Consider the following 63,074-nt stretch of genomic DNA (forward strand, 5'->3'; position numbering starts at 1 on the left):
CTAAGAATGAAATGTTGCATGCTAAGGTTGTAGAATTAAAATCTTGCAAACCCTCTACATCTACCATTGAGCATGTTTCCATTTGTACTAGATGTAGAGATGTTGATATTAATGCTATTCATGATCACATGGCTTTAATTAAAAAACAAAATGATCATATAGCAATATTAGATGCTAAAATTGCCGAGCACAACTTAGAAAATGAGAAATTTAAATTTGCTCGTAGCATGCTTTATAATGGGAGACGCCCTGGCATCAAGGATGGCATTGGCTTCCAAAGGGGAGACAATGTCAAACTTAATGCTCCTCCAAAGAACTTATCTAACTTTGTTAAGGGCAAGGCTCCCATGCCTCAGGATAACGAGGGTTACATTTTGTACCCTGCCGGCTATCCTGAGAGCAAAATTAGAAAGATTCATTCTAGGAAGTCTCACTCTGGCCCTAATCATGCTTATATGTATAAGGGTGAGACATCTAGCTCTAGGCAACCAACCCATGCTAAGTTGCCTAAGAAGAAAATTCCTAATGCATCAAATGATCATGCCATTTCATTTAAAACTTTTGATGCATCTTATGTGCTTACTAGCAAATCCGGCAAGGTAGTTGCCAAATTTGTTGGGGGCAAACACAAGGGTTCCAAGACTTGTGTTTGGGTACCCAAAGTTCTTGTTTCTAATGCCAAAGGACCCAAAACCGTTTGGGTACCTAAAGTCAAGAACTAAATTTGTTTTGTAGGTTTATGCATCCGGGGGCTCAAGTTGGATACTCGATAGCGGGTGCACAAACCACATGACAGGGGAGAAAAGGATGTTCTCCTCATATGAGAAAAACCAAGATCCCCAACGAGCTATCACATTCGGGGATGGAAATCAAGGTTTGGTCAAAGGTCTTGGTAAAATTGCTATATCTCCTGACCATTCCATTTCCAATGTTTTTCTTGTAGATTCCTTAGATTACAACTTGCTTTCTGTTTCTCAATTATGTCAAATGGGCTACAACTGTCTTTTTACTGATGTAGGTGTCACTGTCTTTAGAAGAAGTGATGATTCAATAGCATTTAAGGGAGTGTTGGAGGGTCAGCTATACCTGGTAGATTTTGATAGAGCTGAACTCGACACTTGCTTAATTGCTAAGACTAACATGGGTTGGCTCTGGCACCGCCGACTAGCTCATGTTGGGATGAAGAATCTTCATAAGCTTCTAAAGGGAGAACACATTTTAGGATTAACAAATGTTCATTTTGAGAAAGACAGGATTTGTAGCGCATGCCAGGCGGGGAAGCAAGTTGGAGTCCATCACCCACACAAGAACATCATGACGACCGACAGGCCGCTTGAGCTACTCCACATGGATCTATTCGGCCCGATTGCTTACATAAGCATCGGCGGGAGTAAGTATTGTCTTGTTATTGTGGATGATTATTCTCGCTTCACTTGGGTATTCTTTTTACAGGAAAAATCTCAAACCCAAGAGACCTTAAAGGGATTCTTGAGACGAGCTCAAAATGAGTTCGGCTTAAGGATCAAGAAAATAAGAAGCGACAACGGGACGGAGTTCAAGAACTCTCAAATTGAAGGCTTCCTTGAGGAGGAGGGCATCAAGCATGAGTTCTCCTCTCCCTACACACCACAACAAAATGGTGTAGTGGAGAGGAAGAATCGAACTCTATTGGACATGGCAAGAACCATGCTTGATGAGTACAAGACACCGGACCGGTTTTGGGCCGAAGCGGTCAACACCGCCTGCTACGCCATCAACCGGTTATATCTTCACCGAATCCTCAAGAAGACATCATATGAACTCCTAACCGGTAAAAAGCCCAACATTTCTTATTTTAGAGTTTTTGGTAGCAAATGCTTTATTCTTGTTAAAAGAGGTAGAAAATCTAAATTTGCTCCTAAAACTGTAGAAGGCTTTTTACTTGGTTATGACTCAAACACAAGGGCATATAGGGTCTTTAACAAGTCCACTGGACTAGTTGAAGTCTCATGTGACGTTGTGTTTGATGAAACTAACGGCTCTCAAGTAGAGCAAGTTGATCTTGATGAGATAGGTGAAGAACAGGCTCCATGCATCGCGCTAAGGAACATGTCCATCGGGGATGTGTGTCCTAAGGAATCCGAAGAGCCTCCAAGTACACAAGATCAACCTTCCTCCTCCATGCAAGCATCTCCACCAACTCAAAATGAGGATGAGGCTCAAAATGATGAAGAGCAAAATCAAGAAGACGAGCCACCTCAAGATGATAGCAATGATCAAGGGGGAGATACAAATGATCAAGAAAAGGAGGATGAGGAAGAACCAAGACCGCCACACCCAAGAGTCCACCAAGCAATCCAACGAGATCACCCCGTCGACACCATCCTCGGCGACATTCATAAGGGGGTAACTACTCGATCTCGGGTTGCTCATTTTTGTGAACATTACTCTTTTGTTTCCTCTATTGAGCCACACAGGGTAGAGGAAGCTCTCCAAGATTCGGATTGGGTGGTGGCGATGCAAGAGGAGCTCAACAATTTCACGAGGAATGAGGTCTGGCATTTAGTTCCACGTCCTAACCAAAATGTTGTAGGAACCAAATGGGTCTTCCGCAACAAGCAAGATGAGCATGGTGTGGTGACAAGGAACAAAGCTCGACTTATGGCCAAAGGGTATTCACAAGTCGAAGGTTTGGATTTTGGTGAAACCTATGCACCCGTAGCTAGGCTTGAGTCAATTCGCATATTATTGGCCTATGCTACTTACCATGGCTTTAAGCTCTATCAAATGGACGTGAAAAGTGCCTTCCTCAACGGACCAATCAAGGAAGAGGTCTATGTTGAGCAACCTCCCGGCTTTGAAGACAGTGAGTATCCTAACCATGTTTATAGGCTCTCTAAGGCGCTTTATGGGCTCAAGCAAGCCCCAAGAGCATGGTATGAATGCCTTAGAGATTTCCTTATTGCAAATGGCTTCAAAGTCGGCAAGGCCGATCCTACACTCTTTACTAAAACTCTTGAAAATGACTTGTTTGTATGCCAAATTTATGTTGATGATATTATATTTGGGTCTACTAACGAGTCTACATGTGAAGAGTTTAGTAGGATCATGACACAGAAATTCGAGATGTCGATGATGGGGGAGTTGAAGTATTTTCTAGGATTCCAAGTCAAGCAACTCCAAGAGGGCACCTTCATTTGCCAAACGAAGTACACTCAAGACATTCTAACCAAGTTTGGGATGAAGGATGCCAAACCCATCAAGACACCCATGGGAACTAATGGGCATCTCGACCTCGACACGGGAGGTAAGTCCGTGGATCAAAAGGTATACCGGTCGATGATTGGTTCATTGCTTTATTTATGTGCATCTCGACCGGACATTATGCTTTCCGTTTGCATGTGTGCAAGATTCCAATCCGACCCTAAGGAATCACACCTTACGGCCGTAAAACGAATCTTGAGATATTTGGCTTATACACCTAAGTTTGGGCTTTGGTACCCTCGGGGATCCACATTTGATTTACTTGGTTATTCGGATGCCGATTGGGCGGGGTGCAAAATCAATAGGAAGAGCACATCGGGGACTTGCCAGTTCTTGGGAAGATCCTTGGTGTCTTGGGCTTCAAAGAAGCAAAATTCGGTCGCTCTTTCCACCGCCGAAGCCGAGTACATTGCCGCAGGACATTGTTGCGCGCAATTGCTTTGGATGAGGCAAACCCTGCGGGACTACGGTTACAAATTAACCAAAGTCCCTTTGCTATGTGATAATGAGAGTGCAATTAAAATGGCCGACAATCCCGTCGAGCATAGCCGCACTAAGCACATAGCCATTCGGTATCATTTTCTTAGGGATCACCAACAAAAGGGGGATATCGAGATTTCTTACATTAATACTAAAGATCAATTAGCCGATATCTTTACCAAGCCACTTGATGAACAATCTTTTACCAGACTTAGGCATGAGCTCAATATTCTTGATTCTAGAAATTTCTTTTGCTAGCTTGCACACATAGCTCATTTAAATACCTTTGATCATATCTCTTTTATATGCTATGACTAATGTGTTTTCAAGTCGATTTCAAACCAAGTCATAGGTATATTGAAAGGGAATTGGAGTCTTCGGTGAAGACAAAGGCTTCCACTCCGTAACTCATGCTTCGCCATCACTCCGAGCAACTCTCTCGTCTTTGGGGGAGAAATGAGCATCAAGGAAAAGGACTTCATCCTTGGGGGAGAGAGTAAAAGCTCAAACGCAAAAGGACTTCGTCTTTGGTATAATCTTAACTCATTTATTTATGACCAAAGGGGAAGATTGCACTTAGAGGGCTCTAATGATTCCGTTTTTGGCGATTCATGCCAAAAAGGGGGAGAAATGAGCCCAAAGCAAAAGGACCGCACCACCACCACCAAATTTGAAAACTTAGTGCTTTCCAAAAGTCTTTATCATTTGGTATCCTATTGTGTTCAAAAGGGGGAGAAAGTAGTATTTCAAAAATGGTATATCAAAACCCTCTTGAACACTAAGAGGTGAATCTCTTTTAGGGGGAGTTTTGTTTAGTCAAAGGAAAAGCATTTGAAATAGGGGGAGAAAATTTCAAATCTTGAAAATGCTTTGCAAACTCTTATTCATGTACCTTTGACTATTTGCAAAAAAAAATCTTTGAAATGGATTTACAAAAAGAATTTGCAAAAACAAAACATGTGGTGCAAACGTGGTCCAAAATGTTATATAAGAAAGAAACATTCCTTGCATATCTTGTAAGTAGTTATATTGGCTCAATTCCAAGTAACCTTTGCACTTACATTATGTAAACTAGTTCAATTATGCACTTCTATATTTGCTTTGGTTTGTGTTGGCATCAATCACCAAAAAGGGGGAGATTGAAAGGGAATTAGGCTTACACCTAGTTCCTAAATAATTTTGGTGGTTGAATTGCCCAACACAAATATTGGACTGACTAGTTTGCTCTAGTGTATAAGTTATACAGGTGCAAAAGGTTCACATCTAGCCAATAAAAAGACCAAGTGTTGGATTCAACAAAGGAGCAATAAGGCAACCGAGGGCACCTCTGGCTGGAGGCACCGGACTGTCCGGTGTGCACCGGACAGTGTCCGGTGCGCCCGTAGACTTCGTTTTCTACCCTTCGCCAGAGGACTTCGACTTCAACCCTTCGCCCTCGGGAATTCGCGGAGGCCGGCGCGCTATAATTCACCGGACTGTCCGGTGTGCACCGGACATGTCCGGTGCGCCAACGAACCGCGGCCTCCGGAACTCGCCAGCCTCGGGTTCGCGCGACAGCCGCTCCGCTATAATTCACCGGACTGTCCGGTGTGCACCGGACTGTCCGGTGTGCCAGCGGAGCAACGGCTCTCTGCGGCGCCAACGGCTCCCTGCGCAGCATTAAATGCGCGCGCAGCGCGCGCAGACGTCAGGGCTGCCCATACCGGTGCACCGGACATCAAACAGTGCATGTCCGGTGTGCACCGGACACCTCGGCAGGCCCACAAGTCAGAAGCTCCAACGGCTAGAATCCAACGGCAGTGATGACGTGGCAGGGGCACCGGACTGTCCGGTGTGCACCGGACTGTCCGGTGCGCCATCGAACAGAGGCTGCCAGCAACGGTCACTTTTGGTGGTTGGGGCTATAAATACCCCAACCACCCCACATTCATTGCGATCCAAGTTTTCCACTTCTCAACCACTTACAAGAGCTAGGCATTCAATTCTAGACACATTCAAAGAGATCAAATCCTCTCCAATTCCACACAAAACCCTAGTGACTAGAGAGAGTGATTTGCCGTGTTCATTTGAGCTCTTGCGCTTGGATTGCTTCTTTTCTTTCTCACTTGTTCTTGAGATCACAACTCCATTGTAATCAAGGCAAGAGGCACCAATTGTGTGGTGGCCCTTGCGGGGAAGTTTTGTTCCCGGCTTTGATTAGAGAAGAGAAGCTCACTCGGTCCGTGGGACCGTTTGAGAGAGGGAAGGGTTGAAAGAGACCCGGCCTTTGTGGCCTCCTCAACGGGGAGTAGGTTTGCAAGAACCGAACCTCGGTAAAACAAATCTCCGTGTCTCTCTTGTTTATTCGCTTGGGATTTGTTTTGCGCCCTCTCTCTCGGACTCATTTATATTTCTAACGCTAACCCGGCTTGTAGTTGTGTTTATATTCGTAAATTTCAGTTTCGCCCTATTCACCCCCCCTCTAGGCGACTATCAAAACCTCAGGTTCAAACCTAGCCGCAAGGCAAATGAAGAAAAGCCTTAAATCAGCGTATAGCATCAATCGGACATGCAAAGTAGCACAAAAGAACAAGCAGATAAGAGCACATGAGTACAAATTAGAATAAAAGCTTTAAACAATTCAAAGAGCAGATTAGCTATCCCATTAGTTGCAACAGTAGCAAAAACAACATTTTAAACCACCATGGGAATTGGGGGAAGGGAAGGTGCAGGAGTATTCAGACAGTGGCACTAAGAGAAAAAGGTCACTTGAGTGGCTCAATTGTAACCATTGTCAGGATAGTATGTGCATTTTATAGTGGGAGCACAATGTGATCTCTCTTGCTCTCTTTCTGTCTCTCCCATGGCCATATAATTGGTTACTTGTAGCTACCACTGTCCTAAAAGGCATGATTGTTGAGTTGCATAGACAAAACTGCATTCCTTTTCACTTTTCGGAATGGAGGTAGTAAGGTACAAGCCATCTTAATTAAACAACAAACGGAGACCGGATAACTTTTTGTCAATTGGAGGACGGGAAAGTCGACATGAAGGGCAAGGGGAGCTAGAATGGTGTTAAATCATTTATACAACTCAGAGTATATACTAAGTTCCATAAAAACCAAGTGGCAAGTGTTAGCACATATCACAAAACAATTGTTGTAAAACCAGATAAAATAAAAACGAATTGAAATGAAATATACTCATCTGAGTTTCAACGCCATGTAAATGTACCAGCTAAGTTTTCAGGAAAAAAACTTGTCCATCTTGATAAGATCCAGTCTGACTTCAATACCACATTTTTAGACAGCATGAATCTAGGGACACACGATACAATATATAATTTGTTGTAAGGCATGTCTTGTTCAGATACAGAATCTACTAAAACTGCATTGTATATATTTAGACAATGTGAACATATGGGCACGCGGAACAATAACTAATCTGTTGCGAAGTAAAAATTACAAGTTCATGGAGAACAGATCAAGAGACCAATAAATTACAAGTTGCCAAATATGCATGAACAAATCCATCCTCATTGTGCAGGTACTAATCCTTATGCGTAAATCCAGGGACACAAACTTGTAAGGCAACAAAAGAATCAAGCACATAACTATAGAGGCATGGAAATGGACAGACCAGTTTAATCTTACATCAGGTGATAGAAATGAGGATAAACATGCATATTGTACAAAGAATCTTATGTACATAGGCTCAAGCCATGGTGGGCCAATTTATTGATCTGTACACTTGCACCTATTTATTTATTTACAAGTGGATTTCAGGTTACATGAACATGAAGCTCTCCTCTAAGAAAATGAAGAAGAAAAGTTGGAGAAAATATGTTGGCTTTTAAGCATGTAACCTATAACAATTGTACTCAATAGCTGATTGTTAAAAAATATGTTGGCTTTTAAGCATTTTCGGTATAGATACTTGTAAGTGCAATCAACCCTAATTGAGGGTTTTGGTGATTAATGACAAAACAAACTAAGATTCTAACAAGTTTGCTCCTAGTATGTACACAATATTTCTACAGACAGGAGAAGCACAAATCTTACGAGCATAAAAGTATAAAGCACAGCGAATTTAAAATTCCACATCAAATGGCGTGCTCGAAGTGCTAAGAAATAACGGCGGTGCTAAATTTATAATTCTTGAGTCATAGGAATCGCCGTACAATTAAGAGAGATCCGCGATGGTTAAGTAAGTTGTGAAACGAGCCAAGTTCAATATCTTTTGAAAACTCCTTGGAGATCATTTTCCCAGATCATGAATGCCCTTGAGAAAAACAAATTTTACTTCCCACAAAGACTCCCCTTTTGTTCTCTTCAAAATACTCAAAATTTGGTTTTGAAAGGGAATTAGGCTTACACCTAGTTCCTAAATAATTTTGGTGGTTGAATTGCCCAACACAAATATTGGACTGACTAGTTTGCTCTAGTGTATAAGTTATACAGGTGCAAAAGGTTCACATCTAGCCAATAAAAAGACCAAGTGTTGGATTCAACAAAGGAGCAATAAGGCAACCGAGGGCACCTCTGGCTGGAGGCACCGGACTGTCCGGTGTGCACCGGACAGTGTCCGGTGCGCCCGTAGACTTCGTTTTCTACCCTTCGCCAGAGGACTTCGACTTCAACCCTTCGCCCTCGGGAATTCGCGGAGGCCGGCGCGCTATAATTCACCGGACTGTCCGGTGTGCACCGGACATGTCCGGTGCGCCAACGAACCGCGGCCTCCGGAACTCGCCAGCCTCGGGTTCGCGCGACAGCCGCTCCGCTATAATTCACCGGACTGTCCGGTGTGCACCGGACTGTCCGGTGTGCCAGCGGAGCAACGGCTCTCTGCGGCGCCAACGGCTCCCTGCGCAGCATTAAATGCGCGCGCAGCGCGCGCAGACGTCAGGGCTGCCCATACCGGTGCACCGGACATCAAACAGTGCATGTCCGGTGTGCACCGGACACCTCGGCAGGCCCACAAGTCAGAAGCTCCAACGGCTAGAATCCAACGGCAGTGATGACGTGGCAGGGGCACCGGACTGTCCGGTGTGCACCGGACTGTCCGGTGCGCCATCGAACAGAGGCTGCCAGCAACGGTCACTTTTGGTGGTTGGGGCTATAAATACCCCAACCACCCCACATTCATTGCGATCCAAGTTTTCCACTTCTCAACCACTTACAAGAGCTAGGCATTCAATTCTAGACACATTCAAAGAGATCAAATCCTCTCCAATTCCACACAAAACCCTAGTGACTAGAGAGAGTGATTTGCCGTGTTCATTTGAGCTCTTGCGCTTGGATTGCTTCTTTTCTTTCTCACTTGTTCTTGAGATCACAACTCCATTGTAATCAAGGCAAGAGGCACCAATTGTGTGGTGGCCCTTGCGGGGAAGTTTTGTTCCCGGCTTTGATTAGAGAAGAGAAGCTCACTCGGTCCGTGGGACCGTTTGAGAGAGGGAAGGGTTGAAAGAGACCCGGCCTTTGTGGCCTCCTCAACGGGGAGTAGGTTTGCAAGAACCGAACCTCGGTAAAACAAATCTCCGTGTCTCTCTTGTTTATTCGCTTGGGATTTGTTTTGCGCCCTCTCTCTCGGACTCATTTATATTTCTAACGCTAACCCGGCTTGTAGTTGTGTTTATATTCGTAAATTTCAGTTTCGCCCTATTCACCCCCCCTCTAGGCGACTATCAATTGGTATCAGAGCCCGGTGCTTCATTAGAGCCTAACCGCTCGAAGTGATGTCGGGAGATCACGCCAAGAAGGAGATGGAGACCGGCGAAAAGCCCACTACAAGCTACGGGAGCACTTCATCAGAAGAGTCCCGCACTAAAAGGAGGGAGAAGAAGAAGAGCTCCTCCAACAAAGAGAAGGAGAAGAAATCTTCTTCTCACCACAAAGAGAAGAAGGAAAAATCTTCTTCCCACAAGCCACATCGGAAAGGCGACAAGCACAAGAGGATGAGGAAGGTGGTCTACTACGAGACCGACACTTCATCAACTTCTACCTCCGACTCCGATGTGCCCTCCGTCACTTCTAAGCGCCAAGAGCGCAAGAAGTATAGTAAGATCCCCCTACGCTACCCTCGCATTTCCAAACATACACCTTTACTTTCCGTCCCATTAGGCAAACCACCAACTTTTGATGGTGAAGATTACGCTAGGTGGAGCGATTTAATGCGATTTCATCTAATCTCGCTCCACAAAAGTATATGGGATGTTGTTGAGTTTGGTGCACAGGTACCGTCGGTAGGGGATGAAAACTATGATGAGGATGAGGTGGCCCAAATCGAGCACTTCAACTCACAAGCAACGACAATACTCCTCGCCTCTCTAAGTAGAGAGGAGTATAACAAAGTACAAGGGTTGAAGAGCGCTAAGGAGATTTGGGATGTGCTCAAAACCGCGCACGAAGGAGATGAGCTCACCAAGATCACCAAGCGGGAAACGATCGAGGGGGAGCTCGGTCGGTTCCGGCTTCGCAAAGGGGAGGAGCCACAACACATGTACAACCGGCTCAAGACCTTGGTGAACCAAGTGCGCAACCTCGGGAGCAAGAAGTGGGATGACCACGAAGTGGTAAATGTTATTTTAAGATCTCTCATTTTTCTTAATCCCACTCAAGTTCAATTGATTCGTGGTAATCCTAGATATACTAAAATGACCCCCGAGGAAGTTATCGGGCATTTTGTAAGTTTTGAGTGCATGATAGAAGGCTCGAGGAAAATCAACGAGCTTGGCGACCCATCCGAAGCCCAACCCGTTGCATTCAAGGCAACGGAGGAGAAGAAGGAGGAGTCTACACCAAGTAGACAACCAATAGACGCCTCCAAGCTCGACAATGAGGAAATGGCGCTCGTCATCAAGAGCTTCCGCCAAATCCTCAAGCAAAGGAGGGGGAAGGACTACAAGTCCCGCTCCAAGAAGGTTTGCTACAAGTGTGGTAAGCCCGGTCATTTTATTGCTAAATGTCCTATATCTAGTGACAGTGACCGAGGCGACGACAAGAAGGGGAGAAGAAAGGAGAAGAAAAGGTACTACAAGAAGAAGGGCGGCGATGCCCATGTTTGTCGGGAATGGGATTCCGACGAAAGCTCAAGCGACTCCTCCGACGACGAGGACGCCGCCAACATCGCCGTCACCAAGGGACTCCTCTTCCCCAACGTCGGCCACAAGTGCCTCATGGCAAGGGACGGCAAAAAGAAGAAGGTTAAATCCAACTCCTCCACTAAATATGAATCTTCCAGTGATGATAATGCTAGTGATGAGGAGGATAATTTGCGTATTCTCTTTGCCAATCTTAACATGGAGCAAAAAGAAAAACTAAATGAATTGATTAGTGCTATTCATGAAAAGGATGACCTTTTGGACTCCCAAGAGGATTGTCTAATTAAAGAAAACAAGAAACATGTTAAGGTTAAAAAGGCTTATGCTCTAGAAGTAGAAAAATGTGAAAAATTGTCTAGTGAGCTAAGCACTTGCCGTGAGATGATTGACAACCTTAGAAATGAAAATGCTATTTTAAATGCTAAGGTTGATTCACATGTTTGTAATGTGTCAATTCCCAATCTTAGAGATGATAACATTGACTTGCTTGCTAAGATTGATGAATTGAATGCATCTCTTGCTAGCCTTAGATTAGAGAATGAAAATTTAATTGCTAAGGCTAAAGATTTTGATGTTTGCAATGCTACTATTTCCGACCTTAGAACTAAGAATGAAATGTTGCATGCTAAGGTTGTAGAATTAAAATCTTGCAAACCCTCTACATCTACCATTGAGCATGTTTCCATTTGTACTAGATGTAGAGATGTTGATATTAATGCTATTCATGATCACATGGCTTTAATTAAAAAACAAAATGATCATATAGCAATATTAGATGCTAAAATTGCCGAGCACAACTTAGAAAATGAGAAATTTAAATTTGCTCGTAGCATGCTTTATAATGGGAGACGCCCTGGCATCAAGGATGGCATTGGCTTCCAAAGGGGAGACAATGTCAAACTTAATGCTCCTCCAAAGAACTTATCTAACTTTGTTAAGGGCAAGGCTCCCATGCCTCAGGATAACGAGGGTTACATTTTGTACCCTGCCGGCTATCCTGAGAGCAAAATTAGAAAGATTCATTCTAGGAAGTCTCACTCTGGCCCTAATCATGCTTATATGTATAAGGGTGAGACATCTAGCTCTAGGCAACCAACCCATGCTAAGTTGCCTAAGAAGAAAATTCCTAATGCATCAAATGATCATGCCATTTCATTTAAAACTTTTGATGCATCTTATGTGCTTACTAGCAAATCCGGCAAGGTAGTTGCCAAATTTGTTGGGGGCAAACACAAGGGTTCCAAGACTTGTGTTTGGGTACCCAAAGTTCTTGTTTCTAATGCCAAAGGACCCAAAACCGTTTGGGTACCTAAAGTCAAGAACTAAATTTGTTTTGTAGGTTTATGCATCCGGGGGCTCAAGTTGGATACTCGATAGCGGGTGCACAAACCACATGACAGGGGAGAAAAGGATGTTCTCCTCATATGAGAAAAACCAAGATCCCCAACGAGCTATCACATTCGGGGATGGAAATCAAGGTTTGGTCAAAGGTCTTGGTAAAATTGCTATATCTCCTGACCATTCCATTTCCAATGTTTTTCTTGTAGATTCCTTAGATTACAACTTGCTTTCTGTTTCTCAATTATGTCAAATGGGCTACAACTGTCTTTTTACTGATGTAGGTGTCACTGTCTTTAGAAGAAGTGATGATTCAATAGCATTTAAGGGAGTGTTGGAGGGTCAGCTATACCTGGTAGATTTTGATAGAGCTGAACTCGACACTTGCTTAATTGCTAAGACTAACATGGGTTGGCTCTGGCACCGCCGACTAGCTCATGTTGGGATGAAGAATCTTCATAAGCTTCTAAAGGGAGAACACATTTTAGGATTAACAAATGTTCATTTTGAGAAAGACAGGATTTGTAGCGCATGCCAGGCGGGGAAGCAAGTTGGAGTCCATCACCCACACAAGAACATCATGACGACCGACAGGCCGCTTGAGCTACTCCACATGGATCTATTCGGCCCGATTGCTTACATAAGCATCGGCGGGAGTAAGTATTGTCTTGTTATTGTGGATGATTATTCTCGCTTCACTTGGGTATTCTTTTTACAGGAAAAATCTCAAACCCAAGAGACCTTAAAGGGATTCTTGAGACGAGCTCAAAATGAGTTCGGCTTAAGGATCAAGAAAATAAGAAGCGACAACGGGACGGAGTTCAAGAACTCTCAAATTGAAGGCTTCCTTGAGGAGGAGGGCATCAAGCATGAGTTCTCCTCTCCCTACACACCACAACAAAATGGTGTAGTGGAGAGGAAGAATCGAACTCTATTGGACATGGCAAGAACCATGCTTGATGAGTACAAGACACCGGACCGGTTTTGGGCCGAAGCGGTCAACACCGCCTGCTACGCCATCAACCGGTTATATCTTCACCGAATCCTCAAGAAGACATCATATGAACTCCTAACCGGTAAAAAGCCCAACATTTCTTATTTTAGAGTTTTTGGTAGCAAATGCTTTATTCTTGTTAAAAGAGGTAGAAAATCTAAATTTGCTCCTAAAACTGTAGAAGGCTTTTTACTTGGTTATGACTCAAACACAAGGGCATATAGGGTCTTTAACAAGTCCACTGGACTAGTTGAAGTCTCATGTGACGTTGTGTTTGATGAAACTAACGGCTCTCAAGTAGAGCAAGTTGATCTTGATGAGATAGGTGAAGAACAGGCTCCATGCATCGCGCTAAGGAACATGTCCATCGGGGATGTGTGTCCTAAGGAATCCGAAGAGCCTCCAAGTACACAAGATCAACCTTCCTCCTCCATGCAAGCATCTCCACCAACTCAAAATGAGGATGAGGCTCAAAATGATGAAGAGCAAAATCAAGAAGACGAGCCACCTCAAGATGATAGCAATGATCAAGGGGGAGATACAAATGATCAAGAAAAGGAGGATGAGGAAGAACCAAGACCGCCACACCCAAGAGTCCACCAAGCAATCCAACGAGATCACCCCGTCGACACCATCCTCGGCGACATTCATAAGGGGGTAACTACTCGATCTCGGGTTGCTCATTTTTGTGAACATTACTCTTTTGTTTCCTCTATTGAGCCACACAGGGTAGAGGAAGCTCTCCAAGATTCGGATTGGGTGGTGGCGATGCAAGAGGAGCTCAACAATTTCACGAGGAATGAGGTCTGGCATTTAGTTCCACGTCCTAACCAAAATGTTGTAGGAACCAAATGGGTCTTCCGCAACAAGCAAGATGAGCATGGTGTGGTGACAAGGAACAAAGCTCGACTCATGGCCAAAGGGTATTCACAAGTCGAAGGTTTGGATTTTGGTGAAACCTATGCACCCGTAGCTAGGCTTGAGTCAATTCGCATATTATTGGCCTATGCTACTTACCATGGCTTTAAGCTCTATCAAATGGACGTGAAAAGTGCCTTCCTCAACGGACCAATCAAGGAAGAGGTCTATGTTGAGCAACCTCCCGGCTTTGAAGACAGTGAGTATCCTAACCATGTTTATAGGCTCTCTAAGGCGCTTTATGGGCTCAAGCAAGCCCCAAGAGCATGGTATGAATGCCTTAGAGATTTCCTTATTGCAAATGGCTTCAAAGTCGGCAAGGCCGATCCTACACTCTTTACTAAAACTCTTGAAAATGACTTGTTTGTATGCCAAATTTATGTTGATGATATTATATTTGGGTCTACTAACGAGTCTACATGTGAAGAGTTTAGTAGGATCATGACACAGAAATTCGAGATGTCGATGATGGGGGAGTTGAAGTATTTTCTAGGATTCCAAGTCAAGCAACTCCAAGAGGGCACCTTCATTTGCCAAACGAAGTACACTCAAGACATTCTAACCAAGTTTGGGATGAAGGATGCCAAACCCATCAAGACACCCATGGGAACTAATGGGCATCTCGACCTCGACACGGGAGGTAAGTCCGTGGATCAAAAGGTATACCGGTCGATGATTGGTTCATTGCTTTATTTATGTGCATCTCGACCGGACATTATGCTTTCCGTTTGCATGTGTGCAAGATTCCAATCCGACCCTAAGGAATCACACCTTACGGCCGTAAAACGAATCTTGAGATATTTGGCTTATACACCTAAGTTTGGGCTTTGGTACCCTCGGGGATCCACATTTGATTTACTTGGTTATTCGGATGCCGATTGGGCGGGGTGCAAAATCAATAGGAAGAGCACATCGGGGACTTGCCAGTTCTTGGGAAGATCCTTGGTGTCTTGGGCTTCAAAGAAGCAAAATTCGGTCGCTCTTTCCACCGCCGAAGCCGAGTACATTGCCGCAGGACATTGTTGCGCGCAATTGCTTTGGATGAGGCAAACCCTGCGGGACTACGGTTACAAATTAACCAAAGTCCCTTTGCTATGTGATAATGAGAGTGCAATTAAAATGGCCGACAATCCCGTCGAGCATAGCCGCACTAAGCACATAGCCATTCGGTATCATTTTCTTAGGGATCACCAACAAAAGGGGGATATCGAGATTTCTTACATTAATACTAAAGATCAATTAGCCGATATCTTTACCAAGCCACTTGATGAACAATCTTTTACCAGACTTAGGCATGAGCTCAATATTCTTGATTCTAGAAATTTCTTTTGCTAGCTTGCACACATAGCTCATTTAAATACCTTTGATCATATCTCTTTTATATGCTATGACTAATGTGTTTTCAAGTCGATTTCAAACCAAGTCATAGGTATATTGAAAGGGAATTGGAGTCTTCGGTGAAGACAAAGGCTTCCACTCCGTAACTCATGCTTCGCCATCACTCCGAGCAACTCTCTCGTCTTTGGGGGAGAAATGAGCATCAAGGAAAAGGACTTCATCCTTGGGGGAGAGAGTAAAAGCTCAAACGCAAAAGGACTTCGTCTTTGGTATAATCTTAACTCATTTATTTATGACCAAAGGGGAAGATTGCACTTAGAGGGCTCTAATGATTCCGTTTTTGGCGATTCATGCCAAAAAGGGGGAGAAATGAGCCCAAAGCAAAAGGACCGCACCACCACCACCAAATTTGAAAACTTAGTGCTTTCCAAAAGTCTTTATCATTTGGTATCCTATTGTGTTCAAAAGGGGGAGAAAGTAGTATTTCAAAAATGGTATATCAAAACCCTCTTGAACACTAAGAGGTGAATCTCTTTTAGGGGGAGTTTTGTTTAGTCAAAGGAAAAGCATTTGAAATAGGGGGAGAAAATTTCAAATCTTGAAAATGCTTTGCAAACTCTTATTCATGTACCTTTGACTATTTGCAAAAAAAAATCTTTGAAATGGATTTACAAAAAGAATTTGCAAAAACAAAACATGTGGTGCAAACGTGGTCCAAAATGTTATATAAGAAAGAAACATTCCTTGCATATCTTGTAAGTAGTTATATTGGCTCAATTCCAAGTAACCTTTGCACTTACATTATGTAAACTAGTTCAATTATGCACTTCTATATTTGCTTTGGTTTGTGTTGGCATCAATCACCAAAAAGGGGGAGATTGAAAGGGAATTAGGCTTACACCTAGTTCCTAAATAATTTTGGTGGTTGAATTGCCCAACACAAATATTGGACTGACTAGTTTGCTCTAGTGTATAAGTTATACAGGTGCAAAAGGTTCACATCTAGCCAATAAAAAGACCAAGTGTTGGATTCAACAAAGGAGCAATAAGGCAACCGAGGGCACCTCTGGCTGGAGGCACCGGACTGTCCGGTGTGCACCGGACAGTGTCCGGTGCGCCCGTAGACTTCGTTTTCTACCCTTCGCCAGAGGACTTCGACTTCAACCCTTCGCCCTCGGGAATTCGCGGAGGCCGGCGCGCTATAATTCACCGGACTGTCCGGTGTGCACCGGACATGTCCGGTGCGCCAACGAACCGCGGCCTCCGGAACTCGCCAGCCTCGGGTTCGCGCGACAGCCGCTCCGCTATAATTCACCGGACTGTCCGGTGTGCACCGGACTGTCCGGTGTGCCAGCGGAGCAACGGCTCTCTGCGGCGCCAACGGCTCCCTGCGCAGCATTAAATGCGCGCGCAGCGCGCGCAGACGTCAGGGCTGCCCATACCGGTGCACCGGACATCAAACAGTGCATGTCCGGTGTGCACCGGACACCTCGGCAGGCCCACAAGTCAGAAGCTCCAACGGCTAGAATCCAACGGCAGTGATGACGTGGCAGGGGCACCGGACTGTCCGGTGTGCACCGGACTGTCCGGTGCGCCATCGAACAGAGGCTGCCAGCAACGGTCACTTTTGGTGGTTGGGGCTATAAATACCCCAACCACCCCACATTCATTGCGATCCAAGTTTTCCACTTCTCAACCACTTACAAGAGCTAGGCATTCAATTCTAGACACATTCAAAGAGATCAAATCCTCTCCAATTCCACACAAAACCCTAGTGACTAGAGAGAGTGATTTGCCGTGTTCATTTGAGCTCTTGCGCTTGGATTGCTTCTTTTCTTTCTCACTTGTTCTTGAGATCACAACTCCATTGTAATCAAGGCAAGAGGCACCAATTGTGTGGTGGCCCTTGCGGGGAAGTTTTGTTCCCGGCTTTGATTAGAGAAGAGAAGCTCACTCGGTCCGTGGGACCGTTTGAGAGAGGGAAGGGTTGAAAGAGACCCGGCCTTTGTGGCCTCCTCAACGGGGAGTAGGTTTGCAAGAACCGAACCTCGGTAAAACAAATCTCCGTGTCTCTCTTGTTTATTCGCTTAGGATTTGTTTTGCGCCCTCTCTCTCGGACTCATTTATATTTCTAACGCTAACCCGGCTTGTAGTTGTGTTTATATTCGTAAATTTCAGTTTCGCCCTATTCACCCCCCCTCTAGGCGACTATCAGGTTTCAGCCCCCAAAACCGATTCAACCGGTCCTGAAACCGGTTCAACCGGTTTCGGTACTGTTCACCTGCCACCTCTGCTCTGACCTGTCTGACAGTCAGTGCTGTCAGAAAAGTCGCATCAGATATTTTTTTGAAACCGGTTGAGCCGAAATTTTTCCCTACTCAGCCAGTTTTGAAACCGGTCGAGTCTCCGGTTGAGTAGCTCAGTGGACCGGGATCCCCCTGGTAGAAACCGGTTCAACCGGTCTGAAAACCGGTTCAACCGGTTTTTGCTCCTTTTCTCCCAACGGCTGCCAGCTTTTGGGGGATCCTTTATATACCCCCTCACACTCTCTCTCTCATTAACTCATGCCTCTCCCACGAATTCTTGGCTGACCAACCTTCAAACAAGCGCATTCATTTCACCTTTCACACCCGCAATCGCATTTCCTTCAATCATTTGAAGGACCCTTGGTGTGAGGTGAACTCGATCGAACTCGCTGTCAATTTCATCTCGATTCTCCCATTCTCTTGTTCTTGAGCTCGTTGCAAACTTAACCGTGTGCGGATTTGTTACTCTTGGAACCTCGAGTTCCTTGACGGTTAGAGGTTGCTTGGGAGTCTCCAAATTTGTGGACGACCCCAAGAAGTTTGTATCACCCGCTCCTTGAGCTGATTTGAGAAGAGATTGCCTTGACCTTTGTGGTCGGCTTGTGGAGGATTAGGGTTGGAAAAGACCCGACCCTTTGTGGGTTCCTCAACGAGGAGTAGGACACCTGTGTGGTGGTTGCCGAACCTCGGGTTATATCGCGTGTTCTTGTGTGTTCTTGTCAAGCGCTTTATATTCAGTGGTTGGTTCATATTATTCATTTGAGTAGATTTTGTGTAGGGCAAATCTTTAGCTATATTCTTCACTACTTCACATTTGTTCAATAGATTATCAAATTTAAGTTGAGCAGGTTCAAACTTGTTTAGTCGTGATTAAAATCGACTGAACCGGTTTGCACCAGTGCAACTTTAATTTAACCTATTTCGAAGTTTTTAGTGAAAATTTTCAGGTGTAGCCTATTCACCCCCCTCTAGGCTACTTTCAATTGGTATCAGAGCTACGTGCCTCGTTTTACGCTTAACCGCGTGAGGAAACGATCATGTCTACACAACGGGACCATGTGGATCCTCTCCTTGAGGAAATCCCTGTCACATCTTCCGGAGAGGAAGTGGACCCCAAGGTCCTCGACCTCGCCATGAAGATTGCCGAGAGAATGTTCCTCAAAATGAAAGAGGAAGATGCTAAGAAAAAGGCCGAAGAAGAAGAATCAAGAAGAAAGGCCGAAGAAGATAAATGTAAGGGAACATTTGATTATAATGACGATCTAGTGGATCTTTTGGTGTCTAAGGTATTGAGCAAGGTAAGTCTCAACACCGAAGGATCATCTACCAAAAGCAAAGGTAATGAATTTAGCAAAGTTCAATTCGATTACTCTAGAAATTATATTCCCAACTTCTCTTCCGCCCCACTTGGAAAGTTACCAACTCTTAGTGAGTTGAACTATGATGAGTGGGCCGACAAGATGAAGTCGCATTTAATCGGTGTGCATCCTAGTCTTTGGGAGATTGTTAATGTAGGTATGTATAAGCCCGCCCAAGGAGAAGAGATGACTCCGGAAATGATGCAAGAGGTTCATCGAAATGCTCAAGCAGTGAGCATAATTAAAGGAAGTCTTTGTCCAGAAGAATACCGGAAAGTTCAAGGAAGAGAAGATGCCCGTGACATTTGGAATATTCTTAAAATGTCACATGAAGGAGATCCCAAAGCTAAAATACATAGAGTTGAAGCTTTGGAAAGTGAGCTTGCAAGATATGATTGGACAAAGGGTGAGTCGCTTCAATCACTCTTTGATCGGTTGATGGTGTTGGTCAACAAAATAAGAGTTCTTGGGAGTGAAGATTGGAGTGACTCCAAGGTCACAAGATTCTTCATGAGAGCTTATAAAGAGAAGGATAAGAGTCTTGCAAGGATGATAAGGGATCGTGATGACTATGAGGATATGACGCCTCATCAATTATTTGCAAAAATTCAACAACACGAGTCCGAAGAAGCCCCCATCAAGACAAGAGACTCTCATGCCTTGATCACAAATGAACAAGACAACCTCAAGAAGAACAAAGACCACAAAGCAAAGAAAGTGGTCGAGACCTCAAGTGATGAAGATAGCTCAAGTGATGAAGACACAGCTATGTTCATCAAAACATTCAAGAAATTTGTAAGGAAGAATGACAAGTTCCAAAGGAAAGGAAAGAAGAGGGCATGCTATGAATGTGGCCAAACCGGTCATTTCATAGCGGATTGTCCTAACAAGAAGGAACAAGAAGCCAAGAAGGAATACAAGAAGGACAAGTTTAAAAAGGGAGGCAAGACCAAGGGATACTTCAAGAAGAAGAAGTATGGTCAAGCCCATATTGGTGAAGAATGGAACTCCGATGAAGAGAGTTCTAGTTCCGAGGAAGAGGAAGTGGTGGCAAATGTGGCCATCCAATCTACATCAAGCGCGCAACTCTTCACCAACCTACAAGACGACTCCTACACTCCAACTTGCCTCATGGCAAAGGGAGATAAGGTAACCTTATTTAGTAATGATTTTTCAAATGATGATGATGATGATCAAATTGCCATGAAAAATAAAATGATTAAAGAATTTGGCTTGAATGGATACAATGTTATCACCAAATTAATGGAAAAGCTAGATAAAAGAAAAGCAACTCTTGATGCTCAAGAAGACTTGCTTATCCTTGAAAAGGAAAGAAACCTAGAGCTTCAAGAGTTGATTCACAATAAAGATGAAATGCTAGATGTCTTGACTAAGGAAGTCTCTTTAGTCAAGATAACTATAAAGAATAAAGATAAATAAGTAATTAACATGAAAAACTCTATAACTAATCTTGCAAATGAAAAGAATGCACTTGAATCAAGCATGTTAAGCTTGAATGTTCAAAATCAAGAACTTCAAGTGCAACTTGAAAATTGCAAGAACATCAATGCCTCATCTTTAGCTTTTGAATCTAAGTCTAGCTCAAATGATAATTCTTGCAAACATTGTGCCAAATATCATGCTTCTTGTTGTCTAACTAACCATGCAAGGAAGAACAGCCCACAGGTGAAGGTCAAAGAAATTTTGAAAAGATGCTCTAGCAATGATGGGTTAAAGAAAGTTGAACCCAAGTACAAGTCCCTTAAGCCCAACAATGGAAGAAGGGGGCTTGGGTTCAACTCATCCAAGGAAAACCCTAGCACAGTGCATAAGGGGTGGAAATCCCCCAAGTTCATAGAGGGAACCACCCTATATGATGCCTTGGGGAGGATTCACTCCTCAAATGACAAGTCACCTCAGGTAAAGGTTAACTTGAGTTCCACAAAGAGTAAGATGAAGGAAGTGGGATCCTCAAGTGGACAAAAATCTAATGCTCCCATTTCCCACTCATATCTTTGTGATTATATGTTGACTTGGGATTTAGGGAAATTGGTTGTGAAATATGTGGGTGCCTACACTAAACGAAAAGTCATGAAAAGGTGTGTGTGGGTACCCAAGGCTATAACTAACACTGTAGGACCCAATTCAATTTGGGTACCTAAAAGCATAGCCTAAACTTGTTTTGTAGGTCTACTCCTCTGGTGGGTCAAGTTGGGTGCTTGACAGTGGATGTACAAATCACATGACCGGGGAGAAAGACATGTTTCATACATTGCAACTAACTCAAGAAGCACAAGAAATTGTGTTTGGAGATAGTGGCAAGAGTAAGGTGATTGGTATTGGTAAAATTCCTATCTCTGACCAACAATCACTTTCAAATGTTTTATTAGTAGATTCTTTAAGCTATAATTTGTTGTCTGTTTCACAACTTTGTGGAATGGGTTATAATTGTTTATTTTTGGATGTGGATTTGAAGATCCTTAGAAGGGAGGACTCCTCAGTTGCCTTTACCGGTCGCTTGAAGGGCAAGCTTTATCTTGTTGATTCCACAACAAGTAAAGTGACGACTGAGACTTGTTTAGTGGCAAAGTCCGACAAGGGTTGGCTATGGCATCGCCGGCTAGCCCATGTCGGTATGAGGAATTTGGCCAAAATTCAAAAGGATAATCACATCATTGGACTAACAAATGTTGTATTTGAGAAAGATAGGGTTTGTGGCGCATGCCAAGCAGGAAAGCAACGTGGAGTCCCACATCAATCAAAGAATGTGGTCACAACAAAGAGGCCATTGGAGCTTCTTCACATGGACCTCTTCGGACCTGTGGCCTACATTAGCATTGGTGGTAGTAAGTATGGTTTAGTCATTGTTGATGATTTTTCTCGATTCACCTGGGTTTTCTTTTTAAGTGATAAAGGTGAAACTCAAGAAATATTGAAGAAATTCATGAGGAGAGCTCAAAATGAATTTGAGCTCAAAATCAAGAAAGTGAGAAGTGATAATGGGACGGAATTCAAGATCACAAGTGTCGAAGAATTCTTAGGAGAAGAGGGAATCAAGCATGAGTTCTCGGTGCCTTACACTCCACAATAAAATGGTGTTGTGGAAAGAAAGAACCGAACTCTAATTGAAGCTGCAAGAACCATGTTGGATGAGTACAAGACACCTGACAACTTTTGGGCAGAGGCGGTCAACACCGCCTGTCATGCAATCAACCGTCTCTATCTTCATAAGATCTACAAAAAGACTGCTTATGAGCTTCTCACTGGTAACAAACCTAAAGTTGATTATTTTAGAGTATTTGATTGTAAATGTTTTATTCTTAACAAGAAAGTCAAGAGCTCAAAGTTTGCTCCTAGAGTGGACGAGGGCTTCTTGCTTGGTTATGCATCAAATGCGCATGGATATCGTGTTTTCAACAATACCACCGGTCTTGTTGAAATAGCGATAGACGTGACATTTGATGAGTCTAATGGCTCGCAAGGGCATGTTTCTAATGACACTGCAGGAAATGAAGAACTACCTTGTGAGGCCATAAAGAAACTTGCAATAGGTGAGGTGAGACCTCAAGAAAAGGATGATGAAGAAGGAACCTTATGGATGACCAATGAGGTAGTTGATGTGGGTGCAAGGGTGGTGAGTGACAAAGTCTCCACCCAAGCAAACCCATCAACCTCAAGTCATCCAAGCCACGAAGAAAATCATCAAAGGATGCCAACAGTGGTAGAAGATGAACAAGAAAGTATTGATGGTGAAATGCCTCTTGATCAAGTGAATGACGAGGAGGAGCAAATACAAAGACATCCATCAGTGCCTCATCCTAGAGTCCATCAAACAATTCAAAGGGATCATCCAGTGGACAACATCCTGGGTAGCATCAGGAGAGGGGTAACAACTAGATCTCGTTTAGCTAATTTTTGTGAATTTTACTCGTTTGTTTCCTCTCTTGAGCCACTTAAGGTTGAAGAAGCATTGGGTGATCCGGATTGGATAATTGCCATGCAAGAGGAGTTGAACAACTTCACTAGGAATGAAGTCTGGTCCTTAGTCCAAAGACCCAAGCAAAATGTGATTGGGACTAAATGGGTCTTTAGGAACAAACAAGATGAACATGGCGTGGTTACAAGAAACAAGGCGCGGTTGGTTGCCCAGGGCTATACTCAAGTGGAAGGACTTGATTTTGGTGAAACATATGCGCCGGTAGCAAGGTTAGAATCAATTAGAATATTAATTGCCTATGCTACTAACCATGATTTCAAGCTATATCAAATGGATGTCAAGAGCTCTTTTCTAAATGGACCACTACAATAGAGAGTATATGTGGAGCAACCACCGGGCTTTGAAGACCCAAAGAAGCCAAATCATGTTTATCTACTTCACAAGGCACTCTACGGGCTTAAACAAGCCCCTAGAGCTTGGTATGACTGTCTTAAAGATTTTTTAATTAAGAATGGGTTTACAATAGGAAAAGTTGACTCTACTTTATTTACTCGAAAAGTTGACAATGAATTATTTGTGTGCAAAATATATGTTGATGACATTATATTTGGTAGTACTAATGAAAAGTTTTGTGAAGAGTTTAGCAAAGTAATGACGAACAGGTTTGAGATGTCTATGATGGGCGAGCTTAAATACTTCCTGGGATTTCAAGTCAAACAACTCAAGGAAGGTACTTTTCTATGCCAAACCAAATATACACAAGATATGCTCAAGAAGTTTGGCATGGAAAAAGCAAACCACGCCAAGACTCCAATGTCATCAAATGGACATCTCGACCTAAATGAGGAAGGTAAACCTGTAGATCAAAAATTATATAGATCAATGATAGGATCACTGCTTTACTTATGTGCATCTAGACCTGATATAATGTTGAGTGTTTGCATGTGTGCACGTTTTCAAGCAAATCCTAAAGATTGTCATCTTGTAGCCGTTAAGAGAATTCTAAGATACTTAGTCCACACCCAAAACCTAGGATTATGGTATCCCAAAGGCTCCCTTTTCGATTTGCTTGGCTACTCTGACTCAGATTATGCCGGTTGCAAAGTAGATCGAAAAAGCACTACTAGGACTTGCCAATTCCTTGGGCGGTCCTTAGTGTCATGGAGTTCCAAGAAGCAAAATTGTGTTGCACTTTCCACTGTAGAAGCTGAGTACATAGCAGCTGGGGCATGTTGTGCACAATTGTTATGGATGAAGCAAACCCTTAGAGATTTTGGTTGTGAGTTTAACAAAATTCCACTTTTGTGTGACAATGAGAGTGCCATAAAACTTGCAAACAATCCAGTGCAACAATCTAGAACTAAACATATTGACATCAGACACCATTTCTTGAGAGACCATGAAGCCAAAGGAGTATCGAACTGTTCCATGTGAGCACCGAAAATCAACTAGCCGATATCTTCACAAAACCCCTTGATGAGACTAGGTTTTGTTTTCTTAGGAGTGAGCTAAATATCTTGGATTCTCGAAACGTGACTTAATAACTAAAATTTTGATCAAATTTTATGGTTGAAAATTGATTGTTTGAGCAATATGAAATGAGAAATAACATTTTTATCTTTAAAATATCTCATGTCATATTTGCTAAGTGCTATTATAGCCCTTCCGGGCAATATCTGGAAACTGGTTGAGTAAACCGGCTGAGTAGGCCACTCAACCGGTTTCTCCCTGGTGGAAACCGGTTGAACCGGTATAAAAACCGGTTGAACCGGTTTTGGCCTTCGCGCCGTCAGTCTGCGCGCAGTCTGCGCTGACAGCTGCGCAGTCTGCGCTGTCAGTTTTGCAGTCTGTGCTGTTAGACTGCCAGAATTTTCGCGCATTCAACACCGTTTTCTGCGCGCTTTTACTGCGCAATTTGACCAGAAACCGGTTGAACCGGTTTTCAGTTTTCTGGCGGCCGACTTTCCTCCTTTTATTTCTCTCCCTCTCTCCTCTTCCCTTCTCAGTCTCATTCTTCAGCCGCCGCCGCCCTCTCATTCTCCTCTCTCATCTTCACACTCCACTCCAAAAAAAACTCTCTCGTGCCCTCACACTTTCGGAAGAGTTGTTGGAGATCCGATCATCCCGGTGTTTTCCATCATCTTCCTCCATCTCGTTGGGAGTTCTTGACCCAATCTCCGGATCGAGGTATTGCCCTATTTTATTTCCTTGTACTCGATCCTACGCGTTCTTGATTATCTAATGTATCATTCGTTGGGTACATTTTAGTTTAAGTGATTGCAACACTTAGATTATCTTCATTTGTCACAAACATTGTTAGAGATTAGCGATTTGATATTGTTCGTTGTAGTTGAACCGCTCATATGAACGGTTGAAGTGCATGCTCAATATCTTATGCGTTTCTACTCAAACGTGTTTGATCCTTGCTCATCATAGATTCCATTTCTTATTTCTTAGAATGGCGCGTCGAAGGAACCCGTATGTGGTTGAATCCGACTCCTCGGATGACCAGGAAATCCACGGAGATACTCCCCCATGCTCTCGATCCAAGCGAGGGCGCGGAAGCGGCAATGTCATGCCGGGTGCTAAGGCCTCCGGGTCTCAAAGTGCTCGCGGTCGGACATCCCGGAATCCTTCCGGTCGGTCTCGACCTGCGACGAATCTGCAGGCGTGGGAGCCTGCAAGTGATGATGATGGCGGGAAGGATGATGAAGTTGATCTTCCCCCGGCCCACGCTCCTGTGATTTGTGGCTTGGTCCTCCACCGGGCAGAGGCTCGGCGTGCTGGCAATGAGCCAGTCACTGATTTCACCGCCAGTGGAGGCTCTGCTCTCCTCCAGGATCTTCGTTTCCAAAATCCTGTATTGCGCATTCGCGATACCAGGATCGATGGAAATCGTTTTTGGACACTTCATCACGTGGATTTCTATAATTCTGTCATTCTCCCCAAGAAGCATCAACCTATCCTGCATCAACGTTATATCAACTGGGAAGGTTGTGAAGCCATTGGGGACCCAGAAATGTCACAGGCATTGAGGGCCTGTGAAAGGAAACAGATGAAGAATATCATGACATTCCAATATGATTGGAATGATGAAGTTATTGCTCAATTCTACTCCACTCTATGGATAAAGCTAGCTGACGAGGAGAGTCATTACAACTACCCTTATCTGAACTTCTTCATTGAAGGTAGTTGGTATAAGGTGAGCTATCGTCGATTTGCTCACATTCTTGGCTTTTCTGACGATGATATATCTGACGACAAGATCAAGATTCATGATTTCCGGCAGCCTACTAGAGATGAAGCCAAGGATCTTCATCTTTCTGAGTCTGGGAAGTATTGGGAGTCGACTAACATTCATAAGTATTATCGTTATATCAACTCCCTCTGCAGGATGACCCTCATTCCAAAAGGGGGTAATCAGATGAACATTCTTGGGGAGAGCAAGGTCTTGCTCTCTTTCATGAAACCCAACAGCTCAGAAAGGATAAATGTCTTTGACATGATTTGGCAGGAAATCATTCATGCCGCCTGCTTTCCTTTGAAGGGGTGTCTTCATGCTCCATTCATCATGAAGATGATTGAGGTTGTGACTCAGTTCAGATTTGACAAAGGTACCAGACATCAGTCATACACCCCTTTCTGGATTGATCCCAACAATCCAGTAGGGCGCCTCAGGAAAGCCCCCTCCAGTTCTCGTGCTCATACATCTGTGGGTCCGTCTGCTGGTGCTGGTGCTGCTGGTACTGCTGGTGCCTCGCGCCCTTCCCCTGGCCGCGGATCTCCCACACCACGTGGTCGTGGTCGTGGTCGAGGTCGTGGCCGTGGGATGGGTGCTCGCTTGGCCCACGGGTTTGCGGCATTCTTCTCCATGTGCCGAAACATTGCTGCAGATGTCCATGAGGTGGCTCGACGTCAGAGGGAGACCGACGACAACCTACGTCGTCAAGCCTCCGCTTTGGGTACTCCCTTCGCCCCCCGCTCTCCTGATGTACCTCTCCACCCTCCTCCTCCAGATGTCAACGAGTGGTACCAGCAGGCATATGGGGTGCCTTTTACGACAGCTGATGACGTCGAAGAAGAAGAAACTTATTTTGATGATCCGGAGCAGTTTGTCCCGCCTCCGTATCACGGGGATCCGGGCCAATCGTCCTCTTATCCTCCGCCCCAGGATCCTTCTGGCAGTGCTCCTCCTCCGGCCCAGTCTGGAGAGGAACACTTTGCCTCTGACCTGGCGCAACACCTCTTTGCTCCTCATCATCCTCCCCACTGGTGATCATTGGATTGGCGCTTCTCTCTCTCTTTTTGGTTCTTGTTGCCAAAAAGGGGGAGAAAGTTTATTATGCATTACCCTTTATGCAGTACCCTTTTATTTTTGTAATGAACACTCGGTCTGTAATAACTATTTGATGCATGCATGGCTCGAATGCCATAAACACTCTTATGATGTGATGAGATGAGTTCTCATTGTTGTAATAGTTGTAGAATTTTTCATATCATATGCTATGCAATAATGAGCTTGAATGTGTAATTTTTACTCTTTCTATCCAATTATGTTTTATACCTCATCATTTTTGTGTATGGTGATGATTGTTTTCTCTCTCTAAATATGTTGCAAATTGACATATCAAGTCAATGTTAATATCGCAAAACTCATGCACATATTTAGGGGGAGCTACACATACACAAAAGATTTTATCTCGCAAGTACTTGTAACTTTTAATTCTTATTTCCATTCTAGTTTGTTTTGGCATCAATCACCAAAAAGGGGGAGATTGTAAGTGCAATCAACCCTAATTGAGGGTTTTGGTGATTAATGACAAAACAAACTATGATTCTAACAAGTTTGCTCCTAGTATGTACACAATATTTCTACAGACAGGAGAAGCACAGATCTTACGAGCATTAAAGTATAAAGCACAGCGGATTTAAAATTCCACATCAAATGGCGTGCTCCAAGTGCTAAGAAATAACGGCGATGCTAAATTTATAATTCTTGAGTCATAGGAATCGCCGTACAATTAAGAGGGATCCGCGACGGTTAAGTAAGTTGTGAAACGAGCCAAGTTCAATATCTTTTGAAAACTCCTTGGAGATCATTTTCCCAGATCATGAATGCCCTTGAGAAAAACAAATTTTACTTCCCACAAAGACTCCCCTTTTGTTCTCTTCAAAATACTCAAAATTTGGTTTCAGCCCCCAAAACCGGTTCAACCGGTCCTGAAATCGGTTCAACCGGTTTTGGTACTGTTCACCTGCCACCTCTGCTCTGACCTGTCTGACAGTCAGTGCTGTCAGAAAAGTCGCAACAGATATTTTTTTGAAACCGGTTGAGCCGAAATTTTTCCCTACTCAGCCGGTTTTGAAACCGGTCGAGTCTCCGGCTGAGTAGCTCAGTGGACCGGGATCCCCCTGGTAGAAACCGGTTCAACCGGTCTGAAAACCGGTTCAACCGGTTTTTGCTCCTTTTCTCCCAATGGCTGCCAGCTTTTGGGGGATCCTTTATATACCCCGTCACACTCTATCTCTCATTAACTCCTGCCTCTCCCACGAATTCTTGGTTGACCAACTTTCAAACAAGCGCATTCATTTCACCTTTCACACCCGCAATCGCATTTCCTTCAATCATTTGAAGGACCCTTGGTGTGAGGTGAACTCGATCGAACTCGCTGTCAATTTCATCTCGATTCTCCCATTCTCTTGTTCTTGGGCTCGTTGCAAACTTAACCGTGTGCGGATTTGTTACTCTTGGAACCTCGAGTTCCTTGACGGTTAGAGGTTGCTTGGGAGTCTCCAAATTTGTGGACGACCCCAAGAAGTTTGTATCACCCGCTCCTTGAGCTGATTTGAGAAGAGATTGCCTTGACCTTTGTGGTCGGCTTGTGGAGGATTAGGGTTGGAAAAGACCCGACCCTTTGTGGGTTCCTCAACGAGGAGTAGGACACCTGTGTGGTGGTTGCCGAACCTCGGGTTATATCGCGTGTTCTTGTGTGTTCTTGTCAAGCGCTTTATATTCAGTGGTTGGTTCATATTATTCATTTGAGTAGATTTTGTGTAGGGCAAATATTTAGCTATATTCTTCACTACTTCGCATTTGTTCAATAGATTATCAAATTTAAGTTGAGCAGGTTCAAACTTGTTCAGTCGTGATTAAAATCGACTGAACCGGTTTGCACCAGTGCAACTTTAATTTAACCTATTTCGAAGTTTTTAGTGAAAATTTTCAGGTGTAGCCTATTCACCCCCCTCTAGGCTACTTTCAATACTGGATTTCAAAGTGCAATACCGTAAAATAGGTGCACAGTTGGCAAAGTGCAATACTGCTGAGTGGTTTTGCATTAAAGAATCCATTACCCAGTACCATGTATAATCTTTCCAGTGTTGTAAGTGGATCACCATACATCATACACAGGGAATGAACATACAACATTTACTAATGCTACGGCAGGTACAACATGCAAATGAAACATGCAAATGAAACAGAGTAAGAGAAGAAGATAATTGGTGTCCTGAGCATGTGTACCTGCATGATCTCCCACCCGAACACCTGGATGCTCTCTTTGATCCTTTTGTCCCTGGTCGATTTAGGGATGACGCTTGTCCCCCTCTGGAGCGCCCACCTGACGATCACCTGCCCCGGGGTCTTGTCCAGTTTGTTGGCTACCTGTGGTTTAAACGCTTGGAGTCAGACCTAGGAACAGCAGCATGTAGTTTAGTTTAGAAGCTTGGGTTCAACTGAAGTAGTAAGGGACCTTTTCGATGAGCGGGTCATGTGCTAGGTTCTTCTCTGACGAACCCAGCAGAGAGTAAGCCTTGAAGCGTCAAAAAAGAGTATTATTATTAGTGATTATCACTCTGTCCCATCTGATTTTCAGAAGAAGAAAAAATCTTACAGTAACATGGATCCCATGCTTTTTGCAGGCCTCAAAGATCCTGTCGTTCTTCCACCCAGGGTGCATTTCCATCTGCATTGAACAATGTCAAGCGAACAAAAACAAATAACTCGAGTTCAGTTTTGTCAGTTCCAGATCTTCAGCATGCTGTAGGCTTGTTTGTAGCTATGGATCAGCTCTGAATATATAAATAGCTCGAAACCTACCTGGCACACTTCCGGTGGAACATTCGCTGACCGCACAGGCGGTTGAGCTTGGTGACCATGTAATTGCAGACACCTATATCCTTGACGAGCCCGTCTTTCACAAGGCCTTCCATCTCCCTCCACACCCCTTCCATGTCGAACTCCAGCACCTCCCCGGCTTCCGGGGGCATGTGCGCCCCGTCTTTCAGCCTGAAGGGCCAGTGGATCTGCGTGCGTTCGTTTGTCAATGCAAGCATATAGTGTTTCTATTCTATCAGAAAGAACATATTGCGTTTTAGTAGCTTTAAGCATTAACCTGTCCCTCAGCATACAAAAGTTTGTTTTTTTCCAGATAACAGTAAGGAAGTTGAAACAATAAAAAGGTTAGTGGTTTTGGTTTCTTACAAGGTAGAGATCCAGGTAATCCAGCTGCAAGTCCTTGAGTGTTTTCTGGAGTGCTGGCCGAACCCTATCAGGAGCCAGCTCGGTGCACCTGAAAGCAGACAAATATCGATCAAATTTCGGAGATTGGAGCAATATATTCAGGTATTTAGCGCAACGGTATAAACTCTGCGTGTAGTGTAGGTACCATAGCTTCGACGTCACAAACAAATCTTTCCTGTTGATTCCAGCGCAAGTGCCTGAGAAACTGAACGTCTCCTTTGCTCCTTGTCTGTCTTGTTTACCGCCGGAGCCGGCACAAGTCACAGCGCCACACCAGCGGGGAGGGGGAAGGCGAGACGCGGCGGGCTTCGCTCATCGAGGTTTGCGACCTTCTCCTGCTCCTTCCCTGGTTCTGCATCTGCCTGCGCGTACGTTGCTCTCCCTCCCCTGCTGATTTGGTGCCGAGCTCTATCTAGCCTCGTGCTCATGGACGGGGTCCGGGAGCGAGGCAGCCGATTGCTTGGTGGCCTAGGGTTGGGGGAGCGGGCAGCGCGAGCGGGGCGGACGCGACGTCGGGAGGACGGGGCGCGGCACGCAGGGGAGGAAGGCGTCAATGTCGGGAGGGCGGGCGGGGATTGCGCTGGTCGTTGGCGATGATCTCCACCCGGTCGTGCTGCCACACGCCGACGCACGAGTAGGTGGTGCCGAGATCGATCCCGATCGCCGGACCCTCGCCCTTCGCCATTACCACCAGCTAAAGAATGGCTCGATGAAGAGGGCGATGTGGCGTTGAGGGCAGCGACAAATGAGTGTGAGGCCCACCATGGCTGTGACCCCCGACGATGACGGTGGTGTTCGAACGACATGGTGGACGACGAGGAGGCCCGCAGCCACGCGCTCGATGCAGCCCCACGCCCACATGGGGCGCAGATCTACAATCTTGGGCGGGGGTACGGGGCCGAGGGGAGGGGGCTCGACGGCGATCTCGGGCGTGGGCCAGGACTGCAAATCACGTGATGGGGGCGGAGGGGCGAGCGACGGATGGATCGCGGCGGGGGCTCGGGATTGTTGGGGGATGCGGCGAATGGATTGCGATGGTCGCGGCGCGATTCACGGAAGGATTTGCGGCGGCGAGGATTCCGGACGGGTGGGCGGAGGCGGGATTGGCGGAGGTCGTGCGCGCGGAGGCAGGGGCGGGGGCGGTCTACACTAATCTCTTAATAGTTGTAGAGATTTTCTCTTATTTTTTATTTTCCTTATTATATTGTTTATTTCGTGTTAGTTATTTTTTATTTTTATATGCATGGTGAATTGCTTTTATTTTCCCTTTTGTTTTTCTGAAATTCTCTCTTTGTTACATGGATTTTTATTTTCTGTTAATTTTCATTTTGCCTTATCTTTTGTTTACTCTAAAATTTTGATGGGTTTTAAAATTTTGTACATGGTGTACCTGTGAGATACCTCATGGTAATTTGTTTTGGCTATCCATAAAGTCTTTATGTTTTGTTAGGATCAGTCGGTTTGTATTTTCAGCGAACTAAAATTGATCAAAAACAGAAGAACCTCAATTTAGTCCAACCGAATGTCCACCGTTAAAAGTGCCCGTCCTAAGACTATCTGCAGTGCTACGCGGTAAAGCTCTCCCGCTAGCATACAGAGAGAAATATATGCCTGCAACGCTCCATGCTATTGTTCCCGGCATGCTGTAAAACGCTATATAAAGCTTAGCCCAGATTCTCCGCTATCTGTCCTGTTGGTACATAAATCCGTCCTAAGCATGAACTCTGATTTTGGAACGTTTGAGATTAGTCTGAACCTGCCTCAGAGCCTAGTCCGACATAGCTGTTTACATTGCTTGTACGTGAACAAGGAGGCATATAGAAAGTGCAAGAATAGGCCGATAAAATAATTGGCGACACCCACCTTGGCAAGCGAAAGACAAGACTTGGTCCATCAGATAGGAATTGAAAAAAAGGGTCAAAATCACTGATCAAATCGAAGAGGAAGAAGAGGATGTAAACAGTGATGATAACACAACAGACCCTAGTGCTGGTGATGATGGCAGCCATAGTGATGCTGGATTATATGGTGCAGGAGGGAGTGGTACAGTATTGGAGGTCCACTAGAGGAAGTCGGTTCACTCATTCCACACAAGATTCTTATCATGATGCACCTCATTCAAAGCGAGGGACTAAGTGGTCGGCGTCGTTCAATTTCATTTCCTGTCCAAGATGGAATCTGTAGCTCAAGTAGCTCCATTTCTTCTAACTATCCGCCTCGACAAGACCTAGTCTATAACTCTTATGCATGGCAATGGCAACCGGGTCAGAGGAACTATGGACCCCCTGCACCATCAGGCGAAGTACCACCATCGATCATGTATGGGTATAGAAACTATGGACCTCCTCCACCACCATATTCAATTTTATCAAATATGTATCCACAAGTACCACAATATTGGTATAGACAAGCTCCCGCAGCACCGGTATGTTATTTTTGCTTTAAGGGTAAGTATTTATTTGTCGTTCTTGTTTTCTCGCTAATGTATCTCGTATCTTTTGTATAGACCTATCACTATCACTATGACGGATTGGAAGAATATCACAATCCTTCCAACATGTGTGAGTACTATTACTATGACTCGAGTTGAACATGTGAGTATTGTGAAATAAGTCGATCTATGTGTCGTTGCCTTGTTGGAAAGCTGTAAAAAAACTTGTATTTGAGTAGCGAAGTTCGATGGTCGTTTGTTTTGTGAGAACTGGAGTTTGTGGTTACATATGTATGGTGTATGTTATTTTGGTGAACATATGTCGTGTGGATCAATTAATATTTACTGTGCAATGTGAATTGAGCAAATTATAAATAAATCTTACCAAAAATTTTCATTTTTCTTAAAAACAGTGTAAACCGGTTCATTTCGTGGAAAACCAGCGATTTGCCGCCGGTTTTCGTCAGTAAACCGGTACAATTCAAATTGATTTGAAATGTTCAGCCTGTCGGTTTTTACCGGTTTTCGTTGGTTTATTACCGACGGATAACGGTTTCCCACCTTAAACGTTTTTTTTAAAACCGTGGACGCAGGTCACACTCCTTTCCAGTTTCCGGTCAGCTGCCAAACAGCAGGTCACTCTCCTTTCCAAACAGCAGCTACCAGCCCAAGTGAAGTGCCCCAACGAACGAAGGAAGTCAAACACCACACCACCAGACTAGCGGCAGTCTCAAAGGCAGCGCATCCGAGCCACAAAAGACCCTTCCGACGCTGAGATCATCCGTAACCGACACACTTCCCACTCATCTCGTCCTCATCCTCCGCTCCCCACCCACCCCCACCCCCACCCCCACCCCACAGATCTCGCCGCGGCCACCGCTTCCTCTATGGCCGCGCCAGCCCGCCGCCTTCTCCTGCTCGTCGTCACCGTAGCTGGAGCCCTGGCGCTCCCCGTGGCGGCCCAGATCAAGGAGGAGTCCTTCAAGGAGGACCCGCGCTCGTCCATCATGTTCGAAAAATTCGGCTTCTCCGAGTCCGGCGCGGTGCGGATCATCGTCTCGGGCGCCTCCGTCTCCTCCCCCGTCGCGCGGGCGGACCCCAGGCAGCTCGGGTTCTTCCTCCTCTCCGACGAGTCCCTCCTCCACGCCATCGACGAGGCGCAGGAGGGGCCCACGCGGGAGAAGCGCGCCGCGGCGACCAATGGCGGCGGGGAGGACCCCGACGGCGGCTCCACCGGGTGCGTGCTCAACAGCCCCTACGTCAAGAAGCTCTTCACCTTCAAGAACATGAAGGGCGGCCACTACAACATGTCCTTCCCGGTCACCCGCCCCGACGAGTACACCCTCTTCTTCGCCAACTGCGCCCCGGAGGCGCTCGTCTCCATGGCCGTCCGCACCGAGATGTACAACGTCAACGCCGACGGCTCCAAGGACTACCTCCCCGTCGGCCAGGCGCCCCTGCCCGCCATCTACGGTTTCTTCGCCTTCTGCTACGCCGCGTTCCTGGCCGCCTGGGGGTACCTCACCCTCTCCCGCGCCCGCGTCTCCGCGCACCAGATCCACCACCTCATGTCCGGCCTCCTCGTCGCGCGCCTGCTCTACTGCCTCTCCGCGGCCGAGGACCAGCACTACATCCGCGTCACGGGGACGCCGCACGGCTGGGATGTGGCCTTCTACCTCTTCCAGCTCGTGAAAGGTGTCATCCTCTTCGCGGTGATCGCGCTGGTCGGCACGGGGTGGTCATTCTTGAAGCCGGTGCTGCAGGACCGGGAGAAGAAGGTGCTCATGGCCGTGATCCCGCTCCAGGTCACCGCGAACATCGCCGCCGCGGTCATTGGGGAGACCGGGCCCTTCATGCAGGGGTGGGTGACATGGAACCAGATCTTGCTCTTCGTGGATGTCGTGTGCTGCTGCGCGGTGCTCTTCCCGGTCGTGTGGTCTATCCGGTCGCTCAGGGAGACGTCCAAGACCGACGGCAAGGCGGCACGGAACCTCTCCAAGCTCACCCTGTTCAGGCAGTTCTACGTCGTGGTGATCGGGTACCTGTACTTCACTAGGATCGTCGTGTATGCGCTCAAGGCAGTTGCCAGCTACAAGTACCGGTGGGTGAGCATCTTGGCAGAAGAGATGGCCACCCTGGCGTTCTATCTGTTCATGTTCTACACGTTCAGGCCGGCCGAGAAGAGCCACTACTTTTCTCTCGATGACGATGAAGAAGAGGCCGCAGAGATGGTGCTCCGAGAAGAGGAATTCGAGCTATGAAAGAGATGCAGCGACTCACAAGAGTCTCCATGCCACGTCACTCCCTGTGATCTTGATCATACCTCAAATGCCCGGACACAGCTCATAGTGTTGTATGTACCGAAGGGATGTGAGATCATTTTGTCCGTCTTCTAGAATTCAGATTTTAGTATTTTACTGATGAAACACAGATTACTTAACTTATACCATGTTCAAGAAGTTTTCTTGCTTGCAATGCAATCAGAGCAGCAACTCCTGCTTTGGCTTAGTTTGAAATATGCTACTACGTATTTTGTGGTAAGTCGCCTTCATCATTTTGGCACATTTGACTTGTTCTACTAGAAGCTCATATCGCATCGTTCCTTTACCTGCCTACCTTATCCTATACTTTTGAATTCTTGCAAACGCCTTGCCGCTTGCTTCATCTCTTACATGTTTGTAACTTGAGAGTCTTGTTCAGAAACTAGCACTATCTCATGGTACCACATGTTGGGAAAGCAGGTAATCTTCAGATTAAGGATTAGTTTGGTAACTCCAATTTTTCAAGGGAATCCCATTTTTCAATGAGAAAATAAACTAATTTATCTTAGAAAAATGGAAATTTCTTGAAAAAAATAAGGTTGCCAAACTAGCCCTAAATCAGACCATAAACCTTAACAATCACAGACATTACTCACGTGTTAGTTAGATTAAACAATTAAACATAAATATTAATATGAGCATTGCTTGCATACTAGTTAGATTACCACTGTAATTTGACTAGTACCTTATATGTTACCGCAAATGTCTTAATCTCTTGTACGTCAGATGCAATTTCTTATCCTTCCATATCATTCCCAGCGACATGGAAAGGATTAGGGCATATAATTTTCTTACCCTTTTATGCCACTAACAATAATATGGTACAGTAAGAAATTGCATCCAAGTGGCATAAAAGTGATTAGAATATTTGCGATAGCAAATAAGATATTGGACAAAATTACAGTGACATATAAATAATTTTCTAATAGATTACTAATATGATCATTACTCGCTAGATTAAATATCATGAGTGGAAGGATAAAGATACCAAAGAGAAAGATAAATTAGGCTAATTTAAAATTTCTTGCAACAATTAAATGCTACTTAATATCCTACTCCACCCCTTGTGCATAAGGTATTTATCTATTTTTAGCACACAAAAGTTACACCCTAAGTTCTAAACCCGTTCTAACATGGTAATTCTAGTAATATAAATAAAACAAAAATTGAGTTGAGCAAAAGTAAATGATTGAACTAAAGAAGGGTCAGAAATATGATGATGTTTTTTAAGGTATGAGAGAATTGAAAGGGAATTAGGCTTACACCTAGTTCCTAAATAATTTTGGTGGTTGAATTGCCCAACACAAATATTGGACTGACTAGTTTGCTCTAGTGTATAAGTTATACAGGTGCAAAAGGTTCACATCTAGCCAATAAAAAGATCAAGTGTTGGATTCAATAAAGGAGCAAAGGGGCAACCGAGGGCAACCCTGGTCTGGCGCACCGGACTGTCCGGTGTGCCACCGGACAGTGAACAGTACCTGTCCGGTGCACCAGGGGACTCAGACTCCAACCCTTCGCCCTCGGGAATTCGCGGAGGCCGGCGCGCTATAATTCACCGGACTGTCCGGTGTGCACCGGACATGTCCGGTGCTCCAAGGAAAGCTCGGCCTCCTGAACTCACCAGCCTCAGGTTCGCGCGACAGCCGCTCCGCTATAATTCACCGGACTGTCCGGTGTGCACCGGACTGTCCGGTGTGCCAGCGGAGCAACGGCTCCCTGCGGCGCCAACGGCTCCCTGCGGTGCATTAAATGCGCGCGCAGCGCGCGCAGACGTCAGGGCTGCCCATACCGGTGCACCGGACATCAAACAGTGCATGTCCGGTGTGCACCGGACACCCAGGCGGGCCCACAAGTCAGAAGCTCCAACGGTCAGAATCCAACGGCAGTGATGACGTGGCAGGGGCACCGGACTGTCCGGTGTGCACCGGACTGTCCGGTGCGCCATCGAGCAGACGCCTCCAGCCAACGGTCACTTTTGGTGGTTGGGGCTATAAATACCCCAACCACCCCACCATTCATTGTATCCAAGTTTTCCAACTTCTAACCACTTACAAGAGCTAGGTATTCAATTCTAGACACATTCAAAGAGATCAAATCCTCTCCAATTCCACACAAAACTCTAGTGACTAGAGAGAGTGATTTGCCGTGTTCATTTGAGCTCTTGCGCTTGGATTGCTTCTTTTCTTTCTCACTTGTTCTTGAGATCACAACTCCATTGTAATCAAGGCAAGAGGCACCAATTGTGTGGTGGCCCTTGCGGGGAAGTTTTGTTCCCGGCTTTGATTAGAGAAGAGAAGCTCACTCGGTCCGAGGGACCGTTTGAGAGAGGGAAGGGTTGAAAGAGACCCGGCCTTTGTGGCCTCCTCAACGGGGAGTAGGTTTGCAAGAACCGAACCTCGGTAAAACAAATCTCCGTGTCTCATTTGCTTATTCGCTTGGGATTTGTTTTGTGCCCTCTCTTGCGGACTCATTTATTGTTACTAACGCTAACCCCGGCTTGTAGTTGTGTTTATATTTATAAATTTCAGTTTCGCCCTATTCACCCCCCCTCTAGGCGACTATCAATTGGTATCAGAGCCCGGTGCTTCATTAGAGCCTAACCGCTCGAAGTGATGTCGGGAGATCACGCCAAGAAGGAGATGGAAACCGGCGAAAAGCCCACTACAAGCTACGGGAGCACTTCATCGGAAGAGTCCCGCACCAAAAGGAGGGAGAAGAAGAAGAGCTCCTCCAACAAAGGGAAGGAGAAGAAATCTTCTTCTCACCACAAAGAGAAGAAGGAAAAATCTTCTTCCCACAAGCCGCATCGGAAAGGCGACAAGCACAAGAGGATGAGGAAGGTGGTCTACTACGAGACCGACACTTCATCAACATCGACCTCCGACTCCGATACGCCCTCCGTCACTTCTAAGCGCCAAGAGCGCAAGAAGTATAGTAAGATCCCTCTACGCTACCCTCGCATTTCCAAACATACACCTTTACTTTCCGTCCCACTAGGCAAACCACCAACTTTTGATGGTGAAGATTACGCTAGGTGGAGCGATTTAATACGATTTCATCTAATCTCGCTCCACAAAAGCATATGGGATGTTGTTGAGTTTGGTGCGCAGGTACCATCCGTAGGGGATGAAAACTATGATGAGGATGAGGTGGCCCAAATCGAGCACTTCAACTCTCAAGCCACAACCATACTCCTTGCCTCTCTAAGCAAGGAAGAATACAACAAAGTGCAAGGGTTGAAAAATGCAAAGGAGATTTGGGATGTGCTCAAAACTGCGCACGAGGGAGATGAGCTCACCAAGATCACCAAGCGGGAAACGATCGAGGGGGAGCTCGGTCGGTTCCGGCTTAACAAAGGGGAGGAGCCACAACACATGTACAACCGGCTCAAGACTTTGGTGAACCAAGTGCGCAACCTCGGGAGCAAGAAGTGGGACGACCACGAAGTGGTAAATGTTATTTTAAGATCTCTCATTTTTTTAAATCCCACTCAAGTTCAATTAATTCGTGGTAATCCTAGATACACTAAAATGACCCCCGAGGAAGTTATCGGGCATTTTGTAAGTTTTGAGTGCATGATAGAAGGCTCGAGGAAAATCAACGAGCTTGGCGACCCATCCGAAGCCCAACCCGTTGCATTCAAGGCAACGGAGGAGAAGAAGGAGGAGTCTACACCAAGTAGACAACCAATAGACGCCTCCAAGCTCGACAATGAGGAAATGGCGCTCGTCATCAAGAGCTTCCGCCAAATCCTCAAGCAAAGGAGGGGGAAGGACTACAAGTCCCGCTCCAAGAAGGTTTGCTACAAGTGTGGTAAGCCCGGTCATTTTATTGCTAAATGTCCTATATCTAGTGACAGTGACCGAGGCGACGACAAGAAGGGGAGAAGAAAGGAGAAGAAAAGGTACTACAAGAAGAAGGGCGGCGATGCCCATGTTTGTCGGGAATGGGATTCCGACGAAAGCTCAAGCGACTCCTCCGACGACGAGGACGCCGCCAACATCGCCGTCACCAAGGGACTCCTCTTCCCCAACGACGGCCACAAGTGCCTCATGGCAAAGGACGGCAAAAAGAAGAAGGTTAAATCCAACTCCTCCACTAAATATGAATCTTCTAGTGATGATAATGCTAGTGATGAGGAGGATAATTTGCGTTCCCTTTTTGCCAACCTTAACATAGCTCAAAAAGAGAAGTTAAATGAATTAGTTAGTGCTATTCATGAAAAGGATGACCTTTTGGACTCCCAAGAGGATTGTCTAATTAAAGAAAACAAGAAACATGTTAAGGTTAAAAAGGCTTATGCTCTAGAAGTAGAAAAATGTGAAAAATTGTCTAGTGAGCTAAGCACTTGCCGTGAGATGATTAACAACCTTAGAAATGAAAATGCTATTTTAAATGCTAAGGTTGATTCACATGTTTGTAATGTTTCAATTCCCAATCTTAGAGATGATAACATTGACTTGCTTGCTAAGATTGATGAATTGAATGCATCTCTTGCTAGCCTTAGATTAGAGAATGAAAATTTAATTGCTAAGGCTAAAGATTTTAATGTTTGCAATGCTACTATTTCCGACCTTAGAACTAAGAATGAAATGTTGCATGCTAAGGTTGTAGAACTTAAATCTTGCAAACCCTCTACATCTAATCTTGAGCATGTTTCTATTTGCACTAGATGTAGAGATATTGATGTTAATGCTATTCTTGATCATATGGCTTTAATTAAACAACAAAATGATCATATAGCAAAATTAGATGCTAAAATTGCCGAGCACAATCTAGAAAATGAGAAATTTAAATTTGCTCGTAGCATGCTTTATAATGGGAGACGCCCTGGCATTAAGGATGGCATTGGCTTCCAAAGGGGAGACAATGTCAAACTTAATGCTCCTCCAAAGAACTTATCTAACTTTGTTAAGGGCAAGGCTCCCATGCCTCAGGATAACGAGGGTTACATTTTGTACCCTGCCGGCTATCCTGAGAGCAAAATTAGAAAGATTCATTCTAGGAAGTCTCACTCTGGCCCTAATCATGCTTATATGTATAAGGGTGAGACATCTAGCTCTAGGCAACCAACCCATGCTAAGTTGCCTAAGAAGAAAATTCCTAATGCATCGAATGATCATGCCATTTCATTTAAAACTTTTGATGCATCTTATGTGCTTACTAGCAAATCCGGCAAGGTAGTTGCCAAATTTGTTGGGGGCAAACACAAGGGCTCCAAGACTTGTGTTTGGGTACCCAAAGTTCTTGTTTCTAATGCCAAAGGACCCAAAACCGTTTGGGTACCTAAAGTCAAGAACTAAAATTGTTTTGTAGGTTTATGCATCCGGGGGCTCAAGTTGGATACTCGATAGCGGGTGCACAAACCACATGACAGGGGAGAAAAGGATGTTCTCCTCATATGAGAAAAACCAAGATCCCCAACGAGCTATCACATTCGGGGATGGAAATCAAGGTTTGGTCAAAGGTCTTGGTAAAATTGCTATATCTCCTGACCATTCCATTTCCAATGTTTTTCTTGTAGATTCCTTAGATTACAACTTGCTTTCCGTTTCTCAATTATGTCAAATGGGCTACAACTGTCTTTTTACTGATGCAGGTGTCACTGTCTTTAGAAGAAGTGATGATTCAATAGCATTTAAGGGTGTGTTAGAGGGTCAGCTATACTTAGTAGATTTTGATAGAGCTGAACTTGACACATGCTTAATTGCTAAGACTAACATGGGTTGGCTCTGGCACCGCCGACTAGCCCATGTTGGGATGAAGAATCTTCATAAGCTTCTAAAGGGAGAGCACATTTTAGGATTAACAAATGTTCATTTTGAGAAAGACAGGATTTGTAGCGCATGCCAGGCAGGGAAGCAAGTTGGAGTCCATCATCCACACAAGAACATCATGACGACCGACAGGCCGCTTGAGCTACTCCACATGGATCTATTCGGCCCGATCGCTTACATAAGCATCGGCGGGAGTAAGTATTGTCTTGTAATAGTAGATGATTATTCTCGCTTCACTTGGGTATTCTTTTTGCAGGAAAAATCTCAAACCCAAGAGACCTTAAAGGGATTCTTGAGACGGGCTCAAAATGAGTTCGGCTTGAGGATCAAGAAAATTAGAAGCGACAACGGGACGGAGTTCAAGAACTCTCAAATTGAAGGCTTCCTTGAGGAGGAGGGCATCAAGCATGAGTTCTCTTCTCCCTACACTCCACAACAAAATGGTGTAGTGGAGAGGAAGAATCGAACTCTATTGGACATGGCAAGAACCATGCTTGATGAGTACAAGACACCGGACCGGTTTTGGGCCGAAGCAGTCAACACCGCCTGTTACGCCATCAACCGGTTATATCTTCACCGAATCCTCAAGAAGACATCATATGAACTCCTAACCGGTAAAAAGCCCAACATTTCATATTTTAGAGTTTTTGGTAGCAAATGCTTTATTCTTGTTAAAAGAGGTAGAAAATCTAAATTTGCTCCTAAAACTGTAGAAGGCTTTTTACTTGGTTATGACTCAAACACAAGGGCATATAGGGTCTTTAACAAGTCCACTGGACTAGTTGAAGTCTCTTGTGACGTTGTGTTTGATGAAACTAACGGCTCTCAAATAGAGCAAGTTGATCTTGATGAGATAGGTGAAGAACAGGCTCCATGCATCGCGCTAAGGAACATGTCCATCGGGGATGTGTGTCCTAAGGAATCCGAAGAGCCTCCAAGTACACAAGATCAACCATCCTCCTCCACGCAAGCATCTCCACCAACTCAAAATGAGGATGAGGCTCAAGTTGATGAAGGGCAAAAACAAGAAGATGAGCCACCTCAAGATGACGGCAATGAGCAAGGGGGAGATGCAAATGATCAAGAAAAGGAGGATGAGGAAGAACCAAGACCGCCACACCCAAGAGTCCACCAAGCAATCCAACGAGATCACCCCGTCGACACCATCCTCGGCGACATTCATAAGGGGGTAACTACTCGATCTCGGGTTGCTCATTTTTGTGAACATTACTCTTTTGTTTCCTCTATTGAGCCACACAGGGTAGAGGAAGCTCTCCAAGATTCGGATTGGGTGGTGGCGATGCAAGAGGAGCTCAACAATTTCACGAGGAATGAGGTCTGGCATTTAGTTCCACGTCCTAACCAAAATGTTGTAGGAACCAAATGGGTCTTCCGCAACAAGCAAGATGAGCATGGTATGGTGACAAGGAACAAAGCTCGACTCGTAGCCAAAGGGTATTCACAAGTCGAAGGTTTGGATTTCGGTGAAACCTATGCACCCGTAGCTAGGCTTGAGTCAATTCGCATATTATTGGCCTATGCTACTTACCATGGCTTTAAGCTCTATCAAATGGACGTGAAAAGTGCCTTCCTCAACGGACCAATCAAGGAAGAGGTCTATGTTGAGCAACCTCCCGGCTTTGAAGACAGTGAGTACCCTAACCATGTCTATAGGCTCTCTAAGGCGCTTTATGGGCTCAAGCAAGCCCCAAGAGCATGGTATGAATGCCTAAGAGATTTCCTTATTGCTAATGGCTTCAAAGTTGGCAAGGCCGATCCTACACTCTTTACTAAAACTCTTGAAAATGACTTGTTTGTATGCCAAATTTATGTTGATGATATTATATTTGGGTCTACTAACGAGTCTACATGTGAAGAGTTTAGTAGGATCATGACACAGAAATTCGAGATGTCGATGATGGGGGAGTTGAAGTATTTTCTAGGATTCCAAGTCAAGCAACTCCAAGAGGGCACCTTCATTAGCCAAACGAAGTACACTCAAGACATTCTTGCTAAGTTTGGGATGAAGGATGCCAAACCCATCAAGACACCCATGGGAACTAATGGGCATCTCGACCTCGACACGGGAGGTAAGTCCGTGGATCAAAAGGTATACCGGTCGATGATTGGTTCATTGCTTTATTTATGTGCATCTCGACCGGACATTATGCTTTCCGTTTGCATGTGTGCAAGATTCCAATCCGACCCTAAGGAATCCCACCTTACGGCCGTAAAACGAATCTTGAGATATTTGGCTTATACTCCTAAGTTTGGGCTTTGGTACCCTCGGGGATCCACATTTGATTTAATTGGTTATTCGGATGCCGATTGGGCGGGGTGCAAAATTAATAGGAAGAGCACATCAGGGACTTGCCAGTTCTTGGGAAGATCCTTGGTGTCTTGGGCTTCAAAGAAGCAAAATTCGGTCGCTCTTTCCACCGCCGAAGCCGAGTACATTGCCGCAGGACATTGTTGCGCGCAATTGCTTTGGATGAGGCAAACCCTGCGGGACTACGGTTACAAATTAACCAAAGTCCCTTTGCTATGTGATAATGAGAGTGCAATCAAAATGGCCGACAATCCCGTCGAGCATAGCCGCACTAAGCACATAGCCATTCGGTATCATTTTCTTAGGGATCACCAACAAAAGGGGGATATCGAGATTTCTTACATTAATACTAAAGATCAATTAGCCGATATCTTTACCAAGCCACTTGATGAACAATCTTTTACCAGACTTAGGCATGAGCTCAATATTCTTGATTCTAGAAATTTCTTTTGCTAAGCTTGCACACATAGCTCTTTTGAATACCTTTGATCATATCTCTTTTATATGCTATGACTAATGTGTTTTCAAGTTTATTTCAAACCAAGTCATAGGTATATTGAAAGGAAATTGGAGTCTTCGGCGAAGACAAAGGCTTCCACTCCGTAACTCATACTTCGCCACCACTCCGAGCAACTCTCTCTTCTTTGGGGGAGAAATGAGCATCAAGGAAAAGGACTTCCTCCTTGGGGGAGAGAGTAAAAGCTCAAACGCAAAAGGACTTCGTCTTTGGTATAATCTTAACTCACTTATTTATGACCAAAGGGGAAGATTGCACTTCAAGGGCTCTAATGATTCCGTTTTTGGCGATTCATGCCAAAAAGGGGGAGAAATGAGCCCAAAGCAAAAGGACCGCACCACCACCACCAAATTCAAAAACTTAGTGCTTTCCAAAAGTCTTTATCATTTGGTATCCTATTGTGTTCAAAAGGGGGAGAAAGTAGTATTTCAAAAATGGTATATCAAAACCCTCTTGAACACTAAGAGGTGGATCTCTTTTAGGGGGAGTTTTGTTTAGTCAAAGGAAAAGCATTTGAAATAGGGGGAGACAATTTCAAATCTTGAAAATGCTTTGCAAACTCTTATTCATATACCTTTGACTATTTGCAAAAGATCTTTGAAATGGATTTACAAAAAGAATTTGCAAAAACAAAACATGTGGTGCAAACGTGGTCCAAAATGTTATATAAGAAAGAAACATTCCTTGCATATCTTGTAAGTAGTTATATTGGCTCAATTCCAAGTAACCTTTTCACTTACATTATGCAAACTAGTTCAATTATGCACTTCTACATTTGCTTTGGTTTGTGTTGGCATCAATCACCAAAAAGGGGGAGATTGAAAGGGAATTAGGCTTACACCTAGTTCCTAAATAATTTTGGTGGTTGAATTGCCCAACACAAATATTGGACTGACTAGTTTGCTCTAGTGTATAAGTTATACAGGTGCAAAAGGTTCACATCTAGCCAATAAAAAGATCAAGTGTTGGATTCAATAAAGGAGCAAAGGGGCAACCGAGGGCAACCCTGGTCTGGCGCACCGGACTGTCCGGTGTGCCACCGGACAGTGAACAGTACCTGTCCGGTGCACCAGGGGACTCAGACTCCAACCCTTCGCCCTCGGGAATTCGCGGAGGCCGGCGCGCTATAATTCACCGGACTGTCCGGTGTGCACCGGACATGTCCGGTGCTCCAAGGAAAGCTCGGCCTCCTGAACTCACCAGCCTCGGGTTCGCGCGACAGCCGCTCCGCTATAATTCACCGGACTGTCCGGTGTGCACCGGACTGTCCGGTGTGCCAGCGGAGCAACGGCTCCCTGCGGCGCCAACGGCTCCCTGCGGTGCATTAAATGCGCGCGCAGCGTGCGCAGACGTCAGGGCTGCCCATACCGGTGCACCGGACATCAAACAGTGCATGTCCGGTGTGCACCGGACACCCAGGCGGGCCCACAAGTCAGAAGCTCCAACGGTCAGAATCCAACGGCAGTGATGACGTGGCAGGGGCACCGGACTGTCCGGTGTGCACCGGACTGTCCGGTGCGCCATCGAGCAGACGCCTCCAGCCAACGGTCACTTTTGGTGGTTGGGGCTATAAATACCCCAACCACCCCACCATTCATTGTATCCAAGTTTTCCAACTTCTAACCACTTACAAGAGCTAGGTATTCAATTCTAGACACATTCAAAGAGATCAAATCCTCTCCAATTCCACACAAAACTCTAGTGACTAGAGAGAGTGATTTGCCGTGTTCATTTGAGCTCTTGCGCTTGGATTGCTTCTTTTCTTTCTCACTTGTTCTTGAGATCACAACTCCATTGTAATCAAGGCAAGAGGCACCAATTGTGTGGTGGCCCTTGCGGGGAAGTTTTGTTCCCGGCTTTGATTAGAGAAGAGAAGCTCACTCGGTCCGAGGGACCGTTTGAGAGAGGGAAGGGTTGAAAGAGACCCGGCCTTTGTGGCCTCCTCAACGGGGAGTAGGTTTGCAAGAACCGAACCTCGGTAAAACAAATCTCCGTGTCTCATTTGCTTATTCGCTTGGGATTTGTTTTGTGCCCTCTCTTGCGGACTCATTTATTGTTACTAACGCTAACCCCGGCTTGTAGTTGTGTTTATATTTATAAATTTCAGTTTCGCCCTATTCACCCCCCCCCTCTAGGCGACTATCAAGAATCAACACACTCCACTAGTTCTTGTTGAGGCACCCACACAATCTACCTTAATCCACGCAAGAATCAAGTGCTCTCTATGAGTTAATTCTTTATCACTTCAACATGTTGAATCACTCATAATCGTTCACACCATAACTTAGGTTGCCCACAATCTTTATCGGGTGATCACCAAGCTTTCAATCACCACCAAACCAATTTTCAATCACCACCAAATAGGGATGACAATGGGTCGGAATCGGGTCGGGTGGAGTAAACACTCGCTCGCGATCACACCCGTGAAGGCTAACTAAATCCACCTGTGATTGCACCCGCGGGCGCAATTTCAAACCCGCACCCAAACCCGTCGGGTTTCAGGTCACCCGTGGATTTTTACTCATTGTACACTTTTAAACAATAATTCAACTAAAAGCAATCAAATACTACCAATAATTGAGCTATATTTGTGGATTTTAAGCCTTCTCACGTTGAGCACCAACAAAACACTTCATGGATCATTAGCTATGTTACTTATTCAAAATAATTACTATAATATCTTAATCATTATTGCGCAAAATAATGAATAAATCAAATTTCTGGTCTGGTGCGAGTTATCCACGGGTTGAAATAGAAACCGCACCCACACCCGCGAAACTTCGAGTCGGGTGTGGGTTACACCCGCGAAACTTCGAGTCGGGTGTGGGTTACACCCGCGAAACCTCGAGTCGGGTGTGGGTTACACCCGCGGATCAAATCTTCACTCATACCCACACCCATCAGGTCAGGTACCCGTCGGGCTTCGGGTTTGCGGGTAAAATTGCCATCCCTGCCACCAAACCACTTAGGCTATCTCCAGCAGCTTACCCATCATCATAGCCATATTCCAACTCCACTCTACAAACAGTGAACTCTACAGTGCAAAATAGTGTTTTGAATGACCATATGGGTGAACTGTTAGACACGGTATTAGGTGATGCAAATCACCAAATAACAAGCACAAAATCTCAGCTGACTTGACTAAGCCTAATAACAATAATTGATGCACATTTACTACTCTATGCACAAATGAAATCTCTAATATCGCGATTATTAGGTCTCAAACACCTCACTAGGCAAAGGGTCTTTATTTATCTCAAAAGTGTTTCTTCAGCTGAACAAGCAAGAGACATCAAATGAATGAGATGGATGGATATTTATCCCCATGGCAAGGAAATAGTCGTTGCTCCTTCACTTAGTTTTCACGCGTCATCGAACATGTTTGGTGCACACCAACCTCCTACATTAGACTGTCTAGTGCATATTCCAATGGGTAGCTCAGAAACTAGTCATTACTGTATTAGTATTCGGTGCTCATTGGACACGTCTAGTTAGTGCATCCGACTTGTCCGATGTACCACCAAATATGACACTAAACAAGGTACTCAACGAGATCTGCATTCGCTAAACATGTTTGTTGTGGCACCGGTGTGAGCACCCGATACCATTATAGTAATAGCTAGTTTTAGAAATTAATCATTAGAAAAGCACTAGACGTGTCTGGTGTAGAGAGTTGGTGTGCGCCGAACATGTCTGGTGCCTCTAGCTATGTTGAGTTGGATTAGAACGGCTTGTTCCTTTACTTAGGGCTATTTATAGCCCCAAACTCAATCAAATGAGGTCTCTTGCCTATTTCAACTGGTGAAAGAATCATTTGAGAGTGAGGAAGGTTTTGCCTAGTGAGGGACTTAACAAATGATAATTGCATGATTAGTGATCTTATTAGTGCATTGAGACTTTGAGAGTAATGTATTGTACAACCATCACCCTTATTAGACTTGGTAAGATCAAGTGAGAGTTAGCACTCGTTACACTTGGCAATCGACATCATCTAGATGACTTAATTATAACGAAAAGTTTGGTGATCATCCTGAGATATAGGTAACTGAATTTAAACTGGTATATAATTACAAATGATTCACCGTTCTAGAGCATTGAAGAACTAGTTCATAAAGAACCCTTGGTGTTTGTGCGGAAAAAGAGCGTGCATGCTCTTAGTTCTTGCACAAACCAGGGAGAGGGACATGCTCCCTTGTCCTTGCACAAACAAAGAGTGACACAACACCTTTACGTATATGCTCTAATGAGAACTAATAGGGAGTACCAATTCTATGGTACCTTATAAAAACATCGAGAAGATATTAATCCTTTCTTTTTACACAATTCCAATTGAGCAATTTTTTCTAAACATTTACATTATTAAAACCATCATGCTAGTATATAATTGGAACTTAGGATGTGAAGCTCTCTATCGCACCATTTAGCCCAAGGAATAAAATTAGACTTGATTATAGATCTTAATTTATAAAAGAAAATTTGAAAACCCCAATTTCTCCAACTTCCTTTCATATAACAGACCATTTCAGTCTATTGCATTATAGGGGTGTTTGGCATGTATCCAAAGAAAAACTAAGGAAAAGCTAGCCAAAGCCAACCAAACACTTCAACTCTAAACAAACTCTATGGAGTTTTAAGTGTTGTAGTACATTTTTTTGAAATATCTGTTTTGCTGCTCTAAAATCCTTAAAATCAAATCAAACTGGAATTTGAAGGTATTTAACCACCACTACAATTAATTATAATAAAACAATCTAAATTCCAGATCAGAGCTGCTCCCAAAGTTTTAGAACAGAGCTGCTCTATAAGAAATATTTAGTATTAGTATATCAGCAAACGGTTTGGCTCGAGAGATGCTCAGATGCAACTATAGGAACATTAGTATATAATTTTCATTATTCTATGGGATAGGAAAATAAATTTACGTGCAAGAAAAAGTAATTCACAATCTTCACAGAGGAAGGGGCAGCCAGAAAAAAAGAGCACCGGAAAAGATAATGTATGATGTATGCTTCAAAGCTGTAGCTGTTTTTCACAATACTTTCTACGCTTAATGCAAGTTAGACCTTGTTTGGTTGAAGGAGATTGAGGAGGATTAAATCTTTTTTTCTATTCAATTTTTACTAGTAAGGGCTGGCTTGTTTGGGAGAAGAGAATCGAGGCAGGGCTGATTTGATGATAAGGAGATTGAGAGAGATTGGAGGGGTCATCAAATCAGCCAAGGCTAAAATCCCCTTCTAGGATTTTGGCCCCTTCAAATCTTCAGTTCCTCCAATCCCCTTACTTCCAAACAAGACTAAGAAATTTAATATCTTCTAATACCTTCAATCTACTCCTATCGGAACAGGCCCTTGTGAGCAAACCACCACGACATAAAAACTTCTGCTCATGTCGGGTAATGCTGCTTTCTTCTCTGTCTTCTCAACGAAGCTCATCGCGGTGCAACTCTGGATGACTGGATCAATTTGCGCAAGTGGCAAAACCCGATGACCACATCCTTGTTCAGTTGTTCCGACTCTCTTAGCTCCGCGAGCTTCGTTGGGCAGCTCCATTTCATGCCCCCTTTGCAGTTTCTACGGGAGAAGTGCAGTGCGTCCACATCTCGGCACGACTGCCACAGCAGCACCAATATACTACACTACGGAGTATCCACCGTTGGCTCATCGCTGCTGCACCTTTTAAGATGCCCGTCAGTCCGTGCCAAAAAGTCATCAACAGCAAGTGATGCATCACCATGTGCAACCGCATTCTCTGGCTCTGGCATGTAAAGTGTAGAAGACGAAGCCTGTGCAGATATATACAAGAAAAAATAAACTTATACGTTAAATGTATAGAAGACAACTAAATTGAATGGACGAGGACAGGTATGGATGGTAGCATTTTAAGGTCTTATTCGGTTATTCCTATTCCATCTATTTCATGTGGATTGAATGAGATTGGAAAAAAATAGGAAATTTTTTGACTTGCTAGAGATTTAAACTCAATCTCATCCAATCCACATGGATTGAGATTAAAACGAACCGGCCCTAAGCAAACCACTTGGAACACTAGGTTTTTTTTTCAAAGCTCGGTACACTATTAAATAGTTCTTGGGAACTGACAGGAGTCATAGAACAGGAATCCAGCTATCATAGGGTGCATTTTTTGCATAATCAAGATAAAAAAGGTCTTACTGGAGCTGTGTAGTGTTATACTCAGGAAACACAGGTCTATATAGCCTAACTGAAGATTTGCCAAACTATTAGCACCCTCCCATCTTCAGATAGTTAGATGAGATTAAACTGTAGTTCAATAGCATAAAAAAAATACTGAGGGTTGGTACCTTCATGTCTATTTGTAATTCCCCACTGTTACCTTCTGAAAGAACTATCCCATGCGCTTTCAACCATTTTTCGCATTCTTCTAATCCATCATCCCCATTGGTTGCACAGCCTGTATCAGTTCTCATGAACCCCAAAATCTGTGCAACATATCCCACAGGTACAGTTGGGCGATATGACCTAGACATGCATTTCATAGCTTCGAAGCGCATCCGCTCCACATATAGATCTGTTAATGAGAATGGTTACAACATCAGAAAACTTCTTCCAAGAAGAATAGTTCATTTTAAGCTAGTATATCGCTCTTTACCCATGAGGCATGAGTTCAAATTGGGCGCCTTCTTGTACAGTTTGAAAAATAGAACATAATTGCCAGATAAAACAGAAGCATGAACTGCAAGGGCATGCTTAACAGCTGCATCTTGTTTGGCTTCTTTTGATAAGCTGAAACAAAAAAAGATATCAATTACAATCCAATTAATGAATAAATTGGGATCCGATATTCTAATATTTATAACATAATACCTTGCCATTGATGACAGCAAGTCTCGTTTATTATTAGAGTGTAGCATGACACACAGCAAATTGTAAGCAGAAAATTCAAAATAGCAACCCTTGATTCCTTGTGCATATAGCCTCTTCAGTTGTGACTGGCACTGCAATAGTTATTGACGCAGAAATAGTTAAAACTATGACAATCATGTAGCACCAGTGTAGATTTCTAGCCTTCTGGGTTGTATTTTGCAACTGTAAGTTTTATGAGAAACAGTTCTTAGTGGCATTCAGCTTTCCTGATCAGAATGATGAAAACCAGAGACAAAGCAGTTTACACAACCCTGTATCTATTTATTATATAACATTTTAAAAAACTCGGCCGGTAGGGGAAAGACTGCCCCCACGGTATTATATTAAGAAGCTCAATCGGAGCCCCGACCGAGAAAGGTCACGAAAGCTGGGCCCCCGTGCAGCTGGGCCCCCGTGCAGCATGAGGGTCCACCCCCTATAGGTCAGATCTTTACTCGTGCTTTGAGCACCCCCAGCCCCTACACAAGGATCCCCCCTATAGGTCAGTTCATCCCATGTACACACAACCAGGGGAACAGCGACTGACTTTTTTAACCTCAGCCTGAAATTTTCTCCCACCAGGATTCGAACTCAGGACCTAAGGAGGGCTATTCAGACCACCTAACCAATTCAGCTAGAGGCCCTTTCGCTATATAACATTTAAGATTGCCAATAGAAAAAGCAAAACCAGACCTTGTAGATATTTATTTATAAACTAAGTTGGGATTGAGCTGGTACAACTAGCAGGATCAACATTTGCACAAATGTTTGTTACTTCAAAGTGCTAATAAAATAGAAAGAAACCATTACCTGGTTAAATTCATGTAAATCACCAGCTTGCATAGCTAATCGGGCATGTGTTTCATAAACCTGAAAATAAGCTATCTAATTGTTACAAAATCACAGCAGATTACTGAACTAATGCTCTAGCGCATGAATATTAACAAGTATACTTCCCCTGTCCAAAAAAAGAACGCAGATCTTGCTTTTCGAGGAGTCAATCAAATTCAATTTTGACTAGATTTATAGAAAATAATATATTACATGATTAGTTTAATGACACTTATTCAGTATCATAAATGTAATACTTTGTTGTATAAATTTGATCAAACTTGGGATTAGTTGATTCCTCAAAAAGAACTCTTTTAGGAACAGAGAGAGTGATGCCTTCTTAATTTATTAACAATAGTAAGTAAAATAGACAGTGTTCATTTCCCTTGTAAATAGTACGCTATAGAGTGCAGGATGCCATGTACAGTTGAAAAATACCTTTATAGTCAGTTCATTCTGGATTCTCTGAACTGTAAGATCTTGGCGGATAGATTTTAGTTGATCACACTTGTAAAGATAATTCTTTTGTGATGTTTCAACCATTGCAAGGGCCTTCTCCAGGACATCTTCTGGCCTTATCTGCAAACGAAATACTCAGAGGAGTCATGCAAACAGTAGAATGATTAAGCAGAAGCAATCAACTTAATGGGCCAACATCGGTGACCCTTTGGATCTAGAGTAGAGCAAGACAATTGGCAAGTGTTGTTACTTTGGCAGGATCAGGTGCTTCTGTAAGTCGTAGATATCTTTTCTCAATTTCCTGACATGTTCCTTTGACTGTCAGTGCATCCCAATCCATATCCTCAACAGCCAAAGTGCCGCCTTCATAGGTTCTAGTACGAAAAGACAAAATTGCCCTTCTTGCACGCAAATTAGTCATAGCATCTTTATTTGCAGAAACATTTCTTGATTTAAATGATGAATCTTTACTCTTTTCAAAACGCTTGGATCTATGCTCCCTACGTTTCTTTTCCTCAGGCGAATTTGCTAGTGCAGTTGCACTGGCATAATATTTGGTTAGATCATGTTCCTTCTCACTGTCACTTGAAGCATTTCCATTCTGTATTTGACTCAAATTACTACCCATTTTTTGCTTCTTGGCAGACCTCTGATTGACTTTATTTGAAGGTGCTTGAGAAGACTGGAGAAACTTCCTATGATCCCAACTGCTACCCTGCACAGGATTTGGCTAATATTATGAAAAGAGAGAGAGAGAGTTTCGAATACCAAGTATAGTGATAGAAGCATTTCATTGTGGAAACTTGGAGACAACATGAAAGTCAATTCCACCAGTATGAGCAACAGATTAATGCTTACCATTCTATTTTTAGGGTCCGAAGTACTGTGGACATTACTGCCGATCAATCCTTTTGCTATTTGTTCCACCTTATTGGTAACATTTTCATCCACAACAGGCTCCCATCTACTTTTCACACGTTTCCTTGGGGTGGAAACTGATGAGAAGGGACTTAAATTGTTTACACTGCTGCATAGGAAAAATGATGGCAGAAAACAAGAAATTACCAGGACTGCTCCGTATTTGATAAATCAAATGCAAGGAACATCATGGATTCAGGGCAAGTGCTTTAAAATAGGAAGTAGTTTGATGGATAACCGCTTGTTGAGGAACTGTTGTCCCTCTACCAGAGTGTGTAACAATCTCTTTAGCTTCTCTCTTGCATCATGTTTATAATAATAATAAAAGGGGGTTAAAATGATGAAAATTGATTGAATCGCATTAAAACAACTACACAAGTATAAGATCTAGAATTGTTTTAAGTGTCTAAAGTGTTTTTTTTTTTGTGGAGAGGATGAAAAGAAGCTAAAGGTGGTCATTGTCTGATAGCTTGGGCCAAAGTGCAGGGACCCAAGGAGTTTGGTGGACTGGGCATATCTAATCTGCAAGCTCTTGGCTGGGCACTAAAATTAAGATGGCCGTGGCACAAAAAAACGAATCCTGACAAACCTTGGGCTCTCTTCCCAATCAAGCTGCATAATTCAGTGCACACTTTATTCTCTATGGCTGTAGAAACCACCATTGGTGATGGAGATCACACTGTTCTGGAAAGGCCGGTGACTGCAGGGGCACTGAGTAGAAGACCTGGCTCCCAACCTGTTTAACCTAGTGTCTAATAGAAGAGCTAACCGACATACAGTATGTGATGCTTTAACAAATCATGGATGGAGTCAAGACATTCAGGGCACCTTATCTGTTGTCATAATTGCTGAATACTTGGAGCTACGGGATACACTGTCAAAAGTGATGCAGCAGTCTGGAGTTCAAGACATCCACCGCTGGAGGTTATCTCCCTCCCTCAGAACAAGGGAGATGTTCAAAGTTGTACTAATTACCGTGGGGTTAAACTCACGAGCCATACGATGAAGCTCTGGGAAAGGGTTATCGAGCATCGCCTAAGAAGAGTGAAAATTGTGACCCAAAATCAGTTTGGGTTCATGCCTAGAAAAAAAAACTTGGACGGGGAGGGAAAGACCGCCCTCCCGGTATTATATTAAGAGACCGAAACATGGTCTCGGCCGAGAAAATCTCCGAACCCTAGCCCCCATCACTAGTGGGCCGTCAACGCCCACTCTGCAACGGCCCAGCCGGAGGGTCGCGCGCAAAACGTAACCCAGGAACGGGCGGTGCACAGCAAGGGGACTTTTTAACCAAGCCCGAAATTCGCCCCCGAGGGGATCGAACCCGAGACCTGGAGGTGTACTCGGAAGCCTTAACCATTACGCTAGAGGGAAAGTCGACCATGAAGGCGATTTTCCTCATACGGCAATTGATGCAGAGATATAGAGATTAGAAGGACTTGCACATGGTATTTATTGACCTCGAGAAGGCGTATGACAAAGTATCGAGAAATGTCATTTGGCGGGCCTTGGAAAAGCACAAACATAGCAGTCAGAGGCCACCAAGATACCAAAACCCCAACCCGAAATCCTAACCTGCTGGAGTTAATGGAGATCGCCTGACAAGGAGGAGCCCAACACCCTAGAGAAGAAGAGAGTTCGACAGAGGATGAACAGCGCTGTTAAAATTCCCTCTGTAATAAGGGTCTTGAAGTTACAGGTTAATGGCCTGGACGCTGGATGACCACTGCGCGCCATCCTAGGCTCCATATAATTTATGGAGTGGAAATACCACAAACACTCTTAATATTCTCAATGGACAAATATTGTGAAACGTTTTCTCCAAGGTCATGGACAAACATAGCAGAATAGAGGGAGTAAATTACAGTAGTGCTGGCTGTGCCACTGTGTACTGAAGTTTTAAACAACAGGCAACAAAGTTGCGTCAATCAATGTGTTTAAAGTCTAAACAGACAAGATACTTAGTTTCTGTCAGGGGAGGAAAGTTGAAATGCAGTGTACGCACCTTGTTCCAGTCATGCCCACAGTACTTTCAGGCAAAGGAAATAGTGGTTCAGTGTCCCAGTTCTTAGTAAGAAGGGTTCCCTCAGCAAAAGCTTTTTTTGTGATCTGAAATTAAAGAGAAAATAAAAAAAGAACTGAGATTGCAGAGCCTCTTTATCAATTAAACAAATCAAAACTATGTATCACAGAAATTTGAACCAAAGAAATGATGAGGCAACAGCATATGCATTGCACCCATTACTAGAGCAAGTCTGACACTCTGACTAGAAATTGGAAATTGGTCTTATTTTACCTTGGAATGGTAGCATCCATAGTCACTGATGTTGGAAGCTAATATTGACTAACTTGGTTTAAAGTTTGTACACATTTAAAGTTTGTGCACATTACAGCACAAGTATCATGACATCATGCATACAGTGTATGATCAGCTAGTTGTATTTTGTCGTGTGCAGGAGGTTGGCTCATATGCATGCATCCAGTAGTGATTCATTGGCTAGAGTCTTGTGTTAAATGGAGGAAGTCACAGATCATGCATGTAGTGCTAGAATTTAGTAGGGATCATGTAGGATAGATGCATAAGTTTGCATGCATTCACAGTGGTCTTGTGGTTGTGAGACGTGGTTGTGTATAGCACATGCACAACAGGAGATAGTGGGTCATTAGATGTGTATTTAAGAAGTCCTAAAGCAGTGATGAGATATACATAGCAGAAAAAGGACATGAGTAGCATGAATACATTTCAAAACTACTATTTCTTTCCTATATCGGTTTTTTGTAGTTCCATCTCATGAGAGTATATGTGCCACAACGCCAGTACTCTCCAGGAGGTGGGTGCAAGAGATCAAGCAGAGTCTGAGTGAGTGATTCAACTATTATTAGAGTTGAAACAACCCTGTCCCCTGTTGAGTGTTAGTCACATTATACCAAAAGATGTCAGAGGACTTCAGCTACCATAGCCTTATAGACGAGGGCATCCACGACTAAAAACAAAGGTAATGTTGGTGTCCATTTCAGCAAGAAGATGCTATCATGATAGCAACTAATAAGGCAGAAAACAAAGAACAAAAGTAAAGATTTACCTCATTCATTATGCTTCGGCAGGCCTCCCTCTGGGCATCATTCTTGCAACGATTGAGGTTCCTCGTAGCATAGTTACGGAGTGAAAAGGGTAATCTCTAAACAGGAGAAATGAAAAGTGTGTGATTGATATGCAAGTATAGACATCTTGTTTGTTTAGGATGTTTAGTTATAGGCATAAGCAAAGCTACACTTTTTAATCATTATTACCAAAGAATTAAGTGATTTAACCTTACAGACTATACAAATATATAATCATGAAAATCAGGACGATAGTCAACCAAGACACCATTCCAGTTTTTTCTAAAATACCATAACTTTATGTAGTGTCAATTCCTATGTAAAGAAGAGAGCAGAACATTACAGCATCAAGACCAACTTGAGTTGCTTTAGCATCATTCGTAGGCATGGAGACACTAACATAGGCAGGTTTCTTTGATAAATCAAGTCCAGAATGTTTCTTCTCATTCTTTGGTATCACCATAGAGAAACCTGGGGCAATTTGAGGATTTATAGGAACCTGTATTTTGCCTTCGCTGGAAGTGTCCATTGTCACAGAATCCTGCAAGTTTGGTTTAAAATTTTCAGAAACATGGTTCGACGAAAGATTTGTGCTTGGACTGTTAGAATATACAGTCTCCTGTTGATCTTCATGGTTGCTTAGTTGTGGATGATTGGAATTAGTCTTCTGAGGGTATGGCTGTGTCTGGTAGGCATAATGATTTTGAGACCATTGCACACCAGGTCCCTGGTTATAATGGCCTTCTGCCTGGTTGCCATATTGACTTTGCTGTCCTGGAACACCTGGAACCTGGAGAGTAGTGAAATTTAGATGATTGTTCTTCTAATGAAGAAATACAAATAAAAATGCTACAGAGCACAAATCATCATGTGAAATGTAAGGTAGAGTCTATGCATCAGAAAAATCATAATATATTGATTTTTTTTAAAATAAGAAAGATTGATAAATGCACCTAACCTAAGCCATGACCTAGAGAGCAATAGGTACATGTAGTATGTACTGACCACTCTAAAGACTTCAGAAGATCACTTGATCTCTTTTGGTGAAAAGAATGGGCCATAGCCAAGCGCGGCACTTCTTGGAGGGCAAGCCAAGGGTAATCATATTCCTACCTTACTAAACAACATTAGAAAAAATTGATTCTTGCCATTGAATGCAAACAAAAATAGTAAACAGTTTTTTTTTACTTTAGCCTCTCAATGATCTTACCTAAAGTTCCATCACTAGACTGGTTAAGTTCTTAGGAAAATTAGAAAGTTCCTATGCCAGCTTGACATTGAGCCTACTGCCTTAAAACAGGATAACCTGCATCTCATTTATGTTTTAATCATTCTTCCACTTCAACTAATGTTTGTCTATATTCACGTGCAAGTATGTTGCAGCATGCCAGAATTAAAAGATTTCCTACACTAAACAACAAGTGGTGTCATTTTTTCCATAATGGGCGAACCAAAATTTTATTACCACTTAAAGCGCTTGCACCCAAGTTTAACGACTCTACAACAAAAAAAAAACGAAGCTGTAGATGATCTGATGGCACATAAGGGCCAGGATGGACCAGCAGACCACAAATCTTGCCATCGTTACCAAGAAAACCTTACAATGCCAACTTCCTATCTTTTAAAGTATCACTGATAAAGGGTATGTGTTAGTTCATGAATTTTGTGTCAAATATGGTGGCTGCACTGTGATGATGGAAATTTATACCAAGTCAGATCAGTGACGTGCTGAACAAACAATGCATTTTTCATAACTAACAGCCATTATCTGATTATCAAAGTATCACTTGACTAAATTCAAATAGCCATCACAATCATTTTTTGGTTCCATATCTTCTTCAGGGTAATTTGGTTGGCCTGACACAGTTTTGATTCCGCCATCCATTTTTATATCATTTTTGTTCATTTTTTTACACTTGTTATTTTCAGCGTAACGAAGGGTATTTTCAACTCACGAAATACAAATCAATGGGTGTGAATAGCAATGATATATTATATTTAAGGTGCAATCATTTGTCACTAGTTGAGGATTTGCCACTTGTAGTGATCGATATGTGGTAAAAATTTATTCAGTCAAACTTGGTAACTTAATTGTTCAACAGCACGACGGTGAACACGAACAAACACCTAATGGGAGAGTTACAATTACCAAAAAAAAAAGAAAGGTGCCCCCCACCCCCAAAAAAAAGAGTAAAACTCTTCTTAGATGCACAGTTCTCCTGCATAGTCTTAAAAAAGGAATTGAAACAGCAAACAGATCCAATCCAAGCAACCCAAAATTTCTGAGAAAATTTGCTCCAGATATCATGAAGAAAGCTATGCACATTTAGTAGCAAATTTATAGTGAAAAAGGAGGTACAATACCTGCATAGGAGGTGCAACAGAAGCAACTGAATTACTTTTCCATGATGTTGTTCCTGGTGGAGGTGGCTGGCTACTAGGATATGAATAGCCAGAAGGCATGTTACCAGTTAAGTTATCTGTAGTACTGTTCCCAGCAACTGGATTGCTAGAAGCACTTGGCACAGATTGATTGTAATAGTATGGCCACTGGTTATACTGCTGCTGATATGGTAAAGAATTGGCAGGCACTGAAGTAGAACTTTGTTGTGCATTTGTATCAGATGATGAGTAGTTCTGGTATGATTGAGCAAAAGTATTCCCTGTGCTTCCACCATTCCATGTGTTGTTCTGATAATAGTAGCTGCTGCTTCCATATCCTGGCACGGTCTGATGACCCCCAGCATTGTAATATGTGTTACTTGTAGGATCAATGTAAGACCCTGAATTTTGAAATGAAGTAAGAGGCTGATAAGCTGCACCTGGATGTTGGTTTGCTCCTTGCTGGACAGAAGAATCATTTGTTGCTTGTGGGTAGCTATAATAATAGTTGGCATATTCTACAGGGTTATAGACATGTTGATCTGAACTAGAGTAAGACATGTGAGAATGGGCTACATCTGCCATCCCCCTACTCGACTGGGCAACATGAGGCACGCTACTTTCTACATTTTGATTCCCTCCTGAATCTGATACATCCCTTTGTGGATCATAGTAAACTGTATCTTGGCTAAGTTTGTCCACTGTATTGTTCCATGAAACCGTTGCTGACCCAGTTGCAGAGGACCATGAATGATGACTGGAAGAAAGAGGATATGGAGATAGATTTGTTTGACCCATACTGACAACCTGCCAAAACCAAGTAAAGTGGTCATTCACGGTGTATATACACTCTAAATTAAATGGCAATTTCAGAGGGGATTAGCAGAAGTCAAATTATGACCAATGAAAAATCAAGAAGGAGAAAATATATGGCTAGAATTCCATAAGATTCTACACTACATAACACTTCGAACAAGTAACCGAAGCATAGCAAGGCAAATACTGACAGAATAACATTTCGGAGAGGTAAAAACGGCACAAATACAACTCTTAAATAATTATTTAATCAGTATATATGGTCTATAAAGATAACCATAAGCCACCCCCCCCCCCACACACACACACACACCCACACCCACACACCCACCTCTCCCCTCCCAAAAAACATTTGGCACAGTAAATTGCATGATCAACCAGGTAGAAGATTTTCTCTGTGACCAAATAATAATTAGCACATATCACACACTTAGAGCAGTCCCAACCCAAGACACTACTTATAATTTCTATAGCCTCCACGTCATCTAGAAACTACTACTAGACACTACCTCTCCAATGCAAACATCAATATTACTTAACTGAATTTAATACTTCTCTTCTCTCATTGTGTGTTGAATATAGTGTTGAAAACAAGTCTTATGCAAGACCCAGTTTCTTACTCTTTCTTCATTTAATTGCTTGCCACAGCATCTTTTAGCATATGTGGTAGCTGAATTAATGCTATAGAAACTGGATGAGGTGGAAGGTTGGGACTGCTCTATGCGACTCCTGATTAGACCGTATCCACAGCAAAAGCCAACCCATCATAATCAGTGGAGATTAACTGGAAGCTAAGCATAAGCTAGACTTACAATATAATAAATAAATAAAACATGTTTCGAGTCATATCGGTACCTCAGCGTGCGGGGCGTCAGATCCAGCAGCCACCCCGGCGCCGTGGCTCGCCATCCTCCAGGAGCTCCAACCCTAAGTCCCTAACCACCACAGCCGCCGCCACACGCTCGTGATTCGATCCGCGTCGAGAAGGGGGAATGGATCAGATGCGTCAGATGAAGCAGAAACAGAGGGGAAATTCGGGGCCGAACGGCGAATTTTTTATTATTATTATTATGATTGACTGAAAAAAGTTCTCTCGGCGGAAAGCGAGGAGATGTGCGAAGGAAACGGAAAAGGAGTCCCAGCCCCTTTCGGCGGGGTGCGTTGTATCGTCAACGGCCTGCGGCGTCCGCGTCGAAGCGGAGGGTCACAGGCTCACAGCTGTGGAGCGTGGAGAGAGTAGGAAGGCCAGAAGGGAAGTGGCCTACTGGCCAGGGAATACGTCGGAGGCTCGGGGCGGTTTGCGGAGGCGGGGATGGCTTCGTAGTTCGTCGAGAGGGAGCAGGTGAAGAGCGGAGAAGCCGACGACGCGGCGGCGTAGTGCGTGAGGGTTCCCACAAACGGACTGAAAACGGTGAAGATTTTTTATATGCCGATGACTAATATATAAGCATTCATTAAGCAACTCTTTTAGTCCGTTAGTGTAATTGTAGTTTGTTAGAAACTTTTTTATAAAGCTATATGAAATGATCGTGAAGCATTTAAATACTAAATATGGTATACGGTTCGATCTAGTACCGAGAGACATGTTCATGTTTACACGTTTGCATTTAATAATTGACTGCATATTAGTCGCTGTCTTTTATTATAGAATACAACACGACGGTCTAAGGTGTTTTAATGCACTAAAGATATCACTTGCTAAAATTAGTGCAGACGTCTAAACAGTCTAGATAGTAGTTCAACTATTAACTATTTTTAGTAAATTAGTTAATAGTTAGGTCATTTTCAACAATGTCTCAAACTAGTGTATTAAATTGAAAATAAGTGAAAGAGAAATGTGACCTTGGACCATTTCTATAATGTTTTGGTGATTAAGTGTTCAACACATAGTGAGTTAGATATTATGTGCCAAACAAGCAAAAAGTACAAATCATGTAACAAGGTACGTTTCTAGACTTATTACGTTGTTTTGAGCACTAACATATTTTGTCTAAGTGCTAGAAACAAAGAAAAGAAAAGAATTGCAAAGAGTTGGCTGGGTGCAGCCGAAGTCCAGCTCGGTCTGACACACCGGACAGTGTCCGGTGCGCCAGACTGGCATCCGGTAAAAAGGCCACTCTCGGAAAAAATCGACGGCGTACGACTATAATTCACTGGACTGTCCGGTGGTGCACCGGACTATTCGGTGAGCCAACGGTCGCCAGCGCAACGGTCGGCCCCGCAATCCGCGGGCGACGTGTGGCCCGCGCCAACGGTCGGCAGAGGGGCACCGGACAATGTCCGATGCGCCATCGGGCCCGGAGCTGCAACGGCCATCTGCGCCAGAATAGGAAGGAGATCGGCATCGGACCGTCTACAGTGACTACCCGGTGCGCCACTCGACAGAAGGCAAGGGTAGCCTACTTGATTGATCTCCAACGGCTCCTAGCTGCCTTGGGGCTATAAAAGGGACCCCTAGGCGCATGGAGGAGTTACACAAGCATTCAAGAAACATTCTAAGACTCCAAGACTCCAACTTCACGCATTCGATTCTTTGTGATAGTGACTTGAGCTCTATTTGAGTGGTGAACTCCGTGTGTTGTGTTTTGAGCTCAAGTTGTGACTTTTGTGCGTGATTGTGCTTTGGATTTGAGTCTTGTGTGCGTTGCTCTCCCCTCCCTTACTTTCGTGCTTCTTTTGTGATCATCATTGTAAGGGCGAGAGGCTCCAAGTTGTGGAGATTCCTCGCAAACGGGAGAAAGACTAAGAAAGGAAAAACCATGGTATTCAAGTTGATCATCGGATCACTTGAAAGGGGTTGAGTGCAACCCTCGTCCATTGGGACGCCACAACGTGGAAGTAGGCAAGTATTACTTGGCCGAACCACAGGATAAAAATCGTGTGTCTCTTGTGTGTTTTCTCTTTGATTGTCTGTGTTCACAGGAACTCGCTTCAAGCTACTTAGCCGTTCTAACTTTCATAACTAAGTTTTGTGGCTATTAGTCAGGATCACCTATTCACCCCCCTCTAGGTGCTCTCAATTGGTATCAGAGTCGTTCTCTTCATCTAAGGGACTAATCGCCCGAAGAGACGGATCCTAAGGGAAAGGAGATGGTGGTCAATGACAAGGAGGAGTCCCTCTTCAACGAGCCAAGGGACGACAAGCCCACTGACTCTGGCTCGAGTCATAAGAAGAAGGACGGGAAGAAGAAGAAGAGGCGCATCAAAAAGATCGTCCACTACGACAGCGATGGATCTTCTTCTTCACCAAGAGACGACGACGATGACAATTCTTCGTCAAAGAAAAAGACGGTTAATCAAAATTATTCATTTGATTATTCCCGCATTCCGTACAATTAAAATGCCCATTTACTTTATATTCCTCTTGGAAAACCCCCACACTTTGATGAAGAGAATTACTCATTTTGGAGTCATAAAATGTGTAGTCATCTATTTTCTCTCCATCCTAGCATTTGGGAAATCATGGAGAATGGAATGCATTTCGATAGTACGGATAATCCCGTGATGATTAATGAACAAATTCATAAGAACGCACAAGCTACCATTGTTTTGCTAGAATCTTTGTGCAGGGATGAATATAACAAGGTTAGCGGCTTGGACAACGCCAAGCAAATCTGGGATACCCTCAAGATCTCACAAGAGGGAAATAATGCCATTATGATCACCAAGATGGAACTGGTGGAAGGCGAGCTGGGGAGGTTTGCCATAATCAGGGGAGAGGAGCCAACTCAAACATACAACAGGCTCAAGACCCTGGTCAACAAGATTAGGAGTTATGGAAGTACAAGATGG

At 44.0% G+C, this 63,074-nt stretch overlaps 2 protein-coding genes and 1 pseudogene across 6 annotated transcripts; 1 reads left to right on the forward strand and 2 right to left on the reverse strand.

The window, feature by feature from the left end:
* Positions 1–29,426: 29,426 nt before the first annotated feature.
* LOC103631558 (aldose reductase-like) lies at positions 29,427–30,943 on the reverse strand (annotated as a pseudogene).
* Positions 30,944–33,734: 2,791 nt separating this feature from the next.
* On the forward strand, positions 33,735–35,453 carry LOC100501618 (putative lung seven transmembrane receptor family protein). The gene has a single exon (NM_001196301.1). It carries the CDS (start codon positions 33,834–33,836, stop codon positions 35,205–35,207), a length of 1,374 nt encoding a protein of 457 aa, NP_001183230.1. The 5' UTR covers positions 33,735–33,833; the 3' UTR covers positions 35,208–35,453.
* Positions 35,454–48,862: 13,409 nt separating this feature from the next.
* Positions 48,863–60,695, reverse strand: LOC100279473 (uncharacterized). Of its 5 annotated transcripts, none has more exons than XM_020538905.2 (14): positions 60,138–60,695; positions 58,907–59,273; positions 58,449–58,814; positions 56,428–56,874; positions 56,066–56,161; positions 54,988–55,091; positions 52,923–53,088; positions 52,315–52,779; positions 52,044–52,184; positions 51,585–51,644; positions 50,736–50,866; positions 50,521–50,654; positions 50,213–50,439; positions 48,863–49,675 (listed from the first exon to the last, which is right to left on the reverse strand). In XM_020538905.2, the coding sequence occupies exons 2-14, from the start codon at positions 58,979–58,981 to the stop codon at positions 49,529–49,531; spliced, it is 2,559 nt and encodes an 852-aa protein (XP_020394494.1). In that variant the 5' UTR covers positions 58,982–59,273; positions 60,138–60,695; the 3' UTR covers positions 48,863–49,528. The 5 variants fall into 5 exon arrangements, 4 of the variants coding, with proteins under 4 accessions (XP_020394494.1, XP_020394493.1, XP_008647722.1 ...); XM_020538904.2 differs by having other exon boundaries at positions 52,923–53,091; XR_002262619.2 differs by having other exon boundaries at positions 50,736–50,957; positions 52,923–53,091; positions 58,449–59,273.
* Positions 60,696–63,074: the final 2,379 nt, after the last annotated feature.

The sequence above is a fragment of the Zea mays genome, chromosome 6 (genome assembly GCF_902167145.1).
Source record: "Zea mays cultivar B73 chromosome 6, Zm-B73-REFERENCE-NAM-5.0, whole genome shotgun sequence".
In the NCBI taxonomy this organism is placed as follows: domain Eukaryota; kingdom Viridiplantae; phylum Streptophyta; class Magnoliopsida; order Poales; family Poaceae; genus Zea; species Zea mays.

Bases quoted from the DNA above. Each gene is read 5' to 3' on its own strand.
- LOC100279473 (XM_008649499.3), bottom strand. From the start codon at position 60,191: ATGGCGAGCCACGGCGCCGGGGTGGCTGCTGGATCTGACGCCCCGCAC. The intron at 55,092-56,065 runs GTAAATCTTTAC...CTTTAATTTCAG, and splicing joins GCCGAAGCATAATGAATGAG to ATCACAAAAAAAGCTTTTGC. The intron at 49,676-50,212 runs GTACCAACCCTC...ATATCTGCACAG, and splicing joins AATTACAAATAGACATGAAG to GCTTCGTCTTCTACACTTTA.
- LOC100501618 (NM_001196301.1), top strand. From the start codon at position 33,834: ATGGCCGCGCCAGCCCGCCGCCTTCTCCTGCTCGTCGTCACCGTAGCT.